This window comes from Nicotiana tabacum, chromosome 21, assembly GCF_000715075.1.
Source record: "Nicotiana tabacum cultivar K326 chromosome 21, ASM71507v2, whole genome shotgun sequence".
Classification (NCBI taxonomy): Eukaryota; Viridiplantae; Streptophyta; class Magnoliopsida; order Solanales; family Solanaceae; genus Nicotiana; species Nicotiana tabacum.
Window position 1 is genome coordinate 90526345 of NC_134100.1, and position 72089 is coordinate 90598433.

A 72089-nucleotide genomic window follows, 5' to 3' on the forward strand; every position below is an offset into this window, starting at 1 on the left:
AGTTTTTTTATTCTTACCTGATTCATTTTCTTTGTTCGGGTTTGTGCTATTTTTTAATTTTGTTTCTTGGTTGCCATTGTCATAATAATTTTTTTGAGTAGGTTGATTGAGGCCGAGGGCCAGTAGGTGTTGGTTCGTGGTCGAACACGTCGCATATTTATTTAAGTCCATGGGCCGATTAGGTATTAATTAGAACGAGGTCGAATATAACCTTCATTTAGTTAATTCGAACGAGATCGAATATAGCCTTTAATTAGTTGAGGTCGTGGGCCGAGTAGGTGTTAATTCGAATAAGGTCAAATGTAACCTTTAATTAGTTGAGGTTGTGGGACGAGTAGGTATTAATTCGAACGAGGTCGAATGTAACCTTTAATTAGTTGAGGTCGTGGGCCCAGTAGGTGTTAATTCGAATGAGGTCGAATGTAACTTTAATTAGTTGAGGTTGTAGGCCGAGTAGGTATTAATTCGAACGAGGTCAAATGTAACCTTTAATTAGTTTAGCCTGTGGGCCGAGTAGGTGTCAATTCGAACGAGGTCGAATGTAACATTTATTTAGCTAAGGTCATGCGATTTGTTCGTGTACTTGTGCTTTGTTCATATTCTTGGAGAAATAAACTTTATATACTTGTGCTTTGTTCATATTCTTGGAGAAATTTACATATTTTCCGGGCGCTGGTTGGTAGTTTAGTCCTAGTCCCGGTCTATCTAGTCCCTTCAGAACTGGAAAAATAGTGAGAGATCGAGCAATGAACAAGTTGTCCAGTGTTTTCGTCTGTGCTCACTTCAATCCTGAAGTATCCCATTCATCGCCTCATTAAAAACCTCCTCGAGAAAACCTAATTGGGACAAAACTCGAGTGAGGGAAAAGAGTGCAAATTTGGGGACCTCGTCCTATAAAAGTTGAAATACTTGAGGTGTGTAATGTTCCATCTGTTTAGTAGCCACTTTCATTCCATTGTTTCTAGTGTGAATGACCCTTTTCTTGCAGCTGCCATGATTTTGTAGGGGTCGTCCCAGTTTGTTCATAGTTTGCCTTCCCGTAGATCTTTGCTTGCTTGTGTTTTAGCTTTAAGCACGTAGTCCCCGACTTTAAGTGGCCTGATCTTTGTTCTTTTGTTATAGTAGTGTTCTGCTTGTTGCTTTTGGGCGACCATTCTCGCGTAGGCCATATCTCTCTGTTCCCCAACTTCGTCGAGTTCCTGCCTTCTACTGCCATTGTTTTGGGTCCGCTTTCATGGAAGTATCTTAGGATGGGCACCCCGACTTCGAATGGTATTACTGCATCAGTCCCATAGACTAACGAGTATGGTGTTTCCCCTGTGCTCGTTCTTGGAGTTGTTCGGTAGGCCTAGAGTACTTCTGGTAATATTTCCGGCAACAGCCCCTTGGCGTCTTTGAGCTTCTTCTTCATGATGTTCAGTATTGACTTGTTGGAGGACTCCGCTTGCCCATTGCCCGTGGGGTGGTAAGGTGTTGACAGTATTCTTTTGATGTGCCATTTTTTCAAAAAAGTGGGCGACCTTGTTTCCTGCAAATTGAGGTCCGTTGTCGCAACTGATTTCTTTGGGGAGATCGAAACGTCATATGATGTTTTTCCATATGAAGGTGATCACTTCCTGTTCGCGTATTTGGGCGAATGCTCCTGCTTCCACCCATTTAGAGAAGTAGTCAACTAAAACCAAGAGAAATCATATGTTACCTCGTCCTGCCGGGAGGGGGCCCACGATGTCCATTCCCCATTTAATGAACGACTAAGGAGAAGTTACTGAGTGTAGGTGTTTGACTGCTTGGTGGATCATTGGGGAGTACTTCTGGCATTTCTCACATTGTGTCACGAAATCTGCAGCCTCTTTTTTTATAGTAGGCCAGTAATACCTCGCTCGTATGAGGCACCTGACCAAAGCTCGATTGCAGGAGTGAGCTCCATAGAGGACTTTGTGTACTTCTTCAAGGACAAGCCATGTCTGATTTGGGACTAAGCATTTTGCTAGAGGGACGCCATATGTCCTTTTGTACAAGTCATTGTGAAGGATGTTGTATCTGGCCGCTTGCATTCGCAACTTCTTGGCCTCTTTTTTATCGTTGGGAAGTACGACGTCCTGTAAATATGTAATAATACGGTTGCGCCTGTCCCAAGTCAGATTTATGGTTCTTACCTCGATTTGGTCTATCGACGAGTTGAGGGGGTGGACCACATTTTGGTCTCCAATTGTAATGTTTTTGGTGGCTGCTGCTAATTTGGCGAGGTCGTCCGCCTCGATATTCTGTGCTCTGAAAATCTAGTCGAGCTAACATTCATTGAACTCGGATAGTAGTTTATAGATTTCAGTCTGGTATTTTTGTAACCTCTCCTCCTTTATTTGGGAAGTCCCTATGACTTGGTTGACCACGAGTTGAGAATCATAGCGCAACCTTAGTCGTTTCGCCCCGTATTTGAGTGTTAGTCTTAATCCTGCAATTACGGCCTCATACTCGGCCTCGTTTTTAGTCATGTCCAGGCACCTTATGGACTGGCAAATCACTTCGCCTGTTGGAACTTTGAGTACGAGTCCCAGCCCGGAAAATGAAGTGCTAGATGCGCCGTCGGTGTATAGGACCCAGAGGTCTTGTGTTTGGGAAGAAGCGTGGACGGCTTCCTTTTTGACATCGGTTATTATTTGAGCACTGAAGTCGGCGAGGACCTGTGACTTTATCGACGTTCGCAGTGGATAGGTAATATCGTGCTCGCTTAGCTCGACGGCCCATTTGGACAATCTGCCCGATAGTTCTGGTTTGTGTAAAATGCTTCTTAAGGGGAAAGTCGTGATGACCGAGATGGGATGGCATTGGAAATACTGTCTAAGCTTTTGTGAAGCTACGATTAAGGCCAGAGCCAGTTTTTCAAGATAGGGGTACCTGGTCTCGGCGTCGACTAGTGTCTTGCTAATGTAATAGATGGGAGATTGCGTACCTTTATTTTCTTGGACTAAGACTGTGCCCACAGCTACTTCGAACATGACGAGGTAGACGAGGAGGGACTATCTAGGTTCCGGTTTTGAGACCAACGGTGGCGAGGACAAGTACACATTTAACTCTTTCAGGGATTGGATGCACTCAGGGGTCCATTGGAGGCCGTTTTCCTTTTTGAGTACGCCGAAGAACTTGTGGCACCTATCGAAGGATCGTGAGATGAACCTCGAAAGGGCGGCGATACGGCCAATCAACTTCTGGACCTGCTTTTTGGTGGTCAAGTGCTCTGGTATCCCGTCGATGGCCTTGATTTGGTCGGGATTGACCTCGATACCCCGCTGCGACACTAGGAAACCCAAGAATTTCCCTGAGGTCACGCCAAATGCATATTTTTCGGGGTTCAGTTTCATGTCGTATTGCCTGAGTATGCCGAAGGCTTCTCTTAAGTGGTCGATGTGATCTTCTTTCCTTCTGGCATGTCTGCATGGCTAAAAGTAAACAAGTTTGTGTTAGTAGTTAAAAAATCACGAAACTTACCTGATTCTTGAGGTTTGTAGCCGATGTAAGATTTCTTGTTGTGGTCGTTGCCGTCTAATTGGACGGGGTCAAGGTCCTCTGTGGTCGATCATGTGGCCTCGTTCGAGTTGGGGTCTTTGATGATGTCTTCATTGTCATCGCTTACCGACCTCGACCATGTTGATTTCTATGCCTCTTTCTCTCTATCTCTCATTCGTTGGGTGGTCGTGCAGTCTAGGGCGATGCGGTAGCACTCTTGGGATGTGCATTGCTCCCCGTGTATGTTGAATATGCCCCATGGAGTTGGGAATTTGATGACTTGGTACAAGCTGGAGGGTATAGCTCTCATGGTGTGCATCCATGGTCGCCTTATTATGGCGTTGTATGCCATGTACTGGTCCATGATATGGAATATGGTCTCCAGAGTGACGCCACCCGCCAGGACGGGGAGTATGATCTCACCGGATGTTCATTCAACTGCATTGTTAAAGCTTGTTAGTGTGATGCAGTGTGGTACTATCTTGTCCTTAAGTTTCATTTGTGTGAGTACTCGAGGATGGATAATACACGTGCAGCTCCCATCATCTACCATAATTCGTCTCACGTTGGTATCTAAAATTCGTAAAGTAATAACGAGAGCGTCATAGTGAGGGAATGCCAAACCGTTGGTATCTGACTTATCGAAGATGATACTTTCTTCGAGTTCATGATACCGTTCGTGGGTGATCGATCGTTTGAGCTTATGGGTTGTGGTGAACTTCATGTTGTTAATGGAAGCGTCGTCCCCGCCACCTATAATCATGTCGATGGTGCGAGCTGGCGAGGGCGGCTTCGGCGGCCCTTGATGTTGTTCGCGTCCCCTGGCAAAGTTGGTCCTTCCCCTATCGCTCAGCAATTCTTTGAGGTGTCCCTACCGCATCATGTTTACGACCTCCTGTCTTAGGGCGATGCAATCTTCGATTTTGTGTCCTCGCTCTTGGTGGAACTCATAGAGGGCATCTGATTTTCTGGTATTCGGGTTCGACCTCATCTTTTGTGGCCACTTTACCTTTGGTCCGAGCTTCTCCAAGGCGCAGACGATCTCTATAAATGACAAGCAAAAATTATGAGCGGAGAGTAAAAAGGGCATACCTCTCTCATTCCGGTGAGTCCATGTTCTTGATCGAGGTGGGCCTTCTTCATGGCGAGATGAGGATATAGCGGTAGTTCTGACATATGGGATATGTCATTCCCGATTTGGCCGTGAGGCTGATGGATCTCTTCCGATATCATTTCTCCGATCTTTTCTGGATTTCGCTTGTACTGAGGTTAGTCGATGAGTCAACCCATTGAGGTCATCTTCGTCTTCTCGGACTTCGGCACAGTACGCATTATGTATTTCATCCCAAGTCGTTGGGGAATATTTCATAAGCCGGCTTAATAATTTTCTTGTCGCCCTTGAACCGTTTCTGTTCAGCCCGTTTTGAAAAGCACCTACCGCCATTCCTTCTGATATATTGGGTAAGGTCATTCTTACTCGGTTGAAACGGGCGAGGAAGTACCTCAGTCCTTCTCTCGGGGACTGTTTGATAGCGAAGATTTCATTCACTCTTGCCTCGGCCTTCTTGGCCTCGACATGGGCTGTCACGAACTTATCGGCCATTTCCTCAAAGGTTTTGATGGAACGTGTTGGCTGTTGCGAGTACCAGGTTAATGCACCTCCTGTGAGGGTTTCGCTGAATTCTTTTAGCAGAATGGAGGATACTTGTTCTTTTGACAAGGTCATTGCTTGTCACGGCGGTGACGTAATGGGTCACATGATCCTTGAGGTTAGTCGTGCCATCGTATATTTTCATATAAGGCGGCATTTTAAAGGTTTATGGTATGGCATGTAGAACAGCGCTATTACTGTACGGCTGTTCGACGAAACGACCGGCATCTCTCTTCAACAATAACTTAGGAGCGGCCGGTATTTTATCAACCCTTTCTTGTTGCTCTCTCATTTAATCCTGAAGTGTCTTGTTCTTGTTTTCCATTTCCTCTATCCTTTTCAGAATAGTTGTGGGAGCGTCGTCGCCTGTATTGTTAACAACATTGTGAGTAATACCCGTCGTCATGGGTGGAGGAGGAGGCTGATTATGTTGCTCGTCCACTGGTGATGCAGCACAGGTTCTCGCCTTCATTGCGGCCGCATCCTGAACGGGTTTATGGAGGACACTGATCAGTGTATCAGTTAGCCAAACCTCAAGAAGCTTCTTTATCGCTGGTGGTGTCTCCTCTCCCACGAATGTGGAGGCTATCTTGCCAAGGAATTTTGTGATGCTGCAGTGAGGAGGGGGTGATCCACCTCGCCTAGGAGAGGCATTGGGTGTTGTGTACCCGTCCGCTGCTTCAGAACTTTCGTGGATGATGTCCATGAGGTTGGTTGGGAGGTTACTCATTATTCTCGTTCTTTCTTCTATGTTACCTGCCATGTTAGATCTTTGCATGTAGAGAGAAGAAGGTTCTTCTTCTTTTTTTGTCAGTAACCAGTGTCGGTTGTAGATCTAGAAGAAACTAAAAGACTTAGCTAGAAAATCCCCACAGACAACGCCAAATTATTTGACCAAAAAGTGTAATTTCAAACTATTTAATTTATACAATAAGGGGTTAAATCTAGTTAAGAATAATAACTCTAGATACTAATCTTTAAAACATGCAATGTGTGGGGACAGATCCCGTAAATAGTTGATGACAAGAAGTGCAGAATATTCTTAAAGCATGAACATTGATGGAGATATAACTAACAATAAATGGCAATAAATGGCATTTAAGTAAATAAAGAGAATGATTCATTGAATAATGGATGGGTTGAATGAATGTTTCTCCTGACAATGATGAGTGACCGATAGGTCCAAGATTCGTATGAACAATCCTCGGATCTAGTGAGAAGGTGGAGAATAATATGAACAAGAATCTTATCAAAATGTAGTTTTTGTATTCTTGCAAGAGAGAGAGAATCTTCTTCTCAAAAGTGTTCTTATCAAAATGAATATTACATGCCCCTATCATTGTATTTTCTTTCTATATATATGGGGTCTTTTCCTAGGAAACCCTAATAGTACAAATGGAGGGAATAGCTACTAGAATATTCCCTCTTAATATTCTATCCTGACAAATTAGTCGTTACAAGTCTTATCATCAATAGTCAATCTCGACCTCGACCCTTGTTGACATTTCGACTATGACTCCTGTCGATATCTCGATTATGGCTCATGTCGGCACCTCAGCCAATGACTTTGCTGCATCTTGGCCGAGCTCGACCGACTCTTTCTTTAATGTCATATTACGCTAAATTTCCTAGGGACAGATTTTGGCCTATACCGGAAGTAAATAATATATATAATGTTTGTTGAAAGAAAGATAAGATGATGCTTCGACTTGACAAAAGTTGATTTTGAAAAATATTTTGAAGAGACGAATAGGAACTTTAAATTAAAACCGATTAAATATTTACTTGCAAAGAGGCATAATTTCGGATAATAAAAGAAATGATTGAAAAAAAAAACTTAAAAAAACAAAAGGGTCAAAATTGTTTTTTCCGGAACTAAAACATGTTTTCATTTTGGGAAGAGTGTTTCAGTAATGAAAACAAGATGATCCACCATTATTGTAGGTAAATACCTTCATTTTTAACCACAGGTTATTATGTTTGATTTTTTGGATGAAGTCGTCTCTAGTAGAGATTATTTTACTTTCAAATTAAAACTTTCCGATGCGACGTCAAATTAGTCTCGTCCTAAGACAAGTATCGGATACACAAGATGGTCCTGATGGTTGCCCTTTTGAAACTTGGAGCTTTGAAAAGTTTGAAGAAAAACATTTTTCAAAGAAAAGATGTTTGAATTATTTTTTAAATATACTTTCAGAAATATTTTTATTAGTATTAGTTGATTTCTTATATAGTATATACGGTGAACCGTACCGATTCATATAGTATATACAATTCGATTTGCATCTCGAAAATTTGGAAGCCAAAACAGACATTGAACTATGCCGAGACAAGAACAAGACTTCATCTCCCAAGTTATCCAACTCGACAAATGTGGATTCTTGGGTCGTTGGTCTTGCAACCAACTTCCAAATCTTAACACTTGTTGGGCTTAGCATGTGGACGAAGTATTTCAACCTTTAGCAGCTCGTTAGTCGTGGTCTTTACGAGATAAAATTCTTTAAATTCCTTATATGAACTATAAGTTGATGGTGGTGCAATCTCCTTATATTTCAAAGTAGTGTTGTCTATTGATAAAACCTTACCATAATAAGTGACAATGTAGTATCTTTCGTTATCACAGCATCCCCGGGAAATTCCATGAACGGGAATCCAGGTTTTTGTTGTTTTAGGGCGTCATAATTGTTGGATAGGAAGAAAAACCATGACTTGCACACAACGCCAAAGCATAAGCAACCAGAGAAGGAAGGCAACTTTTGAAAAATCAAGTCAAGTACCAAATCCGAAAGCCTGGTCCAGTCTCTTAATCTTAACTTGGCATCCATTCGTATTTTCAAAAGAAGTGGTGGATTAAAGAGGAAGGGCTTGTGTTTACGTAGGAGAAGGAAATTAAAGTAGGGGATACAATTGTTCCTTTTTTTAAAAAAAAATTCTTTTTTCTTTTCTTGTTTCTATTACCGTATATAGGGCCAAAATATTTGGGCAGGGAATCCAAATTCCTTAAAAATAGGAGATTCTCCAATTCCTGCTGGGAATTAAAATTCTTCGAAAATTGTACTCCAATTCTTTTACTATATTAAACAACGCCATGCAATCTTGCCAATCTATGGCCTGAGATTTTGCTCTGCAGCTAAAACAGATTCAATTATTTTCTTGTTCCCTGACTTAATTTAAAGAAAATGTTGTACTAGTAACCTAATAAATAAGAAAAAGAATTTAAGTTATATGCATTGTCTTCCACTATCAGCAAATGTTTTACATTTGATAGCAGATTAATTATCATATTAACATATAATTACCTTATGAATGACCTGATAATGTAAAATCCCTACACTAACGGTGCATAGAACTTAAACACTAAGAAAAAAGGGCTTCGCATATGCTAAAAATTAGGGGTGTACATAGGTCGGGTTGGTTCGAATTTTTCAATTACCAAATCAAACTAATGGTGTCGGGTTTTTAAATTTATAAACCAAACCAAACCAATAAAGTCAAATTTTTCAATCTCGGGTATTTCGGTTTTTTCGGGTTTTCGGGTTTTTTCCCGGTAAAGTCTTAATAGCACAAAATATGTAATTTGTGCTCCAAATATTTATTTTAGTCCTAGTAGGATACAACTATATAATGTATTTTTCAAGAAAAAAAAATAATAATAATATGAGACGAGTCATAACATTGTACTAAAATATTCAATAATATAGATAATAAAATCGCACAAAGAAAATATTTTATTACTAATTAATGCACCATAATAAAAATTAACATAACCTAAAAATACTATATAGGTCGTGCTAAAATAAGTACAACTAATAAGTACTATTAATTACACAACTAATCATAAAAAAATAATAAACTAGGTTATACATTTTTATTATAAATCAATGCAAAACTAAAATATAGATATCCAACATTATTGTCATTCATAGTGTTGAATTGAATTTTCTTTATTAGCATTTGTATTGATTTGAATTTTATTTGACTTACTACCTTTATGGACTATAAAATTTATTGGATCATTCAAGAATGTTAAGTCCAAACTTTAAATAATCTTTTAAAGATAAAAGTGTGAACAAATTTAAGAAATATTTATAAATTATATTACAATAAATATCTATATGCATAAAATATTTTTTAAAATTATATAAATGTAATGTCGGGTTGGTTTGGTTTTGGTTTGACTTTTTTTAGTTAAAACCAAACCAATTATGGTCGGGTTTTTTTTCCAACACCAAACCACAATCGGGTTTTTTTTCTCGGTTTAACTCTGATTATCGGGTTGGTGGAATTTATCGATTTTCTTTATACAACCCTACTAAAAATTATGCTAGCCAATAGAGTATTCTCGTAGCTAATTATGATAGAATGTTTTATCATTGTTTTTTTAGACTTAAAATTAAGAGAATTTTAAATCCTAGCCCATGTTATTTTTCAAAAATCAAACCAAAATCAGATTTCTCATCCAATTCAAACGCCAAACATAGCAACAGAAGCATACGGAAAAAGGTATATAAAATTATAGCAACAGAATGGGCATACGGAAAAAGGTATATAAAATTAACCATCTTATGAATACGATGTAAGTTCCCCGAAAAAAATGAAATTGTTTTTTAATGCCAAAAGACTATGGGACACTATTAGCCATTCATCAGACATAATTATAGACTGATACTAATAAAACTAATGATACTAAAATGCAGTACAAATTTCTACTGCAGCAAATTGTATACGTGCACGCAAAACCTGTCTAAAGAGTACCTGTGTCCCAATTTTTGTGGCACTTTTCGTTGCTCAAAATTCAAATTTTGTAACTTTAACCAATATTTTAAAATATATTTTTCATCATATTGATATGAGAAATAGTGCAACTTACAATAATTTTCATATAATTTTTGAGTTGATCTAATCATATTTAGCTTCAAAGATTAGCCAAATTGGCTCTGGAAAATCGAAAAATGCCACAATATTGAGACGGGGTTATCCATAACGTTGGAGTTGCAATAATGTATATTGACCAAAAACGAAAAGGAGTTGCAATAACATATACAGCAGACTGTTTAGGAGTGAAGGAATTCTATCGAATTAACATTCACCACCAATAACACATACAAAATTGTATTTATCTAATAACACAACAAATCACCTTTATCCAAGGGAAAAATTACGTCGTACTGGGCACTTTGGTAAGTTTAACCAGTGTATCAGATACATGAACGTCGTTTTGTAAAATAGTTTGGTTACAACTGCCTCTATGGCCTCAAACATCAGACAATGCAGCAAATGAATTTCATGGTTGTGTAACTGAGCAGACAGAAAGGAAAATAACCCACAGTTTGGTGGAAGAAACCATAAACAGAGAATATAAATAGCTTTGATTCCTTTTGGAAGTAGCTACCTGCTTTAAAAATGATATCAGCTCAGTATACAGATACTGATGTGACAAATCGTCATGCCCTGCACGCCCAGAGGAGGTAAACCCAAGAACTCTTGCCTTTTTCAACTTTATGCATCATCGCATCCGATGATATTGAGTTCTTGACACATGACAGTGCCGACCATTTACAGAGTATTTGAGCATTATATCGACATCTCGAGGATTTTTCTTGTTAGGAGCCACAGTCATGCTTCCAACTACAGCTTCCCCTTGACAAATGGTTATCACATCTTCCAGGTAGAGAACTGTTTGCTTCCAATGTGTGCCCCGAGATTTTGGCCCTATATCATTAAGTTTTCATGGTTAGTAACAAGCAATAACTTGGCTTTTCTGAGATGTGATGCTCTTAATATTCTATGGTGCAGATCACTCGGGTCTTTGCATGAACTCTTTGGAATCCTACATACTACAAAAATCATGAGCTGATACAAGTGGGAAAAAAAAGGGTATCATCTACTGTGATCCCCACGTGCCATGTTTGTAGCTTATACTATTTCCCTCCCCCCATATTCTCTCACAAAACCCCAAGAAATTGTAAAAAAAGAAAATAATAAACTGACCAATCTAAGCACCAGACCCTCTGGAAAAGGAAATTGATATAGCAGAAATGACTAATATATGGAAAAACTGCAAGGAGATTACTGCAAAGACTAATGTCATAACTAAAAGCAACAAAAGCAAATGCAAGGACAAAAGTACGAACCTGTTGAGAAGCCCAACAACTTGTGGCACTTCGTGAAAGAGACATCGAAGTATGCTACAAGGGCATGGATGTAATCGTCACGTTCTGCAATGAGCTTAAAGGGGGCAGTGAAGGAAGCATCTCCAGAAGTCATCTTAGAAATGTCCATTGTCTGAAGGGAAGGATCCGTTGTCAGTAAAGGGAAAAGGCAAGATTATACATTATACAGCTATTTCAATAAATCCCATGGCAACTAAACTTGACCTGATTACCTTGAGTAACTGGCAGTTTGTAACAATCTGATTCTGATCTACTGTGTCAACAAGAGGTTCCATCATAGCTTGCTTCCGGATGCAGCTCATATCAAAACCATACACATCATTCCAAACTGCAGTAGCATAAGAAGGACCAAATTAACGCAAGCAAAAAATGGAATATAAGATGACAGTTGAGCCCCACTAGTGGGAAAAAACTGATGCCGCTAGAAAAAATAAATTCGAAGTGCATACTAAATAGGCAATACTATGGCAAATCATAATTCATCAAGTACAAAACGGGAAAGAGGAGTAAGCTTGCATTCGATCTTATCAGCCTTGTAGTCAGCATCTTCAATAGCTGTCAAATAGAGAGAAGCTTTATCTGGCAGAACAAGACCATCCTTTACCTGTAAGGGGAAAGAATGTAACTATAAATCATCAATCAAACTAGAAAACCTCCAAGACAAGTGAACACATCCAGTAGCAAGGCCAGACATTTGACATAAATTTGGCGAGCTAATCTAACCAACCTGCAATATCTCCCGAAAGCAACAATATGAAAGAGCTGGTTCAAGGGGAAAAGCGTAACTTTTGTAGTGAAATCATCCATTCAACTCAAGTCCTCAATCAAGAGCAGGACGGACACTAACTATAAGTACTCATTCTCATAGCCTAAAGAAGCCATATTTTCAAAGTCATCTTCCCAACAGTTGACTAAAATGATAAATCATTTGCACATTCACAGTTCAACTTTCTTTTTAGTGTTCAATATAGTTTAGTAGGAAATAAATCACCAAAGAAGCACTCTAATAATGTTCAAGCACAAGCGCAAGACAATCACATCTTTTCTCCTTTGCTTTTGTTGTCTTTTTTCCTTTTCCAGATTAGTCCATCTAAGGTGTTAGGGAGGAGGATCAGCAAGAAGGTTTGATCACTGCAAGTGAATGTGACGATAGCTGAAATATGTTTCACATGTGAGAACAAAATGTCGGGGCAAAATCTAGATTAGCATTCAATGGTAGAATGTAATCACGCCTTTCTTTTGAACCCGTCACCAAGCTTCAACAATAAGCATGGCCTAATTAATATAGAAGAGGTTGCGAATGTCACAGTATCATAGCTTGGAAAAGGACAGGGGCCCTCTTCCTCGTTCCACACATATTTCACTACTACCGACACTTTCTCCTGCTCAGACCTTTTACTTTGTGCCATCATTTCCGTCTCCCCTCTAAAATCTCTCAAACCCACAACATATAGTTGAAATTATTGATGAATGGACAGTTGGAAACAATATTTCACACGCAGCTTCTTTTCAGTTAATAGTTCAACCTGCAATCTTTTTAACTACATTAAGGGGTTAACTCATTAAAACACTAGGCCAACAGTCTTGGGTCTACTTCATGGTTTCTTCAAATTACTAAATATATTTTCTTTATAGATAAGTATCTGTTGTGCTACATACAATTTCTCTTCATCCATAAAAGTACTCAACCTAATATCTATTGGTCCATGCTTTCTCTTCATCCATAGAATTACTCAAAACCTAATCTCTATACATTCATGCACAGGCAGTCACATCACTAGCACGGAAAATCTATCCTGAAGAGCTGACATCATCATTAATCCAAATGACAAGTTGTACATCATCACAAGCAGAGTAACTTACCAGCCACTTATCACGAGCATACAAAACTGTATCTAACATGTTCTCGTACAGCAGAAAGTATCCCATCCACTCAGAGATTATAATATCCACTTGTGGAACGGGTAAGTCAATTTCCTCTACCTTTCCCTTGATAACTGTTATAACTGAGATAGAAAGAGAACAGACTCAGTAAAGTAGCATCAGAATAAATACACCAGAATACATGTCACAAAGTAGATGATTTAGTGGTAACATCCGTCTCACCATCGGAAAAACCATTGAGTTTTACAATTTCTTGTGCCATGTCAGCCATACTGGAGCATTCAATCTGAAAATTAAATTGTAAAGGATTAGCCATGCCCATACCGCATTAGACTAGTTCATGTTGGCTTCTTCTAGCAGTTTTACATATTTAGTTTGACGATATTGCAAAGACAACTGCCTGTTTCACTTAGCTTTCCAATCAATTCGTATTCCAAAATCTATTGCAATATCTTCACAAGAACCACAATGTAAAGCATGGTAATGGAAGACAATGTTGGTTTTTTAAGAGTAGAAACTGGTAAGGGAAGCAGTGAAGTTTGTCTAACTGCCAATGTTCAGAAAGACCCAGTAACTGATGAGAAGGTTCTTGAAGGCGGAGCGCTGGTATTGGCAGATATGGGTATATGTGCTATTGATGAATTGGACAGGTTGGATGAGTCTGATAGAACAGCTATTCATGAAGTAATGGAGCAGCAGACTGTTAGCATTGAAAAGGCTGGGATCACTACATCTCTGAATGCAAGGACCGCAGTGCTTGCTGCTGCTAATCCTGCCTGAGGAAGATATGATATGAGAACGACGTCAGCTGAAAATATTAATCTTCCTCCAGCTCTTCTATCAAGGTTTGATCTTTTATGGCTAATCTTAGATCGAGCAACTATGGATGCCGATCTTGAAATGGCTGACACATTGATTATGTGTTTGAGAAGCTGACATTTTGCTACCCCAGGATCACCCATCAAACATATATGTAAATCTCCTCTGATCTTCATACCATCCTTGAACTTCGGATAAGAAGAAGAAGAGGAGCTTTCCTGATATTCTCGTGCCCAAAAATTTCAGAAAGGAACTGAGAACACTGATGGTTCTGATCCAAAACAAAAGATGCCCCCTGAGATCAAGCGATTCGATGAAGTGTACATCAAAGCATCTCCAAAAGGTCAGCCATTTACAATTCGGGAAGTCAAGGCTTCATATATTGGTCAGCTTATCAGGATATCTGGTATTGTGACACGCTGTTCAGACGTCAATCCACTGATGCAGGTGGCTGTATATACATGTAAAGAATGTGGATTCGATATCTATCAGGAAGTAACTGCTAATTCCTTTTGTTTGACTGCCCATCCTATTGCTGCAAGGTAAATAAAGCAAAAGGGAACCTCATCCTTCAACTTAGGGCATCAAAGATATTGAAGTTTCAAGAGGCCAAAATTCAAGAGTTGGCTGAACATGTTCCCAAAGGAAACATTTTACGGGGAACGTGACCTTTGGAAACATATTCAGCCAACTCTCGAATTCTGGCCTCTTGAAACTTCAGAAACTTTGATGCCGTAAGTTGAAAGATGAAGTTCTTAGCTACATCTATTCCACTATACTTCTCTTAGCAATTCCTCTGTTATTTCCTAGTTTCTCTTTTTTTTTTAAAACCAACATAGTGCACAGTGGGCCAGCCACCACAGAACAATCACGAAAGAACAAGAAATTACACAATATAGAAATGCAAGTATTAAATGAGAACAAGGAACAAGTGGAATGCATACCGCATAAACATGTTTGGCACCAACTTTTGCGCAAAAGAGTGACAGGATTCCTGTCCCAGCTCCCACATCAAGGACAACTTTGTCCTTGAAAAGAAAAGAATTTTTATATATTACATTTTGGTAAGTCTTAGTTCTTACCACATCCTTCAACATCTCCTGTTAACAAGGCAAAATTACAATAGAACCATGTAAAAATCATCTTTAAGCAAAATTTTATCAACAAAAGATGCAAACTTGCACGAAAATTCAAAGAGAGATGGATACTTACTTCATGAATACCTGCAAAATCATCAATAAAACAAAGGAGGAAAAATTAGCCTCTAAAAGTAATATCAGACCAAGCAAATATGCATAAATCTGTCAGCTGGTAATAAAAGTTGAGGGTCAAGTGGGGTACTATAGGTTACTGAAAACTCTGAGACATAAAAAAAGATACTTTAATCCACAAAGAATATTGAAAAACCAATCAATACATGAAAAGCTAGCTTATCTATGAGCAAGAAAGGTTTTCCTCCTCCAACAACAAACCCAGTGAAATCACACAAGTGAGGTGTGGGGAGGGTAAAGTGTATGCAGACCTTATCCATACCTTATGACGGTAGAGAGTTTGTTTCCGAAAGGTTTTCCTCCAACAACTGAATATTTTATAGCATTAACTACATTCCAAATACCTAGACCAAAAAATAGGAAGAAGAGATGTAGGTTGAAGTATATTGAAGTTTAATTGCACCCAAGTATATAGCGTAGTAGTGGTTAATAAAGTTGGAGGAGAACCATGAGTTCTCAGGTTCAAATCCAAGTGGACGCAAAAAAACTAGGTGATTTCTTCCCAAATTTCTAAGACTTGATAGGAGGTAGCAGGTACTGGGTGAAATAGACAGCAAACTAGTATGGAAACCACCATTATAAAAATAAAAAAAAAATCTAGTCACAACTATTAATGCAAAAAATAAGTGTAGTTTACATCAGTCAACCAGTTACCCCGAATTGCAAAAATCAAAAAGTAAAAAATATTCAAACTCCGTTTTCCCAAAAGCTGAAACAAATGCCACCTAAGTTTTCCTTAGCTCTTTTCTACTCCAAAGCTGCTTTTTTTCTTTCTTTTTTTTGAGGGGTGAACTTCCCCAAAGAAAAAATGAGATTCTCAATACTTGTAGAAACTCAAATTCAGTACTAAATCTAGCTAAAACACAGTAAATAACGAACTACGATGAATTAAACTGTACTGACCAAAATGAGAATACGAGTCAAAATAATAGTCGGCGCTGGTCTTATCGACGTCAACAATTGAATCATCATTGGCGGAGGCGGGGCGGCCACACATAGAAACATCTTCGTCGATTTCAAGGTTTGAACTTTCCGTAACAGTTTCATCGCCTTGCTCTACTACCTGTTCGTCGTCCTCCTCGTACTGAAATTTGATTTTTGAGGGTTTTAAATCGTGAGTGCTTGTACTTGCTGAATTTTGATTCTCATTGTTGGTTCGTGAATCCATTTGTTTGGTTTGAACAGATTTTGGAGTTGTGTGAATGTTGATTTTAGGGTTTAGGGTTTTAGAATAAATGGGTGGCTCCAAATTAGGGTTTATGAAGGAGCAAATATCTGTGTGGACCCCACTGTTCTGCTGGACCCACTACTCAGTTTTTATTTTACCTGGACACTATTCTTTTTGTTTTTCTATTTTTTTTGTGAGTTGAATGTCGGTCGAAACTATTTATATCTCTTAACCGTAAAAGTATATAATATTTTTATACTTTTTATATATAATATATACAAAAAATATATTTTTTTAAAATTTATATCTAATAGCCATAAAAAAAAATTGACTATTATTTTAAGAACGGCTATACAGTGTCACTTTCTTTTTCTTTTTTTTCTTTTTTTTTTTTACGTAGCTAAGTATTAGATTGACCAAATGATCAAATTGAAAATTGAAAATTGAAACTTATCACTTACTGTAGTTAATTGATATATAATGCTACCTAAATTTATTCTTTAATCATAATAAATTAGCATATATAATCATTGCTTACCGAGTATATTTAACTTTTAATTAATAAAATTTTGCACCAAACCCTTTTTAAAAAAATTTAATTTTAGAACATAAAAGAGAGAAATAGAAGCCCTAGGACAAATGATCTTGGCAAAGTGTTGTGGTGGAGTAATAAGTATTTCTTTATTCTTAGAGGTTTCAGGTTCGAGCCCTGGTCATAGAGTCACTTTTGCTAGAGACGCTTTACCCACCCCACCCCAATGTAAAATTTTTCGACGCGAATCAAGATTTAGTCTGGCTCCCATGCGAGTACCGGACCGAATGGGAAACCCAAAAAAAAAATCTTGAGTCGTTACTTTGGATTTGAACATGATTTTCTTGGAGTAGTTGCAGACTTGCAATTGTGATCGTTGCGTTGCCTGTTATGTTCGCCGTCATATTTGCATTGGCCAATAAGGCACTCAACTTCCAGAGAAGATAATTGAGTTCACCTACTAAGACTTAATGAGAAAGAAGAGAATACAAAACCACAATACATATATATCACTACAACAACAACAACAACTCAGTATACACTAGTGGGGTCTGGGGAGGGTAGTGTACGCAGACCTTTTCCGATAGACCCTTGGCTCCCTCCCTCAAAGAATTCTCTACCTTGCTCTTGGGGTGACTCGAACTCACAACCTCTTGGTCGGAAGTGAAGGGTGTTCACCACTAGAGCAACCCACTCTGATCAATACATATAGATCACTACTTGAATTTGTCTTGTAACCTTCTTTTTGTTACTGTGTGTGTTCTTTTGTTTTTCCTTAATCCCAAGTTTTGTTTCTACAAAGAAATAATTAGATAATGACAAATGAAATACCAGAAATTTACTTCATTGTTGGCTTCTGTTTTTTTTTTTTCTTTCTTTCTTATAACCTAGAATACTTCTCCCATTTTTTCGTGCCACATAGCAACATTTTAAAATCATCAATCGATCAACCAGAAGAGTGCCGCAATACCTATGACATATCCATAATTCAAAACATAGTGCGCCTTCTGAAATGTACACTCTACTCACGCAATACCAAATAGTTATAGAATTCATCCAAATATCGAAAACCATCAATGCCCTCTAAGAATTTATGACCTCCCCTTCAAAACTAAACTGTGACCTTGCACACGCAAACCTTAATCCCACAGAACACACCACATCTATCATGTCGTTATATGAAAAATACGAGAACCTCATAATTATTCTAAGTCACAAGTAGAATACATATCCGATCAGCCAGAAGCCTTCCATTTGATCCCATCCGGTAGAAAATCAGAATACTCACAATTATATCTGATAGAACTCTCTAACTCCTTTAGGTGGCAATTGAACTCTAACCTCTTTTCTGCTTATAGTACTGTGTCTAATAGGAGAGTAGTTGGTTCAAGATTTACAATTGAATTCACATTGATAAAAAACTGATATCTTAGTAATTTTTTCTTGTATTATTGAGGCATATGCATGATTTACATTAGAAAGAAGTACTACCGAATGTATATAATTATTTTTCTATTTATTTAACCGCTTAAACCTATCTAATATATAAGTCAACATAATCTCGTTTATAATTGTTCATATTCACAAGTTTAGATAACGTTCAGTAATTTGAGTATACTACCAAGTTGATCGACGAAATAAGATTACTTTCCATCATTTTGAGTTTGCACTTTTTCTATTTCTTTTATTATCTCCCTCACACATACGTTTAATAATATATATGTTATTTTAAAAGTTTTTATTAATCGACACAAGATGCACTTGTGACGCACGAGACACATGCGATGAAAAAGATGTGTGACGCACGCATGAGCTAGGTTATTAAATATATTTGAGCCTTATAAAGTTATGTAAAACTCGGTGTTGATATCAAATCAAAAAATGCAAAACATATAAGTTAAACACTCTATGCAAATAAGTATTTACCAAATTACCTCCTATAACATATTAATATATAATGATAACATAAAAATTGAATCCAATGACTTATTAGTCCAAAAAAAACTAGGATGGTCAAATTTATGTTAAAGTAATAATGCACAGACTACAAACATCATGCCACGCATACGCCAAGTGCGCGCCTCTTGACTAGGCATACCGGTTTCCTACTAGCTCTACAATAGCTGGGAATAAAAGCAGCAACTAGGCTTATAGTTGGTCACATGGAATCTTCAGACCAAACAAACATTTCCGTTAAAGAAAGGAAACTAGAGTACAACTAAAGAATTCCAAGGGAGGACGATAGCTATTTACTAGATCGTTTGGCTGTGCGCACTCAAGACAGTCCAGAGCAGATACCTAGCCCTCGTAGTCCCCCTCAGAGAACTTGTTCTCCGAATAAAAGACAGCAACAACTGGGTTTCCTCCAAATTTTCTGCCATTCAATCCTTGTTGAGCTCTCGAGGAACCCTCCACATCCGTGTACTCCAAAAAGACCTGAGGATAACCAACAGCAAACATACTTAATAAACACGGAAACAAGGTTATAGCAGAAGTCTTTCAGCGGTGGTCCAAAAGCATTAATTTGAGGATTTACTAACTGTTGAAATATTATAAGTTGCTGCTGATAAAACCAAGAGATTATGTCAAAACCTGTATAGCATCCTAAGAATACTGGTTGTGTTTATATTTGCGTAGAATACTGGTGCACGGGTTTATATTTTTTTTAAAAAGGTATATTGGTGCATAATAAATTTGTGCAGAAAGCATCATGGTGCATACTGAATTACTAACCTTTCCAACCCCTGGTGTCGGTTCACCGTCAGGCCTTGGGCGTGGGATGGCTAAATTCACTAAATTACCTGCAAATTGAAGAAAGATAGTATAAATTTTCACATTAGAAGAATTGTGAAACCCAAAAATAAATTAAGTCAATTATATTTATGGCTAAGCTCATGATATCAAAGACTTGCGAAGATTTATGCCACATAAAAACATAAAAGAGCTATTAAATATAAAGCTCGAGTATTCAAAAGGAAAGAACAAGACTAGCTTGATGCGTCTGAAGTGACTGAATGTATTTACCAAATTTCCCGCATTCAGTTCTCATATCTTCCACTATATCTTCATAGTCTTCATCATCTTTGAGCTCATCCGCGCTAACCACATTTGTTAGGCATAAGACTTTAGTCGGAGGTCCACCAGGTTGTAGCATGAGTCTCTGCAAATCAAAAGCCAAAAACAAGCCACAGGCCCAAAGATCAGTCGACATTTCCCCTTAAGAAACAGTATAAGAATTTGACAGCCTAGAATAAATTGTCCAAACAAGCAAAGGAAAGAAACAAAAAGCAACACAGATTGAATAACAAAAGGATACACATTACCTGCAGTGCTATTTGTTGCTGAGCATGCATTAATATACTCTCCTGCTCTGGCTTAGGCTGTAAAGTACCTTGACTTGCACGTCTGACAGTAAGAGTTTTATCACCCATCTTAATCCCATTAAGAGCTGCACATGCAATATCTGTAACCGACACGTCAGAGTAAACACAAAAGGCATAGCCTTTCGAGTTTCCAGTTTCTTTATCTTTGACCAGATTAAACCCCCGAAGAGGGCCAAAGGACTCAAGCAACTCCCTAATCTGAGCTTCAGTGAAATAGTATGGCAGGCCTCCCACAAAAATACGGTCAGGACCTTCAAGCCCACCAGTGGATCCTGGTGATAATCCCACTGCAGCAAGGTTAAGGTTTGGATTCGGTTGGCTCGGACCAAGTGTTGCAGCCAGGGAGGGGTTATAATCAGTTGGTCTTCTAACTTTTACTTGTGTTCCCTACAGCGCAAAGAGACGATATTAGCACAAATTTGAGTTTCCTCCAATGTGAACTAAATATAGTCCAAGGCTGATAATACTTACAAAACAAGTCCTACATATGCAAAAGAATTAACCACTATAAAGTAAAAGGAGCCAGCAGAAAAAAAAAACCAATACAAAGAAGAAACAAGACCACCAGCATTAAATACATGCCTCAGATGAAGGTAAGAATTTAAACAAATACCAGCCTATACGTGAATCCAGGCCAACCTTTCACATACTCTCTTTGCAGGTGATTCAGAAGCCAACAAACTGATCCCTAAACTAGAAAGGAAGATTACCTCAAAGATAATGCCATCTAAGGCCATGGCATTGCTGGCCTCCTCCACGGATCTCATCTCAACGAAAGCAAACTTTTTCTCATGGTTTATATAAACATTAACAACAGCATCTCCTGGAAAACACAGTGAAAAATTAAAGCATTATAGGTATGGCATAGTTGCGTTAAGACGTGAAGACAGTTCAATTTGACTAACCTGGACCAGCAGTGTTTCCACCAATTGCCGACATAACATGATTAAAGTAGGTAGCCACTGACTGCACAACAATAAAATATTATCAGAAGACAGATTATAGCCCAAATTAAGTAAAATACATCTCATTTGTAAGTTCAAAATTTATTGAACTAGTGGTTTACTAATTCTAGAAATAATTCTTCTCTTTATAGAAGACAAAAGAAGTCACAAAACTTTCAACATAAGAATAGACTAATGTTAGAAATAAGCCAAGCCCAAATTTGAAGGACCCCATATAAAGTATAATTTCTACCATCTCTATAATTTTTATATGTGTTTCCTCTCATCTTTTTCAAGATAAAAAAAGGTTTCCTTCTCCCATAGCTAGTATATTCCTCGGGTATACACCTATATATATTCCTTAGTTCATTTGCCTATACAAATGAGGCCCTTTGTGTTTGTTGGTGAACATTTTGGCACTGTAAAGATTCAATATTTCTCAGTAAATGACTTAAATGCATCTCTCAAGGCTCATTAAAAGGCTAGAAAGCATCACTTACTTTTATTTTCTAGGAAAAAATGGAGAAGTTAATGAAGTGGCATTCTAGATGCTTATCCAGAGAATGCTTGAATCATGATGTCAAGTTTCACATGAATTTCTAAGTCATTGTTTCAGCTGATAACTGAAGCAATTTCTCGAATTAGACACTGGTATCGTCTAGGGAAAATATAGACAGAAAAATTGAGCTAAAACTAAGCTGAAGCTGCAAGAGTGATTCGATTGAAAATGAAAGCAGGTCTGTAGCTCATGACATTCAAGCCACCCTCATCCATGCCAAGAAAATGATACATTCAAATAAGTTATGAAGAAGGGATGACTAATGATGGAATTGAGTCAAATATATACGAAAACCACCAGCAGACTAACGAACTAAGGTAACTCTTTGACTACCAAATTTTCTGAATATAGGGAACCCAAGCTAACTATATAAGTAAAATAATCAAAACATCTGAACTAAATAGGATGAAGAAAAATTACCTGTTCATTTGCACTCGGAGGAAGTCCACCCACATAAACTCGCCTTGCATGTCTAGTTGCCTGAGAAATAAGCACTCTCAGAAAATCACCAATTTTTTTAAAAAATGAATTCCACCAGAAATTCTGATACTAAAAAATTTCCTCAAGTCTATTGAAATTACCCTTCAACCTCGAACTGTAGGCCAAATTTGAGAATTTAGAAAGCATGACATTATAATTTTTCTAAAGTTAGATAAGATGGAAAGAACAAGATCCTGTTGCAGAGCATCCAGAAAAACTCAAGACAAATGCTGTAATTTCATCTTTTAAGTGACCATTTTGAAATCTCGTCATATTAATTAGAGCATCTAATTGAAGCAGACAAAGAGCTACTAATGGAACATTGAACAAAATGAAGAGGTTAAGGAGACAACTAAGACCTGCTGAGTCATTGCCTGGACTGGCATAACGGGAATAGCTCCAAGCTGCCACAAACAGAAAGAAGTTTTAAAATCATTCAAAAAATAAGAACAAAATATTGTTCCCACTTTCAAAAGGGAGAAAATACCTGTGCAGATGCCAAAGGGAACATGTTAGGAAAAATTCCTGGAATAGCTGGGGCAGTGGCAGGAAGTTGACCTGCAGGAGCATCTTATAGGGATAAAATGAGGATATTTTCTTTGTTTATCAATGAGAAGGACCTTTAAACACATAGATCTGTTTACTTCGGCTGCTAAAATTAGAACAAATTTTAGGTTTCCTCAAAATAATCTTCGGTAAATATTACAAAAGTAATTCACAATATATTCAGGTATTGGAGAAATTACTTGAAAGCTACCAAATAACAAAAACCCTGGTTGAAGATGAGTGAGACCTTTTATTGTCTTCCTTGAACATAAAAGCTAGAGCGGTTGGCTCACGCCCATTGTCAGCACAGTGGGGCTACTAGCCCAACGTTGCCTTCTTAGAACATAAGATAAGACATACTAAACAAAAAAACAACACCAAAGACAACAAAAAAAAAATCTTCTCAGTCTCAGGGTTATTTCACCAAGTAAACAATTGAAATAGAATATGAACAGTCAAACAATTGAAATAAATGTGAGCATCCAATCTAGCAACATACCAAAATGAAACCATGAATTTTGATAAGAACTTTCCACACTACATCCAAAAGAAAAAAAGTAACAGTTACCAAAATGTTGCCTATATAAAAGAAATCAGTAAGTACCTGTAACAGCAGGAGCACTAGGTAACAGAGCAGAAGTAGGAGGTGCCATGTCAAACCCGCTGATCCTTTTGCTGCAAGCATAATCAGTACGAACAGTTAGAGACATGCTAATACAAACCTTTCAATAAAGGAACCACAGTAACTGACTCCCCTCCCCCCCCCCCCAAAAAAAAAGAAAGAAGAAACCTATAGTATTACTAGTATTGTTAAAAAGAAAAAGAATGAACAAATTAAATTATCTTCACCAACGAAATTATATTATCTTCACCAACATAACTAGTAATGTTATATCTACAATTTCCGTCCCCAACTGAGTCTCTTTCAATTCATCCAAGCTACTAGGTACTAACTCATTTTTTCTAATGTACGTCAGAGCTAGCTTGACGCACCTCCACTATTTAGGTACCTGCATCCTTCCAATAATACAGGTACCGGTAACTATGGCTAACATGGCTTAGATCGATGGAGAGAAATCAACAAAAAAAATTATCTGTTCAGATTTGAATCCCAGTCACCCGTTGTCTTTGTTTCAACTTCATCGACTTACACACCCTCGGTGCTCCAAGATCTTAGGTTATTTAATTGTCCTTTTATAATAACCATCATAACCAATCTCTTCTACCCTCACCACCCCTCGCCAAAGGGAGTGTCCCATTTCTCAAACTAGTTACCTAACAGAAGAGTGAGGATATTTTAGCTCAATCTGCTGAGTAAAAAGATCAATGCTAATGGAGGAACTAATATTACATGCATGAAACTGATTATTCTACGGGAACCAGAATTGCACTCATAGCTGAAATCAGACAAACAATTTCCGGATTAACAGCTACTACTACTACTACTACTACTACTACTACTACTACTACTACTACTACGCCTCAATCCCAAACAAGTTGGGCTCGACTAAAAATAAAATGACCCGGACCAGCATAAGTGCAATTCTGACATTCCTCAACATAACCAAAGAAAAAAAGTACCATAGTCTATGCAATAGAGAGCAATCCCAAAGGACTGCCAATTATCAGTTTTTCATGGACAGCAGAGAACTTACCTTTTGGAGCGTGAACGAGAGCGAGAACGTGATCTTGATCTATGACCAGATTTTCCCCTTGAGTGAGATCTGTGTCCACGCCTTTCCTCTCTATCCTTGTCATAGGATTTTGACCTGTGTCTATCTCTTTCCTCTCTATCCTTGTCGTACGATTTGGACCTGTGTCTATGACCTTCCTCTCGCTCTCTCTCAAAAGATTTTGACCTATGTCTATACCTCTCATCTCTATCTCTATCATAATCTTTCTGCCTGCAGCAACAAATAAATCACACAGACATGAATGCATGGCTTGTCTCCAACAAGAAGTAAGTGAAAAACAGAAGTGCAAAACAACCAATGCGATGGCACATATATCAGCAATTCTACCACAACTGATTAAAATGAGCAATGATTACCAGTATTCCTGGCCCTCAGGACCATCAGAAATGGTAGCATCATCATCTCTATCTCTAGTCCTACGCCTCTCACTTCGATCTCTGTGGCGACGATCACGATCTTTTTCGCGATCCCTTTCCTTGTCTCTGCTCCTATCTCTATCCTTATCATGTCCTTTGTCCCTCTCCCTGTCCCTGCTTCTTGACGACTCCCTTTCATTTTCATAATCACGGGAGCTGTGCTGAAAGATGTAAAATCATTGGAAATGTTAATCAAAAACAGAAGCAATAAAGGGGAGCAAGTAACAACCAGATGTTAAACATATGAAAAGCATAATTTTGTAGCATCCGACTACACAACTCTGATTTATTTCTGCAGGAAATTATAAATTAACAACTCCACCTGAAAGAACAATCATAAAACGAAACCTACATATGCAAAGAAGATATTCTAGTGAATCCAATATTTCACTAAAATCAGAAGGAACCTGCAATGACTGACCTATATAAAACCCCAATTCTTACATTTGCTCTGCAAAGTATTCATTTCCATGATGTGCTGTTCTACTAAGGATAAAACCCATCAACCAGCGTTCACCTTACACCCATTTATCCAATATAAGATTGATAAAACTAACCAGGTTTCAAATGACTCACAGATACCAAACTGATTCGCCTCGTAGAACTGATAACATGACCAAAAGAACATTAATTTGCTGTCCCCTTCTGCATGGTCTTGACCATAAACAAAAACAAATGCCATTTTGAGGCCAGGTGTGCCCACCAGGGGTGAGGATAGGAGGAACTTAATCCTAGCTCCACATTGTCAAACTTAATTTTGAAAAAGAGATACTATAACACAAGGTCATCACAAGGTAAACAATTAATCACATGCTAAGGATAATTTTCTACTCAATTGTTAGCCTCTTCCTACATATAATCAAAAGAAGAAGCTTTAAAAAATATGTTGGAGCAATACGCATTAAAAAAGTCGACGGACTAGAACCCAACCAAAATCAAATGTTTCCTTTGACAAGTCTTGCCTAAGATTAAAATATACGCTAAATAAAAACAGTTCCAAAAGTTGCAATTTCATTAAAAGTTGACCATAATAGCATTGAATAGCCACAAATTTCATCATACCTTAGAGCTTGATCTTCTACTCCATAAATATATATAGAATATGACTAAAAATAACTACTACTGTTGTTCCGGTTTATGCGACATTATTTCTTTATTAGTATGTTCCAAAGAGAATGATATATTTTTATATTTGAAAACAATCTAATAAACCTCTATTCTATCATTAATGAGAAGTTACATAACCACACAAGTCTTATGGCATGTTTTTTTTGATAAAGTGATTTCAATAGATGGCATCAAGAAGATACAAGAAGTACAAATCTTATGGCATGTTGAAAACCACAAATTTCAAAAGTCTTCATTTCTTTCGGAAACTTCGTGCAAATCAAACTATTTACCTTTGGCCGTCACGCTATTCTACAATCAACCATGCTAATTATGCTAAAGATAGCCCTGATAGATCTCTACGACCTACCTCAACACGGTGTTATTAAAAGTGAGCGCTTCTCGCTTAACGAGGCGCAACCCTTGCGCTTTTATGCCCTAAACCGAGGCATGGGTTAAAAAGCGCACACTTCAGGCCCAAAAGCGAGGCGAGCGAGAAAAGCGAAAAAAACTAGCGAGGTCGACGACTGCCTAGGGTTTTATTGTAAAATTTTGCAAATACATTCTTACTTCTCTTCCAAAACATCTGCTTTGAGTGGACTGTTGCAAGCCTTGCGACATCTCTTCCTCTTCTCTTGAGTGTTGCGACTTCTTTCAAGGTAAGTTTTCTCTTCTCTTCTCTTCTCCTCTTCTCTTCCTCCTCTTGTTTTCTCTACTTTACCTGTTTCCTCTCGACTCCTCTTCTCTTTTTTCTTCTGTCTCTTTTTTCTCTTCTTGTTTTCTATTTTATTTTTATTCTTCGACTAGCAGCAGTTATTTTCTATGTTCTGCCCTTCTTTTTTCTTTGTTCTGCTCTAGGTTTTTTTTTTCTTCTCAAATGCGATGACACTTCAAGAGTTTGTAGATCTTGTTGATGAATAGTATGTTGCTCCCTTTGTGATTTGGTTTTGCATTTGCTTAATATGTTATGACTTATAAGGATTATTGACTATCTAGTCCTGGTATCTATTATTTACTTCTTAATTTAAGAATGTAAAGATTTGCTTAATATGTTATTTTTATTGAGTTCTTGGCCATTTATCTATGCATATTTAATATTTTTTTTATTTTTGTATTAAATTGCGTTTCACATGAAGAAGCTGGAATAGCTCAGTTGGTTAGAGCGTGTGGTTGTTAACCACAAGGTCGGAGGTTCAAGCCCTCCTTCTAGCGTTTCTGACCCCACGTGTGGGATTGCACTGGGTTTGTTGTTGTTGTTGCGTTTCACATAGAAAAAAAAACGTGCTTCGCTTTACGCTTCTCGCTTAAGGTGAAGCGAGGCCTCGTTGCTTTTTTCCGCTTCTCGCTCTCCAAAACACTGCTTCAACATAAAAATTCAGAGATAACGGCTATTCAGTTAGCTGCTGAAATCTGTGTGGTGACTGAGACTGATTCAACCATTGCTAGGCTGATGATGATACAAGATGTGTCCCACCTATCCGAGTCTCAAGGACAAAAGGTATAGCATTACTTTTAACAGACACATGAAAGCTAGGTCTCTACTCCTACTTCACGAGACGGAGGAAGTAATTGTCAAAAAACTCATCATACCTTAGAGCTTGATCTTCTCCTCCTCTCTTCTTCTCCATTATCCACACCGGCTGTTTCGTTCTCACCACCAGTACGACTAGGCGTGAGCTGACTGCGCCCATTTTCATGGGAGTCCATAGATGATTTAGAGTAAAACACCTGAAAATTAAGCTAAAATGTGTAAGGACCACAAACTTACCTAAGACCAACTAAAACACACATGGATTAATAGCACTTTTAAGTCCCTCGGTTATTGATAAATTCTGATTTTGATCCTTGTGATATATGACTGAATCCATTTAACCTTCAATTAGTTAAAAATGCGTGTTTTTGGTCCCTTTTTGTGAAATATATGTTATATTTAGACTATTTTTAGAACTATATTACCCTCAAATATGAAGTAACAGTACTAACTTACTGTAACACATGAGTAATTAAATGGTGTAATGGTCACTAATTCTGGTAATTTGTGAATATTCACGAGCAAAAGGATGAAATGCGCACATTTCAATTAATTGAAGGTTACATGTGTTTAGTAAGATATAATACAGACTAAAATTAGAACTTGTCATTAATTGATGGACCAAAAGTGCTATTAACCCAATTTTCATCATGTCGCCACTTCTAAGCTCTATCCTGATAGTTCATAATTCAGTTGGTGCGAATTCAAAGGATACGAAATACGATACATTCTATCATCAAAACAAATTTTGAGAATAAAATTTATCTTAAGAAAACATGTAAATTTCCCCTGATTAGGTAATTGCACTCTCACAAGTCAATAGAACAGAAACTTATGGGTATATCTATGTGTGTATATGTAGAGAGAGATAATATATGTATGTATGTATATATACTGAGAGAGAGAGAATGCAACAAACCAGCGAACGGCTGTACTGCTCCGGCAAGGCGAACCGGGAAACTGCACGGCGATCGGCTAAACTAGTGCTAGGGTTTGTGAACGTGTTGGAGAAAGCAAAGTGTAGGGGGGAAAATGTAAATTAAGCAATTCTATTATGGTTCCAAAAACTACGGCGTTTAAATGGGCCGTTGAGCTGTGTAAATGGGTCTTGAAATTGTGGATCATGTAATTGGACAGCTTGGGGCGCTAATCGCTATTATTTGCTTTTGGGCTTACAAAAGGAGCATGCATACCGCTAGTGGTGGCAAAATAGATTAAAAAAATAGACACTTTCATAAAATAACTATTGTTTGGAGACTTATTGTTGGGCGTAGCTATAATTTAGCTAATTACATTCCGTAGCTACTAATTGCTTGCCATGGGATGTATGTCGTTGTATTCAATTCGGATGTATACACTATATTCAATTCAGTTGTATTCATTCTTAACTATTTTACATTGTATTCAATTTCAGTGTATTCAATTCGATTATATTCAAACAACAAAAAATCACAAAAACATTGATATTTGGTTGTATTCAATTCAATGCATTCATTCATAACTGCTTTTACACTATATTCAATTTACTAAATTTGATTTGGTTGTATTCAAACAACAAAAATTCACAAAAATAGGGATTTGTCACAAAAATAAAATTCAAAATACATAAATACATGCGAAAATACAAAAACATAAATTGTATTTGCATTGAAAAATACATAATATAGTCAAACTTCTCTATAACAACCTCGTTTGTTCCGATATTTTTTGGGTGTTATAGTGAAGTATTGTTATAGAGGACATATACTGTAACATAAGATAAAAATTGATTTCGAGAAAAACTTGACTTTTATAGTGAATGGTTATTATATACAAATGCCGTTATAAAGAGGTGTAGTTGTACACTCAAATTTGAGTATATTTGTACATAATGTAATGTATTTTTGTATCATTGTGTGTGACTCAATAGCAAATAAGAGAATAAAGTTCACCAGAGATGACATCTTCCAGCCAAGTAAAATACATAACTGATTGTCGGTTCCTTATTGATACGTGTCGAGATTTCCGCCGTAATATCCGCCCGGTCACGGATATTTCGGTATTCTGTTGGCTATGCTAACAGTGTTACTTCGAGCTCGTTCGAGGCTAGGATCGATTCCGGGATCACGGCCTCGATATTCTTGAAGGCAGGCGTTCTGCCCCCGGGTTCTAGCCCGGTGGGACTTGGGGTCGATCTTCAGTCCTTTATTGCCATGTTTCGAGCCTGACCTACCATGTCGTAGGCGAGCTCGATTTTGATCATATACAGATAGTCCCATCATTTTTCGGAGAGTAGACGACGAGAAACAACACGAGCTTCCGATTCTTACTTCGATACCCCATGACAGAAATGACAAAACAAATGAAACGTCTCGTTAGACAAGTCTTAATGACATTAAATGCATGTCAGTCGCCGGTCGGCCATTCCAGGATGCGAACCGCCGCTGAAATACTATAAATACCTTTATCTTTGTTCATTTTAACTTTACATTCAAATCTTCTACCCTCGTGTCTTTGAAATTTAAATACTTTCCAGCAATTATACTATGTTTTATTTGAGACCCTTTGCAAGAACTTTTGTACATCTCCACCTCAAGCCAACAAGTGCACTCCTTCAACTTCCTCTCTTCCTTAATTTTTCTTCCATTTTTTTAAAAAATGGCAAAGACATCAAAATCGTTCCCCAAAAAGAAACACCCTCTACTTCGCGACCGGCTACTGAGTCCTAAGAAACTGTTTCGCGTACTGTCGTCAATGGACCAGTACCGGAACCCACTTTGAAAATGTTCATCCCCGGAGGATGCTCGATTACCGTCGATTTCAAGGTCGAAAAATCTTTCTTTGTATGAGGCCGGTGTGAGGAGGTCTCGAGATACATATGCTCGATCACTGAAAAAGTCCTCCCTATGGTCCGAAAAGACTGCAACTAGCCAGTAAGGGCATAGTAATCCCTGACCCCGATGAATCCATCACCACCCATGTCGAGGGATACCAAAGTGTTTACACTTATACCTTTACATTGGGCACGATGGACTCGGTTATCGTTGAATTCTACAAGTGGTACGAGGTATGCCTCAATCAGATTCATCCTTCGTTTTGGAGGATTGGTATCCTCATCCGGTTCTTTATGAGCAGAATTGATGTTGCTCGTTCACCGTCAACCATCTTCCACGCTTGTACAGTCCCCGAATCTTCCAAGGGGGACTGATAAAGCTCGTGCATCGGGATAGCAAGGCTCCGTTCTTGAGTATTGATGAAGACCGGGATCGTGATTGGCAAGGTCATTTTATCTGAGTGAGGACTTCGGACCTGATCCTAGCTGAGCGCATGCCATTCCCCGAGAAGTGGAATACATCACGTAAGTATAATTTTATTTTCGAAAGTCAATTACATACTTATTTCTTTCTTTCTTATCAGTGTTCTGTGGTGGTGCAACCATCACTCGGGTACCGAATGTTGTCGCTCGACTCAAGGAGTGGGTTAAGGGTATCGTATCACAGATGCCTTACTCCGAGCGCTCATGGCGCAAGCTCTCGAAGGGCCGTTGGGAGGCCCGTTCCCATGGTGGACTTCTTTCCTAAGTAGGTAACATTTAGATTCCTCTTTTATCATTAAGTCCTTACTCTATTTACCTCTTTTCTCAGGTTTATCCAAGGATGTTGAACTGAGACCTCCAGCCAGCAGCGAGGACTTACCTACCGCATCCCTTGTCCGAGACAGGCCGAAGAGAAGAAAAGAAAAAGGGCTCAGAGTTCTCCGAGCTCGAAGAAGAAGAAAACAAGAAGAAGTCTAGCGCGCAAGCCCAAAGAAAGTACTAGCTGTCACAAGCCAAAACCACGTGACCGGCACCCAGCACACTACCCGACCCGAGCAAAGCAAATCATGTGATGCACCCAAATCATATGCATGAAAATCAATTTAACTGCGGAAGCTCCTTGAAAGTCATATACATTTTCAAGTTAAATGATAAAATATTTTCCAATTCAAAATCACGCATGCCGCCTTTCATGATAATAACAATAAGACTAGGTAAAATAAATATACTTTCATGAATGTCGTGTACAATCCCGTTACTACAATCTTTCACAACTATCTATGGAGCCTATGTACCAAAGAATAGAACCAACAGTTGGAGTAATTCTAACAAAATAAAATAAGGAAGAACATGATAGCTACCACGAAACAAAAATAGTGCTTCATAATACCTCAGAAAGAGAGTCATCCTAGCATGACCGCATGCCACGTATCATACATCATCTTGAAACATGTAAATTAAGCAGGGCCCTGGAGAGGGGCTCCCTAAGGGATGAGTACACCACATCGGTACTCAATAAGTGTCATAGACTCTCTCTAACTTAAGTTCTTGGGACAAACTTTATAAAAATAATGCACTAATATTTGATATAAAATGATAAGAATTTTATCAATTCATGACCCTTGTTATTTTAAATAGCAACCAAGTGAAATATAACCTATAATATAAACTTTTAAAATATTTACATCAATCCAAGATTTTGGATAAAATCATACAAAATTATGCCATTTGCTTTAAGTCATCAGAATCACTTTTGGCTCCTTAGGCCTAAACATAAGAAAATTATCCTTACTTTTCACTGGGAGTACTATACCATCACCGATATAAGAAGGTCAACTTGGTTTACGCCCTAGCTACAAGTATCATTACCCTACTTGCCCTACTTGCTCAGGTCGTCTCATCGTAGTGTCGTACGAATCGACTCTGTCATGCTAATAATAGCACAAAATAATACTCTCTCAAGGGAGAGTACTCTACCGTAGTCTATACCACAAAGTGGCCATCTATGCCTACACCGACACGTATAGTTTTATGACAACGAACACAATATATCTGAAATCAATCTCAGTGAACACAAGTAACTCCCAAAATATTTGATACTTCAAAAATAAATTCATAGCATAGTAGCTTCAAATGATCTATTTTTATCAACTCATAGCATTTATAGAAAATCTAAATTATTTGAATAAAAATTAAATAAACAACCTTTTACATGCTAAAGTCTTTAGCAATTTAACATAAATCTTTAAAAGATACCACATGTGTTATTTTGTTCGTCAATTTTCCAAAAGAAATACTTTCACAAAAATTTATCTTTAGCACTCAAATATGTATACTCTTATAAATACGTAAGTTTTGATAAAAACTTATTACATTTACCTTGAGTGTCAATTTGCCAACAAAATTTAAAATAAAATTTTATAAAACAACATGACACTACATATGTAACATAATATTTTAATATATGGAGACATCTGTACTTGTTTGTCCCCATAAGTACGAAGGCACATTTGCAAACAACTTAAGTGTTAACTTGAAACATGCTTTTAGAGAAAGTCCTTTAAGAAGAGTAAGTTTTAATCAACTTACCTCGCTTTCACTTTATTAATATTCACAAGCTTTCAATCCTCTTCCATCAATCCAATATTGATTAAAATGCTCAACATCACCAACAAGTCGATATCTACAATTAGATATCCTAATTACACCAAAATATGACCTAAGATATTGATCAACATCCATATGTGGCTCATAAGTTAGCTACAAGCCTCCAACAACTCAAATCGCCAAATAGTTTTACATGCTAGACCATTCAACTTCCATTCTTATATTTTTATACTCATTCGAAGTCATTAATGATACTACATCAATTGTCCATTGCCACTAAGTTACTATTCATCGTCTTCCATAATCAACACTTGTAAAATATACAATTCAGGTGATTACTTAGTTGATCACTTCCATCTTTTGCTAACAAATAATTCCATAGGTTCATTGTATTCAAAATTTTATCGCCAAAATTACCATTCATCTTCTCTCTTATTTTTTCAAAAGTACTATTCATGCCATGAACTAGAGTTTTATAATATAATCTTTCAACCATTAAAACTTGTAACGAATGCTTCAAATACTTATAACTACTCATAATAAACGAGTTTGAAGCATTGAAATTACCTCTAGTAGCTCAATCTTGAAAAATCACAACTTTGATGATTTTAGTATTCTTGAGGATTTGATGATGAAATCTAGCATTTGGATGCAAGAATGATGCTAGAACTCATGTATATTGAGTAATAATCAACCCAAAACATCATTAACAACTTAACTTAGTTGATTGGACTTGATTTGAGCTCAAAATCCCCCATTCATCTCAAGAACACTACCCCCCCCCCCAATACTCAAAATACTCTCCTCCCCGACCTTGTATTTATAGGCCTAGATTTATGGGTTTTGGACGCGGCCTTGGATGCTTCGCATCCCCAGCTCACTCATCTTCGAATATCGAATGCGGACTTGGATGTTATGGCAGCACTTCATGTAACGTCCCGACCGGTCGTTTTGAGAGTAATAGCCCCGATCCCTTATTAACTGCTTTTCCCGTATCTATTTCTGCTATTGTGACTTGTCAGGATGATTGGTTTTGAGTTTCAAAGTGTTTTGGGACACTTAGTCCCTAAATGAGAGCTTAAGCCTTAGGATTTGGACCGTATTCAGAACTATGTGAAGACGACTCCAGAATGGAATTCCGTCAGTTACGTTAGTTCCGTTAGGTGATTTTGGATTTAGGGGCGTGTTCGGATTATGTTTTGGAGGTCCGTAGCTCATTTAGGCTTGAAATGGCGAAAGTCGAATTTTTGGAGTTTTGGGCCGGTAGTGGAAACTTTGATATCGGAGTCGGAATCCAATTTCGGAAATTGGAATAGGTCCGTAATATCGAATATGACTTGCGTGCAAAATTTGGGGTCAATCAGATGTGGTTTGATAGGTTTCGGCATCAGTTGTAAAATTTTGAAGTTTCAAGTTCTTTAAGTTTGAATTGGAAGGTGATTCATGATTTTAGCATTTTTATGTGATTTGAGAGCTCGACTAAGTTTGTATGGTGTTTTAGGACTTGTTGGTATGTTTGGTTGAGGTCTCGGGGGCCTCGGGTGAGTTTCGGATGCTTAACGGATCACTTTTGGACTTTGGAAGATAGCAGATTTCTGGTGTTCTGTTGCAGGCATTTTCTTCATCGTGTTCGCGAGGTCCTCACGTTCGCGTAAGGTATCTGAGAAGGGCAGCTAAATTACTCTTCGCATCCGCGATGTTGCTATCACGTTCGCAAAGGTGTGGAACCTCAAAGCTACGCGTTCACGACATGATCCTCGCATTTGCGAAGAAGGAACTGGAGGCTGGCGTTCGCGATGGAGGATATTTGGGCCGAAGTAAATTGTACTTCGCGAACGCGAGGGTGTGGCCGCGTTCGCGAAGAAGGACGCGTTTGGGCAGTATTAAAGTTCCATAAACGAAGGTTATGCCATTTTTATCAAAAACTTAAGTTGGGAGCTCGGATTTTGGACGAGGGATTGAGGGATTGAGGGATTTTCAGAGATATCGATTGGGTAACGATTCTTAACTCTTTTATGGTTATATTCCACTAATCTATGCTTGAATTCATCGTTAAATTTTGGATTTGGGGTGAAAAATTGAGAAAAATTCTTAGGCCGGATTTTGGGGTTTTGATCGAGATTTTGGTATCGGATTTGAGCAATTTTGGTACAAGTATACTCGTGAGTGAATGGGTGTTCGTATTTTGTGACTTTTACCCGAATCCGAGACGTGGGTTCCACAGGCAATTTTTGAGTTAATTTCGGATTTTTTGTTAAAATGTTGATTTCATTAATTAGATGAATCTATTATGGTTGTATTATGATATGTAATTGCTTTTGGCTAGATTTGGGCCATTCAGAGCCGGATATTCGTGGGAAGGGCATTGTGACCGATTGATTGAGCTTGGTTCGAGGTAAGTGGCTTGTCTAACCTTGTGTTGGGGACTTTTCCCTTAGGATATTTCGATATTATTTGGTGTGTGGGCACCGTGTACGTGAGGTGACGAGTACGTACATGGGCTATTATTGCAAAAGAAAAATCTTGTTTATCCTTTTTAAATCATAAATGGTTTCTCTTATTGAATTGTAATAATAATGTTTAATTGTTTAGTTTACACTAGAAAAACATCCTTATGTGTGTTAACTGCCTAATTGACATTTTGTGCGCCATGCTTAGTTAAATCCCTATTTTTTCTTTATCTGTGATTAGTGTAAACTGTATAATTTGAGGCCATACCTGTCATTGTATCTTGCATTGCATATTTAAATTGGGACTACAGACGTATTTCGGGAGATCCCCTAGCACTACGTATTCCAGGAGATCTCCCATCACTGCATATTTACTTTGGGACTACGGACGTATTCTAGGAGATCCCCATGTACTGCATATTCATTCGGAACTACGGGACGACATTCCGGGAGATTCCCCATTATGTTTACTTTGTTCTGAGCCGAGGGCTCCTTTAACTGTTAAATTTTTGAGAATTTCTTTAACTGTATTACCATAAATTTTTACTTATGTCTTTTACTGTTTAATTTATTATATTTACTCCGGTAGGGTCTTGACTTGACCTCGTCACTACTCGACTGAGGTTAGGCTTGGCACTTACTGGGTACCATTGTGGTGTACTCATGCTACTCTTTGCACATGTTTTTCGTGTGCAGATCTAAGTGCACCTTATCAACCGCACTATCAGTGAGCCGGGACAGCTTTGGAGACTTCAAGGTATATCTACTGCATCCGCAGACCTCGGAGTCCCCTTCTACTCTTTCTCATGTCCATTATTTTTTGTATCTTCCTTGTTAGATTCTGATGTATAGAGACACTAAACTTTTCCTTCTGTAGTTAGTGATTCACGATGTTCCGGGCTTTGGGGATTTTTGTGTATTGTTGAATAGTTGGTTTCCCCATGTACTGCATATTCATTCGGAGCTACGGGATGGCATTCCGGGAGATTCCCCATTGTATTTACTTTGTTCTGAGCCGAGGGCTCCTTTAACTGTTAAATTTTTGAGAATTTCTTTAACTGTATTACCATAAATTTTTACTTATGTTTTTTACTGTTTAATTTATTATATTTACTCCGGTAGGGTCTTGACTTGACCTCGTCACTACTCGACTGAGGTTAGGCTTGGCACTTACTGGGTACCATTGTGGTGTACTCATGCTACTCTTTGCACATGTTTTTCATGTGCAGATCTAAGTGCACCTTATCAACTGCACTATCAGTGAGCCGGGACAGCTTTGGAGACTTCAAGGTATATCTACTGCATCCGCAGACCTCGGAGTCCCCTTCCACTCTTTCTCATGTCCATTATTTTTTGTATCTTCCTTGTTAGATTCTGATGTATAGAGACACTAGACTTTTTCTTCTGTAGTTAGTGATTCATGATGTTCCGTGCTTTGGGGATTGTTGTGTATTGTTGAATAGTTGGTTTCCCCATGTACTGCATATTCATTCGGAGCTACGGGACGGCATTCCGGGAGATTCCCCATTGTGTTTACTTTGTTCTGAGCCGAGGGCTCCTTTAACTGTTAAATTTTTGAGAATTTCTTTAACTGTATTACCATAAATTTTTACTTATGTCTTTTACTGTTTAATTTATTATATTTACTCCGATAGGGTCTTGACTTGACCTCGTCACTACTCGACTGAGGTTAGGCTTGGCACTTACTGGGTACCATTGTGGTGTACTCATGCTACTCTTTGCACATGTTTTTCGTGTGCAGATCTAAGTGCACCTTATCAACCGCATTATCAGTGAGCCGGGACAGCTTTGGAGACTTCAAGGTATATCTACTGCATCCGCAGACCTTGGAGTCCCCTTCTACTCTTTCTCATGTCCATTATTTTTTGTATCTTCCTTGTTAGATTCTGATGTATAGAGACACTAGACTTTTCCTTCTGTAGTTAGTGATTCACGATGTTCCGGGCTTTGGGGATTGTTGTGTATTGTTGAATAGTTGGTTTCCCCATGTACTGCATATTCATTCGGAACTACGGGACGGCATTCCGGGAGATTCCCCATTGTGTTTACTTTGTTCTGAGCCGAGGGCTCCTTTAACTGTTAAATTTTTGAGAATTTCTTTAACTGTATTACCATAAATTTTTACTTATGTCTTTTACTGTTTAATTTATTATATTTACTCCGGTAGGGTCTTGACTTGACCTCGTCACTACTCGACTGAGGTTAGGCTTGGCACTTACTGGGTACCATTGTGGTGTACTCATGCTACTCTTTGCACATGTTTTTCGTGTGCAGATCTAAGTGCACCTTATCAACCGCATTATCAATGAGCCGGGACAGCTTTGGAGACTTCAAAGTATATCTACTGCATCCGCAGACCTCGGAGTCCCCTTCTACTCTTTCTCATGTCCATTATTTTTTGTATCTTCCTTGTTAGATTCTGATGTATAGAGACACTAGACTTTTCCTTCTGTAGTTAGTGATTCACAATGTTCCAGGCTTTGGGGATTGTTGTGTATTGTTGAATAGTTGGTTAAATTTATATTTTTATTTCATTCTTCCGCAAAGTGTTAGGCTTACCTAGTTGTAGAGACTAGGTGCCGTCACGACGTCATACGGAGGGGAAATTGGGTCGTAACACTTCACTGCCAGTCTTTCTTTTGGACGCGGCCCCGGATGCTTCGCATCCGCAGACTCCTGTGCCAGTCTTTGGTAATTTGGTCTTAACTTCTTCTAGGAATGTCTAAATGATAAATGGTTTAAAGCATTAGAAACTAGACTCAGAGATATTTCATTTGATAGGTTGTGCATCAAATAACTTTATATATATATATATATATATATATATATATATATATATATATATATATATATGCTCGTCCAAAGTTTGGTTTTGTGCGTACTCATTTGGAACTTTAGTCTATCATGTAATTTCCAACTTGACTTGGACTTAGGGCGATCCTTAGACCTCACATCACTTATAATATGCCTCGTGCACTTATTATCATATATAGTTGAAATCCATAATATTAATAGTCCTCGTCTGCACATAAAATAATATAATTAGTGCACATCAACTTTCTTAATATCGCTTAAGTACTTCAAAATTTTCTGGGGTGCTACACCAGCGCTCGAGCACCATCCTCGAATTCACTCTACCGGCTGAGAGCCGAATTCAAAGAAGAAGGAGAGTCTTTTGATTTGGTGGCCCACGTGCGGCCGCAACTCGAGGGGCAAGGGGCCTTCGAACTAGAGAGAGGCGGGGTCGATTTGCCTCAAGCTTGGGAGGCCGACGAGGAGGTTGTGGCCTAGGCTTCCCGAGATGTGAGCAATGCCCCGAAGGAAGCACACGATGTGATAGGCATTAATTAGTCGCCCTCGTTCACTGAGTCCATGTATAACGAGGCTAAGACGGTGAAAGAACGTCCCAACGAGGGGGCCCACGGGGCGGACAACCCCTTTCGCGACTTCTTTGATGGTCTGGACTCGTCACCGGGTTGGGTGACTTAGAGGTGCCGAAGAATAGTCCATCTTCGGGGGAAAGCGATCCTTCATCAATCCTGAAACTGAACAACCGGTTCCTAGATCTGAGTGTGGATCCTGCCCGAAAGTGATCGATTGTCATCTCCATTGCTCATGAGTCCCCGATTGTTTTGACCTTGGTCATTCCTCCTTTCATTTCTCATAGGATTCCGCCCAGAACTACTGCTTCTTCGGTCTCCATTGTATGACTAATACCGATCCCTGTTTGATCTTGGTTCACGATCGATGTCTCTCTTGACTCTGTCGATGGATTTGACGAGATACACGGACCTGGTAGGGGCCCCAAGCTCATTATCTTCGACCTTGATTTTCGATTGCTACCGGTTGTGCACATCGGCCCAAGTGACAACTGGATATTCCACCAAGTTTTGCTTCAACTACTGCGAGGCCAACGAGCTTCGAATGTTGAGTCCTTAGGTGAAAGCCTGAACGGCCCAATCATCAGCGATCGGCGGCAGGTCCAACCTTTCCATTTAAAACCGGGACACGGACTTTCTGCGCATCTCATTATCCTTTCTGATACCAACTTGTCACAATCCAAAATCTGTATGTCGTGATGGTGCCTATCATGATACTAGGCAAGACGACAACCTCAATAAACCATAATTTCTTTTAAGTTTGAAAATATAATATTTAAACACAATCCACAAGTCTCACAAATACTGATACAAACACTCCCAAAACCTGGTGTCACTGCGTATATAAGCATCTATACATTACAAGTCTGAAAAATATGGTCTATAATAATCTGAGACCAAATACAATAAACAAAAGGATAGGGAAGGAGAGACAAGGTCTGCGAAACATGGCAGCTACCTCTAAACCTCCAAAAAATTGACCGTGTGAAAGAATCAACACCCATTGTATCCGGGATCACCTGGATCTGCACACGAAGTGCAGGGTATAGTATGAGTACAACCAACTTAGTAAGTAACAATAATAAATAAAGAACTGAAAGTAGTGACGAGCTTCTCAGCTAAGTCCAAATACAAGTACTTTCCAATATAAAAAAGTAGGCATGCTCTCAAGTTCAACATTCAAAATTTCATATCAAGTTTCACAGAAACAGAAAATAATGTTTTTCCAAAATTTCCAAAATAGTGATATATGACAGCTGAAATGCAGCAAATAATGGAATCAATGCATCCTCTCACAGTAATAGTCACTCAGTCCTCCCTTTCACTCCAACCTCACAGTCACTTTTTCCTCATAGTCACTCTTTCCTCACAGTCGCTCATTCCTTACAATCACTCATCACTCGTCACTCGGCACTCGCACTCAGTAAGTACCTGCGTTCACTGGGTATGTGTACAAACTCCGGAGGGGTTCCTTCAGCCCAAGCGCTCACTGGCCTCTCCACTGTACCTTCACTGATGCTATGTTCTTTGACCTCTGCTTTCGAACCTGCTAGTCTAAAATAGCCATCGGTTCCACATCATAAGTCAAATTTCCGTCCAGCTGCACTGTGCTGAAATCCAAAATATGAGACAGATCCCTGACTTACTTTCGGAGCATGGACACATGGAACACTGGATGAACACTTGATAGACTAGGTGGCAAAGCAAGTTCATAAGCCACCTCTCCAATCTTCTTAAGTATCTCAAAAATCCCAATATATCGAAGGCTCAACTTGCCCTTCTTTCCGAACCTCAACACACCCTTCATGGGTGAAATCTTGAGCAGAACCTTTTCCCCAACCATGTAAGCAACATCACGGACCTTCCTGTCGGCATAACTCTTCTGTCTAGATTGTGCCGTGCGAAGCCACTCCTAAATCAATTTAACCTTAGCCCAAAAACCTTGGAGCCTCATTTCTAACATCTAGAATTCTTTTCAAGACCTGAATCTTACATCCACACTTTGTATAAGTCCGAACAAATTGTATCAAGCCATAGCCATAACTCACGATGTAATCACATACTATATCACACAACTCGCATACTCACAACACCATTTCCGATCTCGGTAACTACTCCAAACCAACCAAGTATTATATTAAACCCCACATCCCATAAAACCTTGTTCCAAAACTTTCGTACATTGCTGGTAATAAAATAAATACGTGGAATCTCATAACCCCTTATCATATCAATAAGTCATGGAGTTATTTTGCCTCAACCAGAACCATAATCACTTTCTAAGCTGACTTTCAATGTCATCCTCTCAAATATACCATAATCAAACCTGATAGTACCCATTCTAGGTCCAATGACCATATATTATTAAACACAACTATTCCACAAACATGCCATACCAATCTAATTCAAGCTGCAAACTGCACAATCCGTGTACACAAAAATGGAAAATATTTCAAAGAAGAGAACCGTTTCGCAAGTTCAACGAGCACTTCTACAACCGACATGCTATGAGCTCACCATACATGGTAAAACCAAGACACATTAATCTAATAACAGTAACCAACTCTCCTAGAGCTCACATTAATATCAACCCGCACGGACAACTCACGTGCTATCGTATCAATATCTGGACCCGCACGGATAACTCACGTACCAATAACATAATCCGCATGGCATGGTCACAGGCCTCCAGTCCAAGCATATCATATATGAGCAATCAAATAAGTACACATGTTTATGATAAATGAAATAAAATTCATATGCTCTTGGACTGGTATAAATAACACGCCATAGAGTATGCATGTGCAAAGTGTGCTATCACTACTCAAATCGACAAGTTAACGTAGAAATAGTAACTACCCAATTTATTCAGGGAATTAACCTCTTTGTAACCTCAAATATAACACAGATAGTTCTCAACAAAGGTACGAATACGAGAAATGTCATAAGTTTATGCTTAACCGTATTTCTAGCCATATCATAGCCTAAACATTCTCCCGAATCTGAATAGTTGCCCTGATGCCCGCACATGGGCTCAAACCTCTCTCTCACATACACTCTCTCTCTCTCTCTCTCTCTCTCTCTCTCACACACACACACACACACACATATATATATATATATATATTTGATTCAATACACACACACACGCACTCGTAGCGCGTAGTCATCACAAAGGCAACTAGTGCCTCCACTGAGTTAAAATAAAATACTCACCCCAAAGAGGCTGCAACCCTAAAACAATATGCTTTAGAGAACCCCTAGTCTCCACATTCATAGAACACAGGAATCACCTTGACTGGTCCCAACTCCAGCATTCGAATGACTAACACATTTTTCACACACGATCATCCCATGAGGAATACTTCCACATTTCCTCCCATGCCACATAACAATAATTGGAATATCAACAACTTATTAACCAGGTGAGTATCATAATACCGATGATATCCGAAAGTCAAAACACTATGCCCCTTTTGAAATGCACACCCTTCTCAGGGATTGCTGAGTGGTTATAATATCCGTCTAAACACCTGAAATTGACCATTATATCCATAATTTGTGGTCTTGCTTTCCAGAATGAACTGCCACCTTGTACATATAAGTCTTAATCTCGCACAACACAACACATCTATTATGCCATCATGTGACAAGCACGAGAATCTCCTTATTAACTCTAAGTCACCAGCATATTACATACCCGGTCAATTAAAAACCTTCCATTTTCTCTCGTCCATTAGGAATTCACAATGCACAACATGTCTCCCACATCGGTAGAAAATATCTAGTTCAAAACCATGGTAGAAACCATCAAGAACACTTTCAAATTCATTTGTACATAACCAAGCTATCAAAAATGAATTCCTCTAACTCGACCAAGCCACACAAGTCACCAAACTCAAGAATATTGTCACTGAAACACCTGTAAAGTCTCACCACATCATAATTATCCCAAAAGAACCGAATATACCATTACCATACTAGTCTAGCCTACTACCCAGTTGTCCTGTTTTCTTCGAGTTTCTTCTGAAATATCCTCAAGTTGACACTTCTCCTTGTCAAAACACTACGATCCATACCCAAAGCTCACTACAAGACATCCCAACATAAAACTACACCGCCCTAAGTCCCATAAGTCACTGTTTTCTTCTTAAGAACCTCCATATATACCACAACCGAGACACCCACTCTTAAGGACCTTATGTGAATTTAAAATTGTTCCTCTTTCCGTTCTTATACTGAAATGTAGAATCTATCGTCAAACAGAATTATCGCACGTCCCAATACCATCCCGTGTAAGTAACTGATTCTAGTGATATACAAATTCAAAAAAAATTTAATTGCCACATATACATTTTGAATCCGTTAGAACCCTCTCGAGGGTTATCCACTTTGCTCAAATCTAATTTGCTCCGCCCAAACAGGCCGAAAGACACGTGCTCCTTTAGCACAATCAACACTCAAAGAAGTAACCTTGCCTTTACACGACCGATCAAATTAATACTTCGTGCGCACTACATCCTTCAAAATAACAACTTAATCATTCCATAATTTATATATTTTCATAAAGTGCAATGTAACCCGTATCCAGGAATTTCCTTACCCGAATCATCCTCGATTTCCACCTTTGCAAGTCATAACTAACCCACAAGTATGCCTCAGACCAAAACTAAAATTTAACATATATCCATGAAATTGAATTATCAATGGCAGGCTCCCCCACTTGGCTCAAAGCCAGACAACAAAACACTTCATAACTCACAATATCATACTTTATTACTACCATAATACTGCAGTCAGTTCAACGAAAATTCTTCTCAAGCTTACGCAACACTCACCATAAAATACCTCAATCATCCGCTAAGTTCGCATTTATTCTCGTGACAGTCAAGTCAACTTTTTCAACAGGATTCAAATTCAAATCTCAACACATACGCCTAGATGATATAAAAGAAACTCTCCATTCAATATTATAAGGAACACACCTACGTAGATTACTCCGCAGGAGATAACCCACCTGCTTAGCCTCAAATTGGCATATTGCTATACCCTTTCTCAGCCACAATTACCTTGAAATCACTTAATGTTTTCCAGTTTGAACTCATCAACATGACATGAAAATCTACTTCGCTCCACAATTAAACAGCATGACAGATCCCTCAACGCACTCACAACTCAAGACTGTACGTCACATCAAAACAGGAATCAAGTACCCAATAGCAAACTCTTGAGTCACAAGTAAAATTTATTTGTCTCATTCAACCCATCTGAACACATCCCGCATTCACATCATACTTATCATATAGTCATTCAACCGCTCATCGAGCCACAAATTCCACTAATAGGAATACTATCGAACGCATAAGTCTGCACAGGTTCTCAGGACCAAAACTACCGATCTTAAGTTGCGGTCTAACTCCGGCCTCAAGTCCTCCAGACTGACCCATGAACAAAACATAGAATACTCATCTCGAACCTCGTTCATGGAATCACTAGACATCGATACACTATTAATATTGAGCGCTCACATGCGTACCCGAATGCGTGGAAGGAATTCAAAGAATTATGTTTCAAGCTGAATCAATTCCGCACGATAGAATACAAGAAAGTGAAATTTTCCTAAGGGTTCGGCCTTTCGAAGATAAGTACAGAAGTCTCCGTACCAATCCGCAAGACTCTACTAAACTTGCTCATGACTCGTGAGACCTATGTAACCTAGGCTCTAATACCAACTTGTCACGACCCAAAATCCTAACCTGTCGTGATGACGCCTATCTCGATACTAGGCAAGCCGACAACCTCAATAAACCACAATTTCTTTTAAGTTTGAAAAGATAATATTTAAACACAATCCACAAGTCTCGCAAATACCGATACAAACACTCCCAAAACCTGGTATCACTGAGTACATAAACATCTATACATTACAAGTTTGGAAAACGTGGTCTATAATAATCTGAGACCAAATACAATAAACAAAAGGATAAGGAAGGATAAACAAGGTCTGCGAAACATGACAGCTACCTCTGAACCTCCAGAAAATCGACTGTGTGAAAGAATCAACACCCACTGTATTCGGGATCACCTAGATCTGCACACGAAGTACATGGTGTAGTATGAGTACAACCAACTCAGTAAGTAACAATAATAAATAAAGAACTAAAAGTAGTGACGAGTTTCTCAGCTAAGTCCAAATATAAGTACTTTCCAATATAAAAGAGTAGGCATGCTCTCAAGTTCAACATTTAAAATTTCACTGAAATTTCATATCAAGTTTGACCGAAACAGAAAATAATATTTTTCCAAAATTTTCAAAATAATGATATATGACAGCTGAAATGCAGCAAATAATGGAATCAATGCATCCACTCAGAGTAATAGTCACTCAGCCCTCCCATTCACTTCAACCTCACAGTCACTCTTTCCTTACAATCACTATTTCCTCATAGTCGCTCATTTTTTACAATCATTCATCACTCGGCACTCGGTACTCACACTCAATAGGTACCTGCGCTCACTGGGAGTGTGTACAGATTCTGAAGGGGCTCCTTCAGCCCAAGCACTATATCAAGCCATTCATGGCATATAGCAATGAAACATGCTGCGGCGCGCAGCTCGATCCCATAAATATCCTCACAATTAGGCCCTCGGCCTCACTCAGTCATCAACCTCTCTAGTCTCTCGGCTCTCAGAAATCATAATAAGCTGCCCAAAACAATGATATGATGCATCAATAATGAATAAGAAAGACATAGGTAAAAATGAGCAAATAGAACTGTGACTGAGTGCAAAACAACAATTTAGCAGATAATTTCACAAGTACATGACCTCTGTAGGTCCCAACAGTGTAAACATATGATTTAAACATGATTCATAGATTAATTTCTCTAATACGGGGAAAAATATATGGATATCAACAAATTTTTCAACTACACAGTTCCATGGAATTGACCAAGTCATAATTCCTATGGTGCACTCCCACACGTCCGTCACCTATCATGTGCGTCACCTCAAAAATAATCACATAATACATAATTTGGGGTTTCATACCCTCCAGGCCAAATTTAGAACTGTTACATACCTCAAAACTTGTAATTGTTTAGTCTGTAATGTATTTTCCTTGTGAATTGGCCTTCAAACGCCTCGAATATCGCCACAAATAATTCGATTCAGTCAATAAAATTTATTGGAATTAATTCCATAAAAAAGTATTAATTTACCATAAAATATCCGAAATTTAGCTCAAAAATACGTCTCGGAACCCGACAAAAATTACAAAATTCGGAAGCCCATTCAACCGCGAGTCTAACCATACAAATTTTACCAAAATCCGACCTCAGTTCGACCTCCAAATCTTCAAATCTTATTTTCAAATCCCTAAGTTTAAACCCCCGATTTACACCTCAAAACATGTAATCTAGTCGGATTATTCGATGATAACTCAATATTATAGAGTAGAAATAATCACAATTGACTTACCTCAAGTTTTTCTGTGAAAACCTCGCTCAAACATCGCCCAACCCGAGCTTGAAATGCCCAGAAATGGCAAAAGCTCGGAACCCCCTCTGTTTTTGTACTGCCCTGGGGTTTTCGCACCCGTGGCAAAACTCTCGCGCATGCGGTGTCCGCGCATGTGGTCTTCGTACCCGCGGTAAAACTCTCGCGTCTGCGATGAATTTTTTCGCGCCTGCGGTCTTCGCACCCGCAGCAAACCTCTCGCGCCTGCGGTCTTTGCACCCGCGGCAAAATTCTTAGCACCCGCGGTGCTTGGCCAGCCCATGCATTTCCGTTTCTGGGACTTATGCCTCGCTTTCGCAAGCTCGCACATGCGACCCTTTTTCGCGCAGGTGCAATCGCACCAGCTGCTTCAGCTCCTCCTCCAAATCCAAATTCTATCTGTTAAGCATCTGAAACTCACCTGAGGCCCCCGGGACCCCATCCAAACATACCGACGAGTCTTAAAATATCATACTAACTTAGTCGAGCCTTTAAATCACATCAAACAATGCTAAAAACATGAATCATACCCCAATTCAAGCCTAATGAACTTTGAAATTTCCAATTTCTACAAACGATGCTGGAACCTATCAAATCAAGTCCGATTGACCTCAAATTTTGCACACAAGTCATATATGACATTACAGACATATTAAATTTTCAAAATCAGATTTCGACCCCGATATCAAAAAAGTCAATTCCATGGTCAAACTTCCCAAAAATTTGACTTTCGTCATTTCAAGCCTAATTTCACTACGGACCTCCAAATAATTTTCCGGACACGCTCCTAAGTCCAAAATTACCATACGGAGCTATTGGAATCATTATAATTCAAATCCGAAGTCGTTTACACATAAGTCAACATCCGATTAACTTTCCAACTTAAGTTTTCAATTATGAGACTAAGTGCCTCATTTCACTCCAAAATCCTTCCGGACCCAAACCAACTAATCCGGTAAGTCATAAAAAATTATAAATAATAACTTGAGCAGTAAATGGGGGAACAGGATTATAATACTCAAAACTACCGGCCAAGTCGTTATATTTACTTTGAAAAGGTTTGACTTTCTGGTCTCGACCTTGATAGCCCCGGCGTCTACCTTTATGAAGGAATCTACAAACATAAAAAATGAGTAAATAGAAGTAGGAGGTAAGTTGTGATACCATATCATAGCTCCTTTTGACAGGGTCTCCCAAGCGTTTTCAACAGGACAGACTCGATATCATCATCCTCCAAGTCGTTCCCTTTGATGGCACACGTATAAGAGGTCACATGCTCATTTGGATCGGTCGTTTCGCTGTACTTAGGAATCTCGGGCATGCGGAACTTCTTAGGGATCGTACTTGGAGCCGCGCTCGGAGGGAAAGTTTTTGAACGAACTTCTTGGAATCCAGGCCTTTCAATATCGGCGGTGCCCCTAGGATTTGGTCGACCCTGGAATTGTAGGTCTCCATCTTTTTGACATTAGCTTCGATCTTCTTCTCCCCTGATTCTACCCATTTCGTTAGTTCCTCCAGCATCTCTATGATGTCGGGGTTGGTCCCCGATTCATTTTTATTTGGCCTCTCTTTGACCAGTTCGTTTATGCGGCTGACTTCTTAGGATGGATCAGGTTTAATTCTGCTCGGTGCGCGGCTTTGGTTCTGTAGAAGGGCTATTGCTATCTGTTGAGCCTGCAACATTTCGAAGATCACCCATAAATTGATCTCGTCCCCTCCATTGTCTTATGTATTTTGGGCTGTTGATCGGGATTCACCACAAATGCTATTCTCAGGGTCGGTAGGCAGATTTGCGTTGATGGCCATATGTGAGTTGGCGTCAATCGGGTCAGCGACCAGAATTCCGATGGGATCAACGAGTGGTGTCCCGCTACTGGGCACTATGTTATTTTCACTGTGATGATCAGACTCATCGCCAACATGTAGAGGTGATGACTGGGAGTTTGACATTTTGAGCTTTAACCTGAAATTAGAGATACTCCAAAGAACAAATATAAAGTAGTGTGCGTTATAGAAATTTGTATCAAACAACCACTATTATCCTCAACCCCACGATGGACACTAAACTGTATACCCTCAAATTCGGATAAAAATTAAATTTGTAAGTGATTTTGAGGCTACGCGGATTGTTTTGACACGAAGCAGTAAATAAAGACAAATTAAATGAATAAGGATGAAATAAACTCAAACCACACGAGGAAGATGTTTTAGGACTTAATAGAATATTTGCCCTCGCTCCGGGCTCGTAATAACAAGCACTAACAAACAAAATAACCGAAAAAGATAATGATATATTGCCTTGGAATGTGTGTTACAACGTGTATTATGAATTATGAGACTCCCTTTATATAGTGGGGGAGTCCTACTTTAGGTACAATTCTATAAAAGGTAAAACATCTCTTGATTTACTTATTGCCAGTTCCTTATTGATACGTGCCGAGATTTCCGTCGTAATATCTGACCGGGCATGGATATTTAGGTTTTCTATTGGCTATGCTAACAATATTTCTTCGAGCTCGTTTGAAGCTAGGATCGATTCCGAGATCACGACCTTTATATTCTCGGAGGCAGGCATTCTGCCCTCGGGTTCTATCCCGGTAGGACTTGGGGTCGATCTTCAGTACTTTATTGCCATATTTCGAGCATGACCTACCATGTCGTAGGTGAGGTAGATTTTGATCGTATACACTAATAAAAAAGATAAAATTTGCAAATTGTTATAGCATTGAATACTATCAAGCAAACCATACTGTTGAAAGAGAATGCCAAATATTCAAGGAAGCTATAAAACAAAGAGGGTTACTAGAATCATATATATAGAGCATGGGCAAGAGTACTAAGAAATATGATTTATCTAAATTTGATCAGGGTCGAGATGATAATGTTGCCTCAAAATGTAAAGAAATTATTGAATAAAAAACTATACAAATGTTTGAGGAAGGTTTTAACATACAATAAAAGCTAAATCCTAAACAAGAGCAAGCTTTCAAGACTATGCTACATAGAGTTAATCCAGTAGAGCGATTGTTCTTTGTAGAAGGCCCTGGAGAAAGTAGAATATCATTCACATGTAGTGTATTACTTGCAATTGTCAGATCAAGAGGAATATAGCGTTAGAAAAAAAGTAACAAGTCGTTTCCTATAATTCACTCTTGATTCAACATATTTCTTCAAATAATTTAAACAAACCTTATAGATATGTTAAAGTAGATTGGTGGCACATAATTAATAAGAAAATAAAAGTTGATAATCTAAGATGAAGTGACTATGATAAAGTGTCAGACGATCGAACCCGCTGATAGAAGCTTCAGATATGTAAGAGATATCGACAAATCATTTAGTGAAAAAGTAATAATTTTTTAAGGTGAATTCTAGATAATACCAATAGTTTCAAACTCGGCGAGAGCAAAGACTGTAATTGCAAGCTTGGAAAAACCATACTTATGCTTTAAATAAAAAAGATTCATCTAACAAGAAATATGAGAGCAAGATCCAACATTTAGTGATTTCTTGCTTCATGTCAAAAACGGAAAATATCATATAATAAAATATGATTTGGTCCTTCTTCTAAAATAATTATTTATCAAGCCCAATGATAATTTTCTTGGTGAAGATTGCTTAATAAGGATCATTAAAAAATAGTTGTCTTAGCTAGCAGTAATGAATATATTGATCAACTAAATGAGATGTTGATTCCGAAGTTCAATGGTAAAAGAAAAATATTTCTCAATTTCGGCTTAGTAGAAGATATTATCAACAACTACTACCAAGAAGAATACTTATATACTTGAACACCAAATGACCTTCCACCATACTGTATGTCGTGTTGTCAAGTTCATTATTTCTTATGTATGTTAGTGTCATGTATGTATATAATAGATAAAGTTAAAATTGATCTTTCATTGTATACATATTGGTCTTGAAAAAGATGTGCCTACCATGCTACTAAGAAACTTAGATTTATCAAATGGCTTATGTAATGGTATAAGGATAGTATGTTGAGGTTTTAACAATAATTTCATACATGCAAAAATCATGATGGTAAATGTACTCCAATGCATGCATTCTCTAGAATTCAACTTTTGCCTCCAAAAAATGAAGGATATTATTTTCAATTTGTCCAAAAATAAATAAAGCGCAAACGTAAACAATCCCAAGTGTTGGTCCGTATTTACCGCAACATTTTTTTGCACAGAGAACTATATGTTGCACTTTCAAGAGAAATATCAACATCGACAACAAGAGTTCTGCTGATAACAGGACAATCATAGCGTCAGAAAGGAACTGTCACGGCCCAAAATCGGACCATGGTCGTAATGACGCCTATCGTGTTACAAGGCAAGCCTACTTCCCAAAATAATTCTACTAAATCGATTATAATAATTTAATAAAACGTTTCAACATTTGAATTTTTCATAAACTAAATCAACTTTAAATATAATTTTAGAAATATGAAAATGATCCCCAAACATCGGGGTGTCACTAAGTCATGAGCGTCTAAATCTATGAACTAAGAAATGAAATTGTCTAACTGTCAATACAATCCAAAAGAAGAAATGATAAAAGGAGTGACAAGGTCCTGCGGACGATAGCAGATACCTTGCAATATCCACAGATAGCCAGCCTGAACTCAACGATCGCCGCGTTGTAACTCACCTGGACCTGCACATAAAGTGCAGGGTGTAGCATGAGTACAACCACCTCAGCAAGTAACAGAAATAACTAAGGAACTGAGCAATAGTGACGAGCTAAGTAAAACAGTCCAATTATTTATTTTCACAATTTAAAAATAAACAGAAATAAACAGGTAAATTCCATAACTCAGTAAATGCCACAAAGAAGTTTAACAAATAAATGCAGCAACAACACAAATAAATACAACCTCACAGCAATGTCACTCCATCACTCATCACTTGGCACTCGGCACTCAATACTCAAAACACTCAACACTCTGCGCTCACTGGGGTGTGTACATACTCCAGAGGGGCTCCCAAAGCCCAAGCGATCTGCACGGTCAACTCACGTGCTACGCAGACAACTCATGCGCTATGGTATCAATACCTGGACCCGCACGGTCAACTCACGTGTTACGTGGACAACTGACGCACTATGGTATTAATATCCTCACAACCAGACCCTCGGCCTCACTCAATCATGTACCTCACTAGCCTCACCATCATCAATAAATAAGGGAACACAACCCACATCAAGTATCACCGCATATTAGCAAATAATAGAGACTGAGATAAACATGTACAATAATTTCTATGAGTGAGTACAAATAATGTGAGCATGAATAAAGCCTAAGCATGATCTCTATCATGAAGGCAAACAAGTTCAACAACAAATAAACATATAACCACAGATAATAGCTATTAGGCGTTACAGTCTCACGGGGCGGACCAAGTCTTAATCCCTCACGGTGCACACCCACACGCTCGTCACCTAGCGTGGGTATCACTTCCAAATAATCACGTGATGCCAAATATCCGGGTTTATACCTTAAAAGCCAGAGTAAAAACTGTTACTTACCTTAACAACATAGAAATCCTATTTCGGGATGCCCTCGTCTCTGGACTCGGTCTCCAAATGCTCCGATTCTATTCACAATCAGTACAATACCATAAATATACGCTAATAGAATAAATTCCACAAGAAAAACTATCAAATTAGATCAAAACTCGAAATTGGCTCAAACCCGCCCCCCGGGCCCACGTCCCGAAATCTGACAAAATTTACCAAACCTGAAAGCTTATTCACTCACGAGTTTAACCATACCAAATTCATCAAAATACGACATCGTTTGGTCCCTCAAATCTTCAATTTAAACTAACAGGGTTTTCAATTTTTTCCAACTCAATTCACCAATTAAATGATAAAAACAACCATGGATTCAGGTAATTTAACCAATATTGAGTTAAGAACACTTACCCCGTTATTTTTTCTGAAAATCACCCAAAATCGCCTCAAATTAGAGCTCCAAATCGTCAAAAACTGAAAATAGGATTAAGTCCTATTTTCAGAACTTAAACTCACTGCCCAGACTTTTCTTCTTCGTGAATGCGGTCAGTGCCTCGCATTCGCGAAGCTAAATATCTCCCGTCCAAATTCCTCATTCGCGAACGCGACATCACCCTCGTGTTCGCGAATCACAAAATGCCTCTGTCTCAATGCCTTCTATGCGAACGCGTTCAACCAATCGCGAATGCGATGCTTCGTTGCCCCTCACTATGCGAACGCGACACCCCCTACGCCAACGCATAGACTAATTGCTTGGGGTCCTCAACTGCTTCTTCTCTTCTTCACGAATACGTAACACCTCTCGCATTCGCGATGCACACCCAGTCCACCCTTCGCGAACGCGTGCTTCTCTTCGCGAATGCGAAGAGCAAATATTGCCAGCCTCTCAGTTCCTCTTCGCGAATGCGAGGCTCCACTCGCGAACACGATAGAGGAAACCAGATGGTGCATCAAAAAAATTCCAGCAGAGTTCCAAATCAAAAATCCAACCCGTTAACCATCCGAAATTCACTCGAGTCCCTCGGGACCTCGATCAAATATACCAACAAGTCCTAAAACATCATACGGACTTAGTCGAATCCTCAAATCACCTCAAACAACGCTAAAACCATGAATTACACCCCAATTCAAGCCTAATGAACTTTGAAATTTCTAATTTCTACAGACGACTCCGGAACCTATCAAATCACGTCCGATTAACCTCAAATTTTGCACACAAGTCATAAATGACATAACATAGGTATTCCAATTTTCAGAATCGGATTCCGACCCCGATATAAAAAAGTCAACCCCCGGTCAAAATTCTCAAAAATTAAACTTTCGTCATTTCAAGCCTAATTCCCCTACGGACTTCCAAATAATATTCCGGACACGCTTCTAAGCCCAAAATCACCATACAAAGCTATTAGAATCATCAAAATTCAAATCCGAGGTCGTTTACACATAGATGCATATCCGGTCCACTTTTCTAACTTAAATGTTTCAATTATGAGACTAAGTGTCTCATTTCACTCTGAGTTCCTTCCAGGTCCCGAACCAACTAACCCGATAAGTCATAAATCAATTATAAAATATAAATTGAGCAGTAAATGGGGGAACGGGGTTATAATATTCAAAATGACTGGCCGGTTCATTACATTCTCCCCCTCTTAAACAAACGTTCGTCCTCGAACGAGTTTAACAGAAGAACATACCTGGAATTACAACATCTGAAGCAATAGCGTCTGGCCTGGCTGGGAGGGCATAGAAATGGGCCTGACCACCCCCTGATCTGCCTCCCCCTCTCGAACGACCCATAGCGGACTGGGCTTCGCCCCTAGCTGGCTGAACTCCACCCCTAGCTGGCTAGGCGGGTGGTGGAGGAACCGGTACTGGTGCCGTTGGCCGAGTACTCCGCTGTAGAGTCCCACCCAACAACCTAGTGCAATATCTCGCAATGTGACGAAAATCCCCGCACTCGAAACAACCCATCCTTTGACAAAACTGTTGCTCCTGATGCCCAAAAGAATTACCCGATGATACCTGAGCGGGCGGGGCATAATGAGAACCCTGTGCTGGCAATGCACTGAATGATGACTGACTCTGCTGAAATTGGTCCTGCTGAAACTGACCTCCCTGAGGAGCACCACTTAAACCACCCTGACCACGAGGCCTCTTAGCCTCCATCTCAGTCCTCTTATGACCTCGAACTATCTCAATATGTCGAGCAATGTCGACAAACTCATCAAAGGTAACCCCAAATACTCTCTCCCTGATCATAAGCAATCGAAGCTGAAAACCGAGGCCATCTATAAACATCCTGATCCTCTCTCGGTCTGTGGGAACCAACCAGACCGCATGACGAGCTAACTCGAAGAATCGTATCTCATACTGTCTAACAGACATCTCACCCTGGCAAAGTTGCTCAAACTGCCTGCGCGGCTCCTCTCTACGGGACTTAGGTACAAACTTCTCTAGAAAGAGAACGGAGAACTGCTTCCAAGTAAGGGGTGTTGCGCCAACAAGCCTACACCTCTCATAAGTCTCTCACCATCTGAGTGCAGCCCAAAAAAATTGAAAGGTAGTGAATGAGACCCCACAAGTCTCCAAAATACCAGCAGTACGGAGTATCCTCCGACACCTGACCAAGAAGTCCTGAGCGTCCTCTCTCTCTGTACCACTGAAAGGTGGTGGCTGGAGTCTCCCAAACCTCTCCAACCTACGCTGATCATCCTCAGGCATAGCAGGAACCACATAATCCTAAGCAACTGTAACCGGTTGGGCTGGTGGTGCCTCCGGTGTCTGAAGTCCGTGAATAACTTGCTCTGGTGTGCGAGCAACGGGAGTCTGAGTACCTCCCCCAGCCTGAGAAGTAGCTGCGGCCGTCGAGATAGAGACCGCCTGAGCAAGGCTGGTACATGTTGTCGGAATATGAGCTAGGGCCTCCTGAAGGCCTGGAATCACAATAGGCACAGGCGGTGCCTGAGCTGGTGCATAAACAACTGGAACCTGGTCCTGATCTGGGACAACCGGTGGATCTGCAGGTACTGCCCCAGTCGTTGTACGGGCTGGACCTCTGCCCCTACCACGGCCTCTACCGCGGCCTCGGCTTCTCGCGGTCCGAACTGGTAGTTGTCAATCTTGACCGGTAGCACGAGTCCTCACCATCTGTGAGAGAATGAAATACAGATATTTAGTTACTAGAATACACAGAACGCACGATAAGAATAAAAGAATGTGAAATTTTCCTAAAGGTTCCGCAGCCTCTCGAAGATAAGTACAGACGTCTCCATACCGATCCGCAAGACTCTACTAAACCTGCTCATGACTTGTGAGACCTACGTAACCTAGGCTCTGATACCAACTTGTCACGACCCAAAATCTGACCATGGTCGTGATGGCGCTTATCGTGTTACAAGGCAAGCCTACTTCCCAAAATATTTCTACTAAATCGATTATAAGAATTTAATAAAATATTTCAACATTTAAATTTCTCATAAACTAAATCAACTCTAAATATAATTTTAGAAATAAGGAAACGAGCCCCAAATATCGGGGTGTTACTAAGTCATGAGCGTCTAAATCTATGAACTAAGAAATGAAACTGTCTAACTGTCAATACAATCCAAAAGAAGAAATGATAAAAGGAGTGACAAGGTCCTGCGGACGCTAGCAGCTACCTTGCAATCTCCACAGATAGCCGGCCTGAACTCAACGATCGCCGCACTGTAACTCACCTGGATCTGCACATAAAGTGCAGGGTATAGCATGAGTACAACCACCTCAGCAAGTAACAGAAATAGCTAAGGAACTGAGCAATAGTGAAGAGCTAAGTAAAACAGTCCAATTATTTATTTTCACAATTTAAAAATAAATAGAAATAAACAGATAAATTCCATAACTCAGTAAATGCCACAATGAAGTTTAACAGATAAATGCAGCAACAACACAAATAAATACAACGTCACAACAATGTCACTCCATCACTCATCACTCGGCACTCAACACTCAATACTCAAAACACTCAACACTCTGCGCTGACTGAGGGTGTGTACAGACTCCGGAGGGGCTACTAAAGCACAAGCGCTAAGCACAGACAACTCACGTGCCATCATATCAATACCTAGATCTGCACGGTCAACTCACGTGCTACGCAGACAACTCATGCGCTATGGTATCAATACCTGGACCCGCACGGTCAACTCACGTGTTACGTGGACAACTGACGCACTATGGTATTAATATCCTCACAACCAGACCCTCGGCCTCACTCAATCATGTACCTCACTAGCCTCACCATCATCAACAAATAAGGGAACACAACCCACATCAAGTATCACCGCATATTAGCAAATAATAGAGACTGAGGTAAACATGTACAATAATTTCTATGAGTGAGTACAAATAATGTGAGCATGAATAAAGCCTAAGCATGATCTCTATCATGAAGGCAAACAAGTTCAACAACAAATAAACACATAACCACAGATAATAGCCATTAGGCGTTACAGTCTCACGGGGCGGACCAAGTCTCAATCCCTCACGGTGCACACCCACACGCTCGTCACCTAGCATGGGTATCACTTCCAAATAATCACGTGATGCCAAATATCCGGGTTTATACCTTAAAAGCCAGAGTAAAAACTGTTACTTACCTTAACAACATAGAAATCCTATTTCGGGATGCCCTCGTCTCTGGACTCGGTCTCCAAATGCTCCGATTCTATTCACAATCAGTACAATACCATAAATATACGCTAATAGAATAAATTCCACAAGAAAAACTATCAAATTAGATCAAAACTCGAAATTGGCTCAAACCCGCCCCCCGAGCCCACATCCCGAAATCTGACAAAATTTACAAAACATGAAAGCTCATTCACTCACGAGTTCAACCATACCAAATTCATCAAAATACGACATCGTTTGGTCCCTCAAATCTTCAATTTAAACCAAGAGGGTTTTCAAATTTTCCCAACTCATTTCACCAATTAAATGATAAAAACAACCATGAATTCGGGTAATTTCTATTTTCAAAACTTAAACTCACTGCCCAGACTTTTCTTCTTCGTGAACGCGGTCAGTGCCTCGTGTTCGCGAAACACATAATATCTCCCGTCCAAATTCCTCCTTCGCGAACACGACATCACCCTCGCGTTCGCGAAGCACAAAATGCCTCTGCCTCAATGCCTTCTACGCGAACGCGTTCAACCCATCGCGAACGCGATGCTTCATTCCCCCTCACTACGCGAACGCGACACCCCCTACGCGAACTCGTAGACCAATTTTCTGGGGTCCTCAACTGCTTCTGCTCTTCTTCGTGAACGCGTAATGCCTCTCGCGTTCGCGATGCACACCCAGTCCACCCTTCGTGAACGCGTGCTTCATTTCGAGAACGCAAAGAGCAAATATTGCCAGCCTCTCAGTTCCTCTTCGTGAACGTGAGGCTCCACTCGCGAACGCAATGAAGGAAACTAGATGGTGCATCAGAAAAATTCCAGCAGAGTTCCAAGTCCAAAATCCAACCCGTTAACCATCCGAAACTCACCCGATCCCCTCGGGACCTCGACCAAATATACCAACAAATCCTAAGATATCATACAGACTTAGTCGAATCCTCAAATCACCTCAAACAACGCTAAAACTATGAATTACACCCCAATTCAAGCCTAATGAACTTTGAAATTTCTAATTTCTAATTTCTACAAACGACTCCGGAACCTATCAAATTACGTTCGATTGACTTCAAAATTTGCACACAAGTCATCAATGACATAACAGAGGTATTTCAATTTTCAGAATCGGATTCCGACCCAGATATCAAAAATTCAACCCCCCGGTCAAACTTCTCAAAAATTAAACTTTCGGCATTTCAAGCCTAATTCCCCTACGGACTTACAAATAATATTCCGGACACGCTCCTAAGCCCATAATCACCATACAGAGCTATTGAAATCATCAAAATTCAAATCCGAGGTCATTTACACATAGATCCATATCCGGTCCACTTTTCTAACTTAAAATTTTTAATTATGAGACTAAGTGTCTCATTTCACTTCGAGTTCCTTCCGGACCCGAACCAACTAACCCAATAAGTCATAAATCAATTACAAAACATAAATTGAGTAGTAAATGGAGGAACAAAGTTATAATATTCAAAACTACTAGCCGGGTCGTTACAGGAGCATACAGAAAAAAGCATCAGCTATGAAAAAATCTTAGGTAATATATCATCATATTACGCATTATTAAAATATAACTACATAATGATATTATCCAATTATCATGACTAAATTGATCATTTTTGCAAATTAAGATAATTTCCAATCATTTCGAGTTCATAATGCTAATATAATGATATTTTTGGCATTTAAATGATTATTTTATTATACATATATTTTTGGCTAAATCATTATGTGTCATTATTAACGCGCAACGCACGTTCATAGAAACTAGTATTTGTAAAGACACAAATTGGGGGTTCCTAAAGTTTGAAAGACTAGAAATTCTCCCAAAATTGATCATATTCAAGAAGTAATAAATAATCATATGATCTGTTGGTTAACTCATTTCTATCCGTATTAAAAATGGGTCGAGTCGAATAATTTATTTATTTTTACGTTGCCTGTTTTTTACCCATCCATATTCGATCTGACCTGCCCGTTTGAGCCCCTACATACAACTAGCTAGTAGAAATGATACCAGGTAACTACTCTAAAGAGCTGCTGTTTATGAATTAACCAATGCATCTTGAATTTTAGTTTCTCAATTCAATATTTTTGGACACAAGTATCCTGAAATTAAAATTTTTAATTCAAAATTTCAGGATAAAATAAGTAATGGCTAATCCCTAATTGGCAGCCCTAAGAATTACTGTTTGTGAACTTCGCTCATCATCGATCAAACATGTTTGCACTTCAGGTCGGCACATTTAACGACCTCAGGGGTTAAGTTCACAAATAACATTGAAAGGAGTTGGTCTTGAACTTTTGACCTCTCGGCAGGTCACCTGACAAATGATAAAACTTTAAGTTTAATAAGTTTTACCCATGGAAAATTCTTTTGACTTTTGACTTTGAAGGTTTGATCATTGGACATGTGATATGCCGCAAAGGCCAAAAGTTAAAAACTACCTATTATAGTGTCATATTTTTACTATTTTCAGTGATTTTGTTATTCTTTATCGGTTCTATTTTATGACACTATGATAGGGTATTAAAATATTTTATTTATTTATTTTATGTGGTGGCTTAGTATTCGCGCTTCTCGCATGCTTTTTTATATGGGATAATACATAAGTTGCACCCTAAACTTGTCCCAAAAAGTCAGTTTTCAAATCAACCTTTACGTGTATTCCTTTTTCATCATATACTTGTCCGAAATGAATTTAATACCTCCCTGACATATATACAACCAGTTGCATGGTGGAAGGTGTTGCACACTCTCCCTATGTCTTGGCCACGTAATACCCCAACATATTCAATTTGATTTTACCTTCTTTTTTTTTTTTTAACTTTTTTTTTAATTTTTACTCTCTTTTCTTATTTCTCTTTTTTAAATTTGCATCTCCTTCCTTATATTTGTTCTGAAAATCTCTTCTCTCGGACTCCCTTCGTACAGTGCAATCCTTCACCCCAATTACAAAATTTAGATTTAGATAAATTAGTTTTTAAGTTAATTGAGATTTTTGGCATTGTAATACCAATAGAAAAGGGGTTAAGAAGAGATATATGACTGTGGTTGGAGGTTGACCGGAGAAAATGGAAGCTCGGCGGCACCAGAAGAATTTTTTCAGCCAACATCTGGTGGAATTTTATAGTTTGATTGAGTTTTTCCATGTTAATGCATTTTCATGGGTTTTCAATAGTCAAAGGTAAGAGTACAACTGATGATTTTTACAACCTTTGGTTAATTTTTTATCTTAATTTTCTGTCGGGAAGAGGTAGGGGCATAGGCAGCAATGGAGGTTTTGGTGATGGAAAAATAAAAGGAGGAGAGAGGAAAAGCTGGAGAAAGAAAAGGAAAAAGAAAAGTAAAAGAAAAGAGGGCCACGCCTAATTAAGTGTAAGGACATAATGTCCAATAAATACTTGACACGTGTATAATTTAATGAGTTTGTAATATTTCTTTGGCTCTTCACTTGCGTTTAAGAAGATTTTTTTTCCTATGCCATGTCATCTTTCAGGGAGGAATTAAATTCATTTCGGACAAGTATATGATGGAAAATGAACACCCGTAAAGGTTGAATTGAAAACTGACTTTTGGGGACAATTTCAGGGCACTTATGTATTATCCTTTTTTATATACATAGAGTAGCGGGAGAGGGTCACAAAAGATTGATCCGCTTCGAAAAACTGAGTTTTCGGTTTGCCCTCCTATGTGGTCTACCTTCTTACCAATATATTTTCTTTCTCTTGATGGAATATATCAATGCCCGAGCTCGAAATAGTTTGATTGGAGTTTTTTAACATTAGGTCTATTATTAAGAATTACTTATTATAATAGGTCAAGTTTAACTAAATGATGTAAACAAAATTATACACAATATCATCATGCATAATTTAAATTATCCTTCTTCAAAGAAAATAGCATGTAATTGAATGCATGTGTCTTGATTATTGAAGCCTTTGTGCACGGGTATGAGGCTGCCATGACAATCCCAAATTCCCATACCATGATTGAGTTGCTACTTGCTACTAATCATTTCTCTAGTTCCAATGCATTTTAAAAAATGACATTCATCTGATTATTTTGCTTTCAGCTTGCGCGGCTCCTAAGGCTCCCACATTAGCCGATTATGCATTTTCACAATTTGTCTAATTAATATGCGTCATACAACATTAACAAATATTGATTGTTTTTTTTATTTTTACTCGAAAATTTGATAGTCTTTCAAGAATTAAGAAGAAGGAAAATTTAGATAGTTACATTATTCAAAAAACAATTTTTTCTAATGGTATGCCGTCGATAATAAAGAATTTTCAAAGGAAATAACAGATAAATTCTGCAAAAAATACTAACGTCGACAATATTATTTTTCGCATGCAAGAGTTTAAAGTTTAATAGTCATCAAGACTATTAATGTGATAATAGGAATAAACATTATTTTTGAGATATCTAATTATCAGTCAACGTAAAATTTTTCTGACATTATTACTAAAAGAAATAATGCTAATAAAAAAGAAATACTCAAAGCTCAGTTTTGTATATGAAATGAAAATAGACTAAATAAAGATGCTAATATACTTACCAACAAAAACATAATATATACTTATCTGCAACGAAATTTCAGTTATATAACATTCCGTGGATTACTATAGTAATCATGTTTTACAAGTCATAAATTTTGAAATTCACTTCATTTCACGTGCCAATATTTTACGGGAAAAAAGTTAATCTACATAATTATTTTTTTACAAGTGAATATTATTAATGAATTAATTCAAACATTTGATTATGAACCGACTTCTGGTTTGTATAATTTAAATGCAATTGCGGTCATAGAAAATAGACTAAAGATAATGTATACGAATAGAGGAAGACAGATGGGCACAGTTGGTGTTTATTTGACAAAAAGGGAAGAAAAAGGTAAATTTTGGTACATTCATTTTTGTTTTTTTTGTGTCACATTACATACTGTGTTGATTTTTTATTATGTGTTCTCAGTATGGTTTATTATACATAATTTTCGGAAAATAATATTATCTCCACTAAGAAAATAATTTTATTTTTGCAAAATGGAATTTATTAAAGAGTGTCACGATTACTGCTCATGTGGAAACTCGTGCATTGCATTTATAGTTCATCCTAAACCATGCCGACATTTGTTAATTAAGAAATTTCTTAACAACTATGACTTTGAATACACATATATGCAAGAACGGGTCATGTAGTTCAAGTAGGATGTTTCTTTGTCTATGCATTGTGTTCTAGTTAGGGGTGCTAGGGTGAAATATGATATGGCACGTGATCATCTAAGAGAAAGATATATGGAATTTAAGACGGGGATGGTCGAAGACCGAACACAGTCATTCTGCTTGTCACCGGAAGGTATAACATTCATAAAAGGTATATTAAATACTTTGCATCCGGTAGTGTTTAATAAGAAATATTCTGTAGCATTAAGAGCGATGACCCGTTACAAAGAATTTGGCATTTATGTTCACCGTTACATATTCATCAATGACCCTCATAATTGAATTAAAGGAGGGCACAATCCTAGGACCTCCTTCCCTAGCGACAACTATAAATAGTGAGCCCAATTATCATTGTAGAGGGGACATATTTTCTGGAAAAACTTATACTACATTCTATACAAAGCTTAATATAATCTTATTTTTTCCGCTTTTTGATCTCATTATTGCTGTGCCTAGAAACTTTGTTCCCGAAACTGTCATCTCTGTTGTTTCATCTACATTTTAAGGCTAAGTATTGTACATTTCTTCAATTATTGCATTATTTCATGATCAAATTAGTTCACTTGTCTAGAAACCACGTATAAATTCAACTGTACCATTTTACGGGTAACCAGGATGTCAAATGAGCGGATTAGACTGATTTTGGACGGGTCAAAATGGGTTGAGTTAATAAATGGATTAGTCATTTACTTGGGCTGAGATGGACTGAATCAAGATGAGCTAAAATTTGGGTCATATCCCAACCCACCAAACTCTCATCAAGCTTTAATAATGTGTGTTATTTTCTTATGAATTGTTTAATTATCAGATAAGATTTTTTCCCTTTTGTTATAGTAATATATAACATATCAAAAACAAAAAGAGAATTATTTTAAAAATATTTTAGTAAAGTTACTCACGGATCAATTTATATAGCCGTTCAATTAAATTGATCCTCGCCTTTTTTACTAATGTGATTTGATTATTTTGTCTTAGAAAAAATTATAAAAAATGGCAGATAACACTGTTAACAACACGCACAACCCTGAAATTCGAGGGGATCAACCTCATTTCGAGGATTCGATCAACGACACCCGCAACGTGGGGAATGGCTCCACGCCGGTGCATGACAAGCAGAACCCTCGACAGGTTCGGGAGACAACTCCCGCTGATGCTGATGTGGAGCATGTCGTGGATGCGGTGAGGGTCCTGCAAGAGCAACAAGCGATCATTCTAGTCCGTCTCACGCTACAAGATAAAGTTATGACAGAGCTGAAGCAGGCTCTATCGGGGGCTTCGAATAATGAAAACATATGAGATCCAATTCCTCTTGGTGTTCCCGCAAGCCAAACAATGCAGAGCGTCGACAACAACACTCTCAGGGGTGAAATTAGCTCCCACGGGGCTGGGGGAGCGGATCCAGTCTCAATAATGAGAACGACCCGTTCAAGAATGAACTTTTACAGTTTATGACGGAAGTAATCGCCCGCATGGACCAAATCCCAGGTGCGCCACCAATATTGAAAGGCCCAGACTCGAAGAAGTATACTCAATTACCGTACAAGCCGAGCGCAACACCAGAACTAATCCCAAAGCGGTTCAAAATGCCTAAAGTGCCAAAGTATGGCGGGATTTCATACCCATAGGATCATACTACCACCTACACAACGACGGTAAAAGGAAATGACTTAGCTCATCACAAATAAATCTGTGTTGCTAAAGAAATTTGAAGAAACTCCCACGAGGGGAGCTCTAACATGGTATTCATTATTACCCGAGTATTTCATAGATTCCTTTGAGATGCTCGCGAATTCTTTGATCACGGCTCATGTCGGGGCTATAAAAGTACAAGCCCGAAAGGCCGACATATTCAGGACCGCACAAAGAGAATCTTAATTATTACGAGAGTTCGTTACCCTATTCCAGAAAGAAAAAATGTTGCTCCCTGCTATCCCAGATGAATGGGCAGTTGAAGCATTCACCAAAAGATTGAATCCGAGAAGCTCGGACGCTTCCCGAAAGCTGAAGGAGAGCCTGCTTGAGTTTCAAGCAACATCTTGGACAGATGTTCACAACCGATATGAGTCAAAGATAAGGATCGAAGATGACCATGTCGGTTCTACATCATCAGCCAAATGACGGGAGAAGAGCATAGAAAAATCAAAGGATGAATGCGACGTGGACAAACGGACTTTGAGGGGCCAGTTTTTACCTTACGTGCGGACCGAAGGCCGTGGCAAAAACTTCCAGGTAGCAAACAAGTTCACCGTTGACCGAGGGACCGATCGTGGTCGAAACAATATATCATTTCAGGATAAAGAGACGTCAGGGTCTCGGGATCCTTCTTACCCCAAGTTATCGGAATATAACTTCAATGTCAGTATAGTAGAGTTGGTGTCATGGTGTCAGCCATGAGAAACATTAAAGAGGCATGATTCCCGAGACCTATGAGATCCTATTCTAGCCATAGGGATCCCAGATTATGGTGTGAATACCATGTGATGAACGGCCATCGAACAGGGGACTGCTGACACCTCCGGGAAGAGGTGGCAACACTATTGAAGAATGGTCACCTCAGATAAATCTTGAGCGACCGAGAAAAGAAAATCTATGGTCGTAACTGAGACAATGCGGAACCTTCACGAAGGAGGACTAGTTTTTGTCCAATTTCACTCCTCTCTTTGAGTTTATGAAAACGGTCGATACAATAGTAATACCCAACAAGAGTCGGGGTTGAATTCCGCAGGGAGCTATATAAATGGGTGTTAGTAGTATATATCTTAGAGCGTGAGTTTGTATATCTAAATTTGCACTTCCGCAATGTTTGATTTTGTTTAAAAATCTAAACTAAACTACGATTGCGATTCAAAGAATGACACTAGGAAATTGTTTTTGTTGTTTTTCAAATGATATAAAAGGCCTAGGACTATGACCTTCACTTAGGTATTTGCCTAATGGGTTGTAAACTTTAAAGCTTGTTTTATTGGTTGGGGTGTATTATAGCTATCAACACTCAAGTACCCACTCAATACCTCTCGGTCAGAGAGTGATTTTCCCTATTTGGTTTTCTCAAGTCCAAATAGGTATTGAACAAAATAGTTGATAAGAAGCTCAACTCGGGTTTTACTATCTCTATGTTCAACCCTTTAATTGGTCTTATTAATCTCTCGATTGACCCAATTTCTTACTAGCCAAATTTTCCTAGACTGTCTCTCTTTCTCAAGTAGAGACTAAGTCAAATAGTCATGAATTAATATTTGCAACCATTAATTCTTCAAATAAAAACAAGAACAATGCTAGATAATAAACACCCAACCATAAACAAGCAATAAATCAAACACCCATTAAGTTTACATACTAGGGTTGAGTCACAACCCTAGTGAACATTTAGCTACTCATGCTTAACCTAGAAGAAACATGAGAAGAGATGATAATTAAACCCATATTGATAATTAAAATGATAAAATCAATATTCAAAAAGCTCAAAATAGAAAAAACTACTAAAAAGAGTAAAAGAAACTGTCTACTGTAGCAGCTGATTTAAAAAAATTGACCTAAAAAAGTGAAACTCTTCTATTTATACAAAGCTGGAATTTTCAGACAAAAATGCCCTTTCGGAGGTTCTGCGGCCGCACAATTCCATGTGCGGTCCGCACTTTGCTTTATCTTGAAAAGGTTGGAAATCTGCGGCTGCATAATAATGAAGTGCGACCGCACTGCCCTCTTTATGCGGTCCGCACAATAATGTCTGAAGCCGCACTTTGTTCTTCTGCGGTCCGCACATGGAATTGTGCGGCCACGCAGCTCTTCATTTGCGGCCGCACAATAATTGTGCGGTCCGCACTTCTGTTGTACTGGAGGTGCAGGTTCTCTAAACATTTTCTCTGACCCAGCTTCTGCGGCCACACAATTCGTGTGCGGTCCGCATCTTACAACATTCTCTGATGGAATTGCTTCACGACCTGTGGCCGCAGATGATATTCTGCGGTTCGCACTTTGAGCTTTTGTGCCTGTTTTTGTTCTTGAGTTCGGATTACTCCTTCTTGAGTTGGATTTAGTCTCGGGAGCTCATCTTCTAATATTCTTGCAATTAAGTACATTTTATCAATTTTTGAAAACATAATTAAGCGCTTTTGGACTAAAACAAAGCTAAAAGGCGCTAATAAGTAGTCAAAATCCCCACTTATCAACTCCCCCTAACTTAAGCTTTTGCTTGTCCTCAAAGTAGTTCCCTTATCTACAAGTTAAGAGCTATTCCAACTAATCAAAGGTGAATAAATCACACATAAATTGGGACCAACAATTACCTACGATACTTATGAATTATCAACAAGGCAACAAGTTAAACTTTTAAGCATGAATGGTTCTAACGTGACACTTGAGCATCAAAAGTTGACTTTATTCATCAAGGAAGCTCGCTCTTTCATGTAGGTCATTGTGGATCCCAAACTCCTCCTCCTCTACTTTTCGTTTTCCTATCTCACTTAATAATATAGCACTCAATTCAAAACCTTGTGAAAGGTTCATTCATCTCTCTCAAAAGAATGTCGCAAGTACGACTTTAAGTACCATAGGCTTGCCCCTTATGTAAATCATCACTAATGTAAGCTTACTCGGCTTGAAATCACGTAGGCTTTTTCGGGATGCAATGAAGGCTTTTGGACTAAGGCTTGATAAGCTATGATAGAACGGGTTCACCTTTCCTTAAGCATTCCATTTTCTTTTGTCGGCTCATACTTTTGCCAACTCTTTGAGGCATTTTATTTTCCTTAGGGGAACTAGAGAGACTTAACATCACTATTTATTGGTCATGATATTCATTTTCTCCTCCTTTGCTTTTTCCATGCTTCGCATCATTACTTTTCTTTGAATCCCTTCAACTTTTCAATTTATTCACTTTCTTTTTGCATTTTTCTATTTGTTCTTTTTTTATTCTTGCCTTTCCTTTTCCTCATTTATTTTCTCTTTTGTCTTGATACCTTTTTCAAACTCCTCGTCTCTCCCCCATACTTACATTTTAGCTAATTGTTTCACAATAGTATTAAGGAAAGCCCGGGTGCCAAGAGAAAGTCACAACAAAACGGGTAAAGACTTGTAACATGGTTGTCAAATGAGAAAGGCTTTATGCTCAAATGGGTTGACTAGGGATAACAACATTGGTGGGAAATGGAAAATTTCAAGCGGGACAAGGAGAGCCTACAATCACTTCTCAAGGCAAGTAAAAATTAAAATTTTGCCTAGAAACACATTCGAGGCAAGTTCTAAACCATTCGCACAGGTACTTGGACTAGCAACAAAAACATCTCACCTCTCATGCAGATGGATTGTTAAAAAGGATAGAGTCGAGGGCCCACAATGACCATATTCAAGATTGAGAATCACTATGGTTCGACTAAACCACTTGATGATTGCCTAATCCGACACAAGAGTGAAAAGGTCACTAACTAGAGCTATTTCTTTCTAAAAACCTTATTTTTAACCATAAGCATGTAGTTAAATGTGTTGGTAACAAGTGAAGCATGTTTGACTCTTCGAGCACGACTCAATTAGGTCTTTTTATTTATTATTACTACTATTTTTACCCAAATACCAAACACGGACTCAATCCCTTAAGAAGGTTGTCACGCCATCCATCGTTGGGAAGGGTCACCCGGTTCACATAAAATACTTTTTGGAAAGAACCGTGGCATTAAGAAAACTAAAGACTTATTATCCACTAAATCATAAAAAAACTATTAAAGCAAAAAGAAGCTACTAATTCAAAAAGCAAATCCAAAAGAAGCTACTAAGTCAAAAGGAAGACAAACAAAAAAATAAAGAAGCTATAAAACAAAAACTATTGAAAGTTAAACGAATATACATAATGAGAGAATAGAGATAATATATACATAATGATAAAGAAGAAGAAAATAGTACTAAGTTAATTACATGCCAAATGTATCATAGTTATCAAAATATAGAATCAGAATCATCAAAATGTCAAAGAAACTCCTATATGAATTTTGACCCAGTGCACCAGTGAAAAACCCTCGTTTCTCGAGCAAAATGAGCATCACATTAGTTATTTAGAAGTTACCCACCCTAATATGGGGAGAGACTATAGCATTGTGATGACCCAATATGTCATCTTTAATTTTAAATATTCATTTATGTATTCTGAGATCTCGAAAAGCACTATTCAACATTCCTCGACTTGTGTGCGCAGTCCGTAATTTTTTTTGGAAAGTTTTTATATGAAAAATTAATTAAAATGTGAAATAGAGCTTTAAAACTCAACTGAGTTGATTTCGGTCAACGTTTTGAGCCAACAGACTCGGATCAATGTTTTTATAGTTTCGGTAGGTCCGTATCGTGATTTGGGACTTGGGCGTATGCCCGAAATCGAATTCAAAGCTCCCTGGCTCAAATTATTAGCATTTAACGGAAACTAGAAATTTAAAGGTTTAAGAATTCCTAAATTTGGTCATAATTGGGTTTTTGTTGATACTGGATCTCCATTTAGATTCTGAGAGTTCGATCAGCTTCGTAACAATATTTATGACTTATGTATAAAATTTGAAGTTATTTTGAGGTGCGTAGGTACGTTTTCCGTTAGTTTTTGAAAAAAAAAGGTTTGATTTTATAAAGCTTGAATTTCTAAAGTTTGATCGGAGATTTGAATTTTGAGCAAACGACCCCATAATGGAATTTTGATGATGCATAATAATGAAGTGCGTCCGCACTGCCCTCTTTCTGCGGTTCGCACAATAATGTCTGAAGCCACACTTTGTTCTTCTGCGGTCCGCACATGGAATTGTGCGCCCGCGTAGCTCTTCTTTGCAACCGCATAATAATTATGCGGTCTGCACTTGTGTTGGACTGGAGGTGCAGGTTCTCTGAACTTTTTCTCTGACCCAGCTTCTGCGGGCTCACAGTTCATTTGCGGTCTGCATCTTGCAACATTCTCCGATGGAATTGCTTCACGACCTGCGGCCGCAGATGATATTCTGTGATCCGCACTTTGAGCTTTTGTGCTTGTTTTTGTCCTTGAGTTCAGATTACTCCTTCTTGAGTTGGATTTCTTTTCGGGAGCTCATCTTCCAATATTCCTGCAATTAAGTACATTTTATCAGTTTTCGGGAACACAATTAAGCGCTTTTAGACTAAAACGAAAGCTAAAAGGCGCTAATAAGTAGTCAAAATTCCCACTTATCAAGGACGCAAACGGATTGTTGCTACCACACAATGATGCACTGGTAATTTCTTTAAATGTGTTCGGTTTTAAGATTAAACGTGTTCTAGTAGATCAAGGAAGTTCGGCTAATATCATACAATGGAGAGTATTGGAGGAAGCTTAACTCACCGGAAGCATTATTCCAGCAACAAAGCTCCTCGCTCGATTCAACCTTGCAAGCGTGACGACCCGCAGAGATATTTTGCTGCTCACGAATGCTGAAGGAGTAATGAAAACAACTCTCTTCGAAGTAGTAGATGGTGACATGGGATACAATATCGTATTGGGAAGGCCATGGTTACACGAGTTGAAAGTTGTACCTGCAATATATCACCAATTGCTGAAGTTTCCAACGCCCGAAGGAATTAAGCAGATAAAAGGTGATCAACCGGTAGCAAGAGCGATAAATGCAATTTTGGTTTCTAGTAGCAAAGGGAAGGAGCACACAACATAGAAATTATAGGAACCGACATCTACTCCCGAGCTAGAAGAATTTAGCCTGGAGCAGAGTCGTCAGAACATTATCAGGTGCCAAGATATTTCCAAGTTCCAGAAGAGACGGACGCAACGAAGTCCATGGTGGAGGAACTGGAGCAAGTTGCATTGTTTGAAGAATTCCTAGAAAGAAAATTCCATATGGGGATAGGACTGCACCTGGAGCTTAGGTCTGGTTTTATTTTCCTTAAATTCAATGCCGATTGTTTTGCATGGTCGCACGAGGATATGACAGGTATCCCGACGGAAGTAGCCGTGCACAAGCTGAGTTTGGATCCCAACGTATCTCCAGTAAGACACAAGAAATGCCCTATTGCCGAGTCCAGGAATAAATTTGTCAAAGAAGAGGTAACACGCTTGCTTAATATCGTTTTGATCCGAGAGGTAAGATATCCAGACTGGCTAGCCAACATAGTAGTAGTTCCTAAGAAGAACAATAAATTTTGCATATGTGTAGACTATAAAGACCTTAATAAGGCATGCCCGAAAGACTCGTTCCCACTGCCAAATATCGATCAAATGATTGATGCCACGGCCGACCACGAGTTAATAAGTTTCCTCAATGCTTATTCCGGGTATAACCAAATCAAGATGAACTCGGAAGATCAGGAAAAGACTTAGTTTATAACGAATTTCGGTATATATTGTTACAATGTGATGCCCTTCAGATTGAAAAACGCCGGAGCCACTTATCAACGACTCGTAAATAAGATGTTTGAAAAGTAAATAAGAAACACTATGGAAGTTTATATAGACAATATGCTCATTAAGTCTTTGAATGCAGGTGACCACCTTAAGCATTTGTAAGAAACATTCGACATCTTGAGGAAGTATAACATGAAACTTAATCCCGAGAAGTGCACGTTTGGGGTCAGTTCTGGTAAGTTTTTGGGATTTCTGATCTCACAAAGGGGAATTGAGGTAAACCCAACAAAATCAAGGCCATAGAGGATATCCCGTATCAATTGTCGAACGTAAAGGAAGTCTGAAGGCTCATAGGAAGATTAGCAGCTTTGAGTAGCTTCATTTCCCAATCATTGAAAAAATATCATCGCTTCTTCACACTTCTCAAAAAGAAAAATAATTTTGAATGGACACTGGAGTGCCAGCAGGCTCCGAGGGACCTGAAGAAGTACTTATCAAGCCCTCAATTGCTCTCAAATCCAAAATAATGTGAAACATTGCTAGACTACCTCGCAGTTTTAGAAATTGCGGTAAGTGCGGTTTTAGTCCGGGAGACAAAGGTACGCAATTTTTCATTTATTACATTAGCAAAATTTTAACGGGAGTATAAACTCGCTACCCACATTTGGAAAAACTGGCCTTAACTCTCATAGTCGCTGCTCGGAAGCTGAGGCCCTACTTCCAATGCCACCCGATAGCTGTGGTGACTACTTTCCCTTTGTAGAACATCCTCCATAAACCCGAGCTCTTGGGCAGATTGACCAAATGGGCCGTCGAAATGAGTGAGTTTGACATAGAATATAAACTAAGGACTGCGATTAAGTCACAAGTCTTGGCTGACTTTGTAGCTGATTTAAGTCTGGGACTACTGCCTCTAGCAACCAAGGAGGCAGTAATGGTTTCGGAATCGACATAAGGGGTTTAGACCTTATTTACAGACTGAGCTTCCAAGTAAAGGGTCCAAACTCGGAATAGTCTTAATCACGCCTTCAGGGGAAACCTTAAGGCAAGCCATTAGAACGATCCCTTTAACTAACAATGAAGCAGAATATAAAGCTTTGATTGCAGGGCTCGAATTGGCTAGGGGACTTGGTTTTGAGGTTATCAAAATCAAATGTGACTCGCAGCTGGTGGTAAATCAGGTCTACGGGATCTTTAATACCAAAGAAGAATGTATGCAACAATACGTGGTAAAGCTCCAGGCTCTTTTGGCACGATTCTGGGAGTGGTCAGTTACTCATATCTCGAGGGAGGATAATGCAGAAGCGAATGTATTAGCAAACTTAGGATCATCGACGAAAATAAAATGATCGGACTCCGGGACTGTAGTGCAACTGATGAACTCAGTCCTGGATACAGATGGTTACTATGAGGTAAATTTGATTAGTCTGGTCTGGGACTGGAGAAATGAAATAATCGACTATCTTAAGCACGTGAATTTTCCTGAAGACCCCAAAGCATCACGGGCGTTACACGCCAAAGCTGAAAGTTATAGCTTCAAGAGAGGCCAATTATATATAAAATCCTTCCAAGGCCCACTAGCCCGGTGCTTAGGAGCGTCATAAGCTAATTATGTCATGAGGAAAGTCCACGAAGGGATATGCGGCAATCACTCGGGTGCAGATTCTTTGGTGCTGAAATTGGTACGGGCCAGATATTGCTGGCCTCGTATGGAACAAGACGTCAAAGACTTCCTACGAAAATGTGATAAGTGCCAACGCTACGCACCACCAGTACACCAACCTGCAGAACACTTACATTCGGTTCTGTCCCTATTGTCGTTCATAAAATGGGGGATGGACATCGTCGGACCACTGCTACCGGCTACTGGAAAGGTAAGGTTTCTTTTAGTTCTGACTGACTATTTTTCTAAATGGGTGGAAGCAGGTCC

The 72089-nt window shown here is 38.8% G+C and overlaps 2 protein-coding genes and 1 non-coding gene across 4 annotated transcripts; 1 reads left to right on the plus strand and 2 right to left on the minus strand.

Annotated features, from left to right (window-relative positions):
- Positions 1–10278: 10278 nt before the first annotated feature.
- On the minus strand, positions 10279–16545 carry LOC107771977 (putative protein arginine N-methyltransferase 1.2). The gene is made up of 9 exons (XM_016591444.2): positions 16206–16545; positions 15244–15254; positions 14976–15131; positions 13435–13498; positions 13192–13334; positions 11845–11932; positions 11541–11656; positions 11290–11440; positions 10279–10867 (listed from the first exon to the last, which is right to left on the minus strand). The coding sequence occupies exons 1-9, from the start codon at positions 16468–16470 to the stop codon at positions 10662–10664; spliced, it is 1200 nt and encodes a 399-aa protein (XP_016446930.1). The 5' UTR covers positions 16471–16545; the 3' UTR covers positions 10279–10661.
- A 2418-nt stretch (positions 16546–18963) lies between these two features.
- On the minus strand, positions 18964–28717 carry LOC107771978 (splicing factor U2af large subunit A). 2 transcript variants are annotated; one of them, XM_016591447.2, is made up of 14 exons: positions 28582–28717; positions 27722–27859; positions 24965–25185; positions 24570–24818; positions 23519–23589; positions 22856–22926; positions 22728–22772; positions 22309–22368; positions 21291–21351; positions 21096–21208; positions 20326–20772; positions 20027–20162; positions 19736–19803; positions 18964–19438 (listed from the first exon to the last, which is right to left on the minus strand). In XM_016591447.2, the coding sequence occupies exons 2-14, from the start codon at positions 27836–27838 to the stop codon at positions 19301–19303; spliced, it is 1797 nt and encodes a 598-aa protein (XP_016446933.1). In that variant the 5' UTR covers positions 27839–27859; positions 28582–28717; the 3' UTR covers positions 18964–19300. The 2 variants fall into 2 exon arrangements, with proteins under 2 accessions (XP_016446933.1, XP_016446931.1); XM_016591445.2 differs by having other exon boundaries at positions 22856–22938.
- On the plus strand, positions 27270–27343 carry TRNAN-GUU (transfer RNA asparagine (anticodon GUU)). The gene has a single exon. It is a non-coding gene; the product is annotated as a tRNA-Asn (tRNA).
- Positions 28718–72089: the final 43372 nt, after the last annotated feature.

Bases quoted from the DNA above. Each gene is read 5' to 3' on its own strand.
- LOC107771977 (XM_016591444.2), bottom strand. From the start codon at position 16,470: ATGGATTCACGAACCAACAATGAGAATCAAAATTCAGCAAGTACAAGC. The intron at 11,657-11,844 runs GCAAGCTTACTC...ATGCTACTGCAG, and splicing joins CAAGGCTGATAAGATCGAAT to TTTGGAATGATGTGTATGGT. The intron at 11,441-11,540 runs GTAATCAGGTCA...CCTTCCCTTCAG, and splicing joins CAAACTGCCAGTTACTCAAG to ACAATGGACATTTCTAAGAT.
- LOC107771978 (XM_016591445.2), bottom strand. From the start codon at position 27,838: ATGGACTCCCATGAAAATGGGCGCAGTCAGCTCACGCCTAGTCGTACT. The intron at 21,352-22,308 runs GTAATTTTTCTT...ATTGTTGTGCAG, and splicing joins CTCCGAGTGCAAATGAACAG to TCAGTGGCTACCTACTTTAA. The intron at 20,773-21,095 runs GTAATCTTCCTT...TTTGCGCTGTAG, and splicing joins TAGATGGCATTATCTTTGAG to GGAACACAAGTAAAAGTTAG.